Raw genomic sequence first — 52,531 nt, forward strand, 5'->3', positions numbered from 1 at the left:
TGCTTGTTAGCGGGATCTAGAGATACCGCGGCGGTATGACGTAGGAAAACCTGACTTGCACTAGCTACAGCACTCAGCAGTGGCTCAGTTTGAATTACATTGAGATGAAATAAAAAGTGAAAGAGTGTAAGCACAAGTTACTTTAGCTATACTATATAAATTATCTTATAATATATCTAATTAATTCATGAGTTGTGAACTTTCTCTTACTAAAAAAAGCTACAAATCTTATATTTCCGAACGTATGCGTAAGTTGCGAATATATCATTGATGAAAATCTTAATCTGTGTAGTGAATGCAACAAAAAAATCAATTTTCTAACTAAGCATTACTGCAATGTTTGTGGCGTAGTAATCTCAGACAATATTCATACGTGTGGTAAGTGCATCATCAACCCTCCACCGTTTAAAGTATTAAGATCAGTTTTTGCTTATGATCAACATAGTAAAAACATGATTATAAATTTCAAATTTTTTGATAATTTGAATTACGTAAAAATCTATGCAAAGTGGATACACCAAGCTAATCAGGATACGTTTCAGAACGCAGGAGTCATAATTCCTATACCGTTACATAAAATGCGCTTGTTTAAACGTAAATATAATCAAGCAGCATTGCTTGCAAAAGAGTTGAGTAAGTTGTCCAATTTATCCTATACGCCATTTGCAATAAAACGTCTTCGCCATACTGCACCTCAAGCTGGTCTTTCACTTAAACAGCGTGAAAAAAACTTAAAGAAGGCTTTTAAAACAAGCAACAAAGAAATTATCAAAAATAAAATCGTGATATTAGTTGATGATGTTGTAACAACCGGAGCAACTGTAAGATCTTGCTCTTAAGAAATTTTAAACTCCGGTGCAAAAGAAGTGAGAGTGCTATCGCTTGCAAGAACGGTGAATGATTGTGAAAATCAGCATGTTAAAACGTGATTTTTAATAACCTCAACATCACTAAACTCAAAGGTTTGATTCCCTATGATTTGAAATCTTTCGTGCCCCTTTCCTGCAACTAGCAGAATCATACCCTCGTTATAGGCAATATCTACTCCTTTCTCTATAGCTTCTCTTCTATCTTCTATCTCTAGCGCATCAGGGCAATGTAGTAAAATACCACGACGAATTTCTGCAGGATTCTCATCACGCAGATTGTCATCCGTGATTATCACTCTGTCTGCATACATTTGTGCTACTCTACCCATTTCTGCGCGTTTTGTTTGATCACGATTGCCACCACAACCAAAAACTAGAATTATTTTTTTATTGAAGTGCCATTTTAAAGACAATAGGGCTTGTTTAAGCGCACTTGGAGTATGAGCGTAATCCACAAATGCAAAAGGTTTCACTTTTTCCATTCTTCCTGGTGGAGAAACGAGTTTTTCTACGCATATTTCCCTGTAATTCAGTCCAGACGAGGTAACTATACCCATTGCACACAATAGATTATATGCTTGGAATTGCCCCAGAACCGGAAAAAACATGTCATAAATTTCATCGCCAATTTTAATTGTAAGATGTTGACCGTTTGGTGCTGGTGTTTGCTTTAACAAAGTAATATCAGAGTCTTTTTTCCCATAGGTGATAACTTTGTTGCTACGTTTTTCAGCTATTTTAAGCAATGCGCCGTATTCACCTATAACCGCATTTAAAATCGCTGTTTTTCCTTCTGGTAATACCTCGTAAAACAACCTTTTTTTAGTTTCTAAATATTCACCAAGATTTTTATGGTAATCTAAATGATCTTGCGAGAAATTAGTAAAAGCTGCAGCACTCAACTTTAATCCATGGATTCTGTATTGATCAATCCCATGACTTGAAGCCTCCAATGCTAAGTGCTCTACGTTTTTATTACTTACATCACGTAATGTTGCGTAAAGGTCATCCGCATCTGGAGTTGTAAGACTGTTGCTATTACCTTTTCTACCATTATTGATGCATGTTCCAAGTGTTCCAATAGACGCAGCATTATAGCCAGCATTCTGCCAGATCTGACGGCAAAATTCTACTACTGAAGTCTTACCATTCGTACCCGTTACAGCAGCAACATACTTAGGCTGTTTGAATTGATAAAACCTGCTGACTATTTCGCTGTATATTTCTTGAGGGTTGGGGTGGTCAAGCACTGCAAAACTCGGAGTATTTGTCATTCCAGTGCTTGACACTGGAATCCAGTTTTTATTATGCAATTGCTTAGTGTGTTCATTTGCAATTAAATTTTCTGGATCCAAGTAGTCAAGCACTGGGATGACATCTTTTTTGGTTCCTTGTATGACAACGTCTACACAGTCGTGTGCGTGATACTGGGATCCAGTAAGAAGAATCTGGACACGTGCTGGTTTTCTAGATTCCAGCGTCATGCGCTGAGCAGATACACAAACGAAAAGATAACCTTCCTTGACTCTCTTGGGATTACATGTAACGCCCTTGATTTCAACGTCAAAGTTAACATCAATAATGTTATGCAGTAATTCTCTCAGTTTCATGTTTTACTCTGCCAGTTTTAGTGTTCAAACATGGCAACCTTGCTAGTGCAGCATTTAAATCAGAGATTAAATCTTCAGGATCTTCCAGTCCACAAAATATCCGTATAAAACTTCCACCATAATCTGAATTCATTACAGATCTTGACATAGATCTACGATCTATTGGTAATATTAAACTATCGCACCCTCCCCAAGAAGCACCAATACTAAAAACTTTCATATGATCAACTATGCAGCTTAGTTCTTCACATGAATATTCTCTATCTAGTGCTATACTGAATGTGCCGCTTGCTCCTTTGAAGTAACTTTTCCATAATTCGTGTTGAGGATGGGAGGGAAGTGCTGGATACAAAACTTTTTTGATTTTTGAATGTTTTTCTAGCCACTTTGCCACTTCCATTGCTGTATTCTGGTGCCTTTTCATACGTGTGTGCAGTGTTCTTAGTCCCCTGTGTGCAAGGTAGCAGTCGTGCGATTGAATGGTTACTCCATAATTTTTATAGCTCTCATAAAGCAATTTAAAAATTTCACCTTCAGCAATAATAGCCCCCATCAATAAGTCTGAGTGACCGGCTAGATACTTTGTCACCGCATATAGTGCAACATCAATTCCATAATCAAGCGGCTTAAATAACAAAGGAGTGGCCCATGAATTGTCGCAAACGGTTACGATTCCACGTTCTTTAGCAACTTTTACTATATGCTCTACATTTGAAATCTCAAACGCTACAGAACCAGGAGTCTCGATCATTATCAATGAAGTATTACTCTGAATTAAATCAGTTATATCCTGTGTTGGATCATAAAAAGTTACTTCTATTCCTCTTTTTGGTAGCTCATTTTCGGCAAATCTCTTAAGTCGGTAATAACTATTATCTTGTATTAAGACATGCGAACCCGCTTTAGTGAAAGTCAAAATAGCAAAAGTAAGTGCAAATAGTCCGGAAGGATAAATAAGCGCTTGTCCACTCCCTTCAATTTCAGCAAGTGCATTTGAAAGATAATGAACAGTAGGAGTACCAACATTACTGTAGCTATAATCCCTTGCAACACCATCGTTGATTACATCGTATATACTTTCTCCATTTGCTGCATTTAAGTAGTCCTTGTAAGTAGGAAATAATATGGTAGAAGAATGATAAACTGGCGGATTCATAGAACCTTTATAGTCATTAAATTTTCTTCCTGCTTTAACTAATATAGACTCTTCCTTCACATTTTTATTATTTATTTTTTAAATTGTACTCGTTTTGCGTATACAAGTGAAGAGAAATTGCATGTATTAGCTCTATCTCACCCTTCAATAACTCATAAATCAACTTATGTCTTTTTAGAATGCTCATTCCAATAAAGCCGTCAGATATTAATATTAATTCAATGTGCGAAGGTAATGTTGAAGATGAAGCAAAATAATGATCAGCATGCTTTACTGATTCATCGATAATGTTGATATCAATTACATCTATCGAATCGCGTATTTTTTCTTCTATTGTTTTAATAATATCCATAATGGTTTCTTTAAGCAACAATATGCTCCTCTTGTCATCCAAGTAGCTGATACTGTGATGACAGGAAAAGTGATATAACAATATACAATTACTTATTCTCTTCTTTATTATCTATGTCTTGATAATCAGAATCTACTACTTTTTCTCCCTCATTTGTTGTGGATGAATCAGCAGAACTATCACTTTGTTGCTGCTGAGGTGCTTGATACATAGCTTCTCCAAGTTTCATAGATAATTGAGAAAGATTAGTGACTTTCTGCTGTATTGAATCAGCGTCATCAATGTTATCAGATTTACTAACTTCTTTTAATTCATTAACTGCATTTTCAATAGCAGATTTATCTTCTTGTGAAACTTTATCACCATACTCTGTCAGAGACTTTTCTGTAGAATGGACTAAGCTATCTGCTTGGTTTTTCACCTCAATAAACTTTTTGCGCTTCTCATCTTCTTGTGCTTTTTCTTCAGCTTCTTTCACCATGCGATTTATTTCACCATCAGATAACCCACCTGAAGATTGAATGCGTATTTTTTGCTCTTTTCCAGTAGCTTTATCTTTTGCAGAAACGTGTGCTATTCCATTTGCATCTATGTCAAATGTTACTTCGATCTGAGGAACTCCACGAGGAGCAGGAGGTATCCCTTCCAAACTAAACTGACCAAGTAACTTGTTGTCAACCGCCAATTTTCTTTCACCTTGATGTACCTTAATTGTAACGGCTGTTTGGTTATCTTCTGCAGTTGAAAACACCTGAGATTTTTTAGTGGGAATAGTAGTATTACGTTCAATAAGTGGAGTAAATACTCCTCCTAGAGTTTCAATACCAAGAGAAAGTGGAGTCACATCAAGTAGTAACACATCTCTTACATCACCTTGAATGATCCCCGCCTGTACTGCAGCTCCAATTGCTACAACTTCATCAGGATTTACTCCTCTATGTGGATCTTTGCCAAAGAATTCTTTAACTTTCTCTATGACTTTTGGCATACGAGTCATGCCACCAACGAGAACTACTTCGCCAATTTGACTAGCAGACAAACCAGCATCTTCAAGAGCTTTTTTACAAGGAGCCATAGTTCTTTCGATTAAACCATTCACTAAGCTTTCAAGTTTTGCTCTCGTTAATTTCATATTTAAGTGTTTTGGACCACTTGCATCAGCTGTAATAAACGGTAGATTTATTTCCGTTTCCATTGCACTTGATAATTCAATTTTCGCTTTTTCAGCAGCTTCTTTGATTCTTTGCATAGCCATTGGATCATTTTTCAAATCAACACCATTATTTTTCTTGAATTCATCTAGTAAATAACTCACTATTGCGTTATCAAAGTCTTCACCTCCAAGATGAGTGTCACCATTTGTAGCCTTTACTTCAAAAACCCCTTCACCTATTTCAAGTATTGAGACATCAAATGTACCACCACCAAGGTCATACACCACTATTGTGTGCCCATGTTTCTTATCAAGACCATAAGCAAGCGCTGCGGCAGTCGGTTCATTTACTATTCTGAGTACATTTAATCCGGCGATTTTTCCTGCATCTTTTGTTGCTTGACGTTGAGAGTCGTTGAAGTATGCTGGCACTGTTATCACAGCATCTTTTACTTCCTCTCCAAGATAAGCTTCTGCTGCCTCTTTCATGTTTTGTAGTATAAATGCACCAATTTGACTAGGGGAGTATTCTTTATTATCAGTGGTTTTAACCCATGCATCACCATTTTTTGCTGCAAACACTTTATACGGCACGTTTAGATTTTTCATTTCAGAATCACCGTATTGGCGGCCTATTAATCTCTTAGTAGCAAAAAAGGTATTACTTGCATTGGTGGTTGCTTGCCTTTTTGCTGGAGCACCAATCAATTTTTCTCCTGACGAAGTGAATGCGACTATAGACGGAGTAGTTCTTGCCCCTTCTTTATTTTCTATTACCTTTGTATCTTTGCCCTGCATTATTGCAACACAAGAATTTGTTGTCCCGAGATCTATACCTATTGCTCTTCCCATAATGAGTACCCCATTGTAAATGTTATCTGATATAAGAATATATAAGTATAGGACTCATTAATTACAAGCCCAATTTAGGTTTCTAATTAGTTATTAGAACTTAAAAGGCGCGAAAGCCACTTAGTCAGCCAAAAATTGCTTCGTAGTTTATTCGAATTATCAGCTTCTTCATTGCTGCTATCACCAATTTGGTATCCAGAGTTCTGTAATGGCTTATAATCGTTTAAATTAACATCATCTCCTTGTTTTAAAACAAATGTGTTTACATTTAAACTGTTATCAACATTAACGTTCAATGTAATATTAAACTCTTTTTCGATTGTAGAAACTGTATTGCGTTTGTTATTAAAAATGTGCGCTATAACTGCACTGTGCGCTACTAAATCAAAAGACTTATTTCGATTCTTATTAGCAATATGTTGTAAGTCCCTTAGTATCGATGCAACAATTACTTCGTTTGATTTTACTCTTCCAGTACCTTTGCAGTGTAAACACTCTGTAGTATTAATTTCTTGTATGTTTGATTTAATTCTTTGTCTTGAAAATACCATTAAACCAAAGTCATTTATGTAGCTAAATTGAACCTTAGCTTTATCATCTTTAAACGCTTGCCTTATAGCAGACTCAACAGCTCTGCAATACTGATATTTCAACATATCAATAAAATCGACTACTATTAATCCTGATAGGCCTCTAAGATTCACCTGTCTTGATATTTCAGGTACTGCTTCCATGTTGGTTCTATAAGCTGTTTCTTCTATACTATCTTCTCCTGTCATCTTTCCTGAATTTACGTCTATTGAAACAAACGCCTCAGTTAAAGTGATTACCAAAGACCCACCAGATGGCAATTCTACTCTATTGCTATATAACTCAGAAATTTGGTCTTCTATTCCGTAGTAGGTAAAGATAGGAACACAACCTCTATACAATCTATAGCGCAACTTACCACCTTTTAGTGCATTGTTAGCATATTGCCTAACTGCTTCAAAAGCTTCCTTTCCAGACACTATAACTTCTATACCATCACTACAAAAATCACGAACAGATCTCATAATTACATCTGCTTCATTGTAAATTAATGATGGAGCATTTACAGAGAAGGCATTTTTTTGAATGCTCTGCCATAATGAGGATAAGTAATTGTAATCCTGCTCAATTTCTTTCTTATTTTTTCCTGAACCAACAGTTCTTATTATTAAACCTGATCTTTTTGGTAAGCTTATTGAACTCAGTATATCCTTTAACTGCTTTCTGACATTAGCATCTTCAATTCTGCGAGACACTCCACCTTTACTCATGGAATTTGGCATGAAAACACAGTATCTACCCACTAAAGTTATGTATGTTGTAAATGAAGCTCCTTTATTGCCTCGTTCCTCTTTAGTTAGCTGAACCAATACTTTTTGATTTACTGAAATAACATCTTGTAATTTGTATTTTTTATATAAAGGTACCTCTCTTACAAAACCACTACCTGACTCGTTAACATTCTTACTAGCTGCAGAATCTGAAGAAACATTTGCTGGGGCTTCTTCTGTACAATCGTCATTTGAGTAGCCCTCAAAGATAGTTTCCTTTTCTTTTTCTGGAATATTGAAGTAATCTAGAGATATCTCGGAAAAAGATAAAAAACCTTGCTTGTTTTTTCCATATTCAATAAATACAGCTTGCAAAGAAGGCTCTATACGCTTTACATAAGCAACGTATATATTACCTCTTAATTGTTTTTTTTCCTTGAATTCTTGTTCAAATTCTACAACCTTATTATTAACTGATAAGGCAACTCTTACCTCATTAGAACAGGCAGAATTTTCTATCAATAATAACCTTTTGCCACTATTTGCCACTTATTTACCGTTTGCTTTTCATTCTGAAGTTAACTTCATACTACTTAATGCACTGTTGATTGTCAAGAATTTTACGATCTGCATTATTCGGTTGACTTTTAGTGTTTTGCGTAATAAACTCGCATAGAATTTATTATATCATTATAAGTATGGCGAAAAAAAATGCTTCTTTGCTCGTTAAGTTAGTCAGCACTGCAATCAAGATAACAAAAGCTGGTGAAGAAAAATCAACTGGCTATTTTTATGTAAAAAAGCGTAATCCAAAAAAGCTCACCAGAAAACTGGAGTTTAGGAAGTATGACCCAGTAGTCAGAAGGCACGTATTATTTAAAGAAGAAAAATTAAAGTAGTTTTTTTATAAGGAATTTTATTATTATGCAAAATTTACAATTAAGTTATCCTATAATAGTAGAGTTGGGGGATGTAAAAGATACAAAACTGAAATTAATAAAGGTCATTGCACAATTAATAGGTAAGAAGTACAAAACACAGAAAAAAGCAGCAAACGCTCTAAAGATTGATCAACCTAAAGTATCTCAAATCAATAGATCAAAAGTCGAAGGGTTCTCCTTAGAATACTTGCTTAATTTATTGGTTGCATTGAATCAAGACATAAATGTAAGAATAAAGCATAATTCTAAACCTGCATAATATGGTATCCGTTCAGCGGAGTGGCAAAATAAGGTAGACAAGATAAATCAATCCCGGTGTCAAGCACTGGGATGACAAGGTATAAACCTTATCGTCATGCCGCGATTCATTCGCGGTATCTCTAGATCCCGCTAACAAGTAGCGGGATGACGGTTATCAGGCCAGCACCCCTACGATGTCATCCCAGTCTGGAATCCAGGAATTTTATTAAGTTAGTAAGCATAAAAGTAGCCGTTTTATGTTAAAATACAACGTTTTGATGATTATGAAAAAGCTGGATTCCAGACTGGAATGACACCATTTGTTGTAAACTCACTTCTTCTTGATTTGCAGAACAATAAAACAGTAAGCTAAAAGGAAACTTATTACTCAACAAAACAAGATTTGAAATTTTGTACAATGCTATTGATTATAGCTAGATATGCATCTTTTCCAGGCTCTATGTCTGATCCAATAGGATCAAGGACTACCATTTTTGCGTCATTAGAAAGAGCATTAGGCTTTATGCTATCTTCTTGTGAATGAGCAAATATACATTTAACGTTTTCTTCCTTCATTATCTTTTTTAGCTTCATTAAACTCTTCATACCTATGTACGAATCCTCTTCTATAGAAAGAATGGCGCTTGGGTGATTCAAACCAAAATATTTTTCAAAATATTGATAAGCATCGTGAGTGACGATGTATTTTTGATTTTTAAAATCATTCAGTTCTTTCACGATTTCTTTTACTTCTTGGTCTATTTTCTTTATAGCTTTTGTTGCATTAGAGTTGTATCGATGGAAATTTTCTTTATCTATGTTAGACAATGTTGCACTTATAAAAAGTATCATGCTCTTTGCATTTTCGAGACTCAGCCAAATGTGTAAATCTTTTTCATCTTGAATGTGAGTGATTTTTCTAGAAAATGAATGTGGCCGAGTAGGAAGTAGGTTGATTGCCTTTGACAATTGCGCTAGTTCTTTATTATTTTTGGCGAAAGTTTGAACAAACGTCTCTAAGTTATCGTCAACATAAAATATAACGTCACTTGATTCTAAATTACTCGCATCAGATGGCTTTAATATATAATTATGCGCAGATGTTGCATAGCCAAGCAATTCCGGTTCTAAAATTCCTTCTGTCACAGAAGCTACAAGTGAGTGGATAGGTTTGATTGTAGCTACAACTTTTAGATTGGATGAAAAGGCAATATTATAGTATAGTGTAAATGAAAGTAATAGAAAAAAAGCCAGTAAATGTCTCATATAAACGTTGAGAAGAAGTTAAATTTTGTCAATAAATTGAATAATGTCAATAATCGTGTTCTAAAAATAGAAAATCTTGCTCTCACCTATGATGGTAAAAGAGTCCTTGACAATATCAATATGTTCATGGAAAGAGGAGACATAATTACAATACTTGGTCCAAATGGTGGAGGTAAAACCTCTTTAGTGAAAGCAATTGCTGGCATAAATAAAAGCTGTACCGGTAATATCATATTTGCTGACAACATAAAAATTGGCTATATGCCGCAAAATTTTAGTATTAGTAATTTGATGCCAATAACAGTTGAATATTTCCTTTTAAATAGCTCCTTGAAAAGACTAAAGAAAAATCAATCCATTATTACAGAAGCGATAGAGTTGGTCGGTATCGGTAACATTTTGAAGAATCAAGTGTTAGAAATTTCTGCAGGGCAAACACAACTACTACTGCTTGCACGTTGTTTAATTGCAGAGCCTGACTTGATCATTCTAGATGAACCAGTCAGTGCAATGGATATTAACGCGCGGGCTAAATTTTATGATATTATAAATAAAATAGCAAAAAAACGATTGGTATCGATTCTTATGACTTCTCATGATCTTAACTCTGCTCTACCATCCTCAGATTACGTAATTTGTATAAATAATACTATCTATTGCCAAGGCAAGCCTGATGAGATTATGAAAAATAGAACCCTAAATGAAATATTTAGCAGTTACGCAGCAAAATGATTCAAAATATTTTGCGTCTTCTGCACATAACTACAGTGCTGACACGTTACAATATATTACCTTATTTGCTTCCACCATCAAAAAAATCAATAAATAAAATACAAGGCCATAAGCTAAAGTGTGCTCTTGAAAAATTAGGTCCGGTGTTCATTAAGTTTGGGCAGTCTATCTCATCACGTACTGATGTTTTAAATGAGGATATAACAAATAACTTGTTATTGATATGTGATAGATTGTCATCATTTTCACATAAAATAGCAGTTAAAACTATAGAAAGTGAGTTTAATTGTAAATTGAGCGACGTTTTTTCAAGCTTTTCTGAAAAGCCAATTGCAGCAGCATCGATTTCTCAGGTGCATAGAGCAGTTACAACTGAGGGTAAGGAAGTTGCTGTGAAGGTTTTAAGGCCAAATATTGAGAAAACATTCTCAAGGGATATAAAGATGCTTTCTTGGCTTGCGGAAATTGCAGAAAAATTTAGCGAACAATCAAAAAGGCTGAAACCAATTGAGTTAGTCAAAACTTTTGCTGAAATTTGCCGAGTAGAGTTAGATCTACGCTTTGAAGCTGCTCACTCTTCGGAGTTAAAGGAAAACACAAAAGATGACAGAGGTTTTTATGTACCTGAAGTAGATTGGAATAGAACTTCAAGAAAGGTTTTAACATTAGAATGGATAGAAGCAACGCCAATATACGAAATTGAAAAACTGAATAATCATAAGCAAATAGCTATCAACCTTATAGAATCGTTTTGTAATCAGGTATACAGGGATTGTTTTTTTCATGCTGATATGCATCCTGGAAATCTAATGGTTGATAGTAATAACAATATTATTGCCCTGGATTGTGGAATCATGGGTAGAATAGATCGTGAGACATGCTATTACGTTATAGAGATACTCAAAGGCTTTTTAAATCGGGATTATGATCACGTTGCAAAAATGCACTTTAAAGCTGGTTACGTTTCATCACAGCATAGAAATTTTGTCACAGCTTGCAGAGCAATAGGTGAACCTGTTATTGGGCAGCCTATACAGAAGATTTCATTTGCTAGTTTACTTGCTCAGCTATTAAAAATAACTGGTGATTTTGATATGAAAGTTCAAACACAATTGTTATTGCTGCAGAAAACTATGATTTTACTGGAAGGGACATGTAGAAAGATCTACCCAGAAATCAATATGTGGAAAGTAGTTGAAGCGTGGATAAACAGTCAACATGAAAGTAAAATAGGGTATAGGGAAAAAATTAGAAATTCTTATCCTGTAAAAACAATCCAAGAGATATTTAGCCTTATAGAAAAATTAAACCTAATAGCTGATAAAAAATTAGAAAACATCCAAGTTAAAAATAAATCAAATGGAAAAGTCTATTTTTTACTGTGGTTTGTAATTATAATTCTAATCGTTAAATTTTTAATTTCTTAAACTATGGGAAAAAACTGCGTCAAACCCAATTTTTAATTCAACTTAATTTTTAATCTGCAGGAGTCGAGTTGAGAATGTCCAATTTTCCACTTTCTTTATAGCATAACATACTTCAGCGCCTCTTGCTCCTCTTGAAGCCCAATGGCTCACCACTTATGTGTAAATTAATCATTAATGTTGTACACGTTCTTTTCTTTTTCTACTCTCTCTTGCTCTTCAATACAATATATAGCAAGCGGATTAGCTTTAAGTCTTTCGACTCCTATTTCTTCTCCTGTTCCATCGCAGTAACCATAAGTGCCTAATTTTATTTTTTCTAACGCCTCCTTAATCTTTTCTTTTCTATCTTTTCGGCGCTTGATTAATTCCTCATTTCCACTATCTCCATCAGAATAGTATGTATCAATACTATTATCTTCTAGTTCTTGTTTCTCCAACTCAGCAAGTATTGATTGTAACTTTAAGCTGAAGTATTCCAGTTGTTTTACGCTCATATATTCTTCATCTTCTGAAGGAGTGTAACCCTCTGGTAACTTTATTTTCGGTAACTTTTCCATAATTGCATTATCAAAAAAATAATAAAACCTATATAACTTATGAACAAAAAATTATACTACCCTCAAAGTAAACACTATAATTTATAATAAACATTTAAAAGCCTAGTATGATCAATTTAGTAAAAAAATTAGTAATAGATAGTAAGAACCTTACCTATATAGTATGTATTTTTATTATAATATTAAATTTATCTTCATTTATACTTGAAAACAACAATAAACAAGAAGTTATGTTAACATTAACATGGATATGTGCTACATTTGTTTTGCAGATCTCTACAAATAATTTGTTTACATCTGATTATCATGATGGAATATTAGAGCAAATCTTTGTACAGCCACTCTCTTCTAGGCTTATAGTTGCTTATAAAATTTTCGCTCACTGGTTATTATTTGGGCTACCGATTTCAGTAATTTCTTCCATATTCAGCTTTGCAGTTCTAGGCAATAGTATTGAACACTCAATAGCAGTTGGAGTGTCTTTATTATTTAATACGCTGATAATCGTTAATATTTCAGCTACTGGAAATGCATTGATGATTGGTCGAAACAACTTAGCATCAGGAGTATCGCAAATTCTTGTTTTGCCAATGATAATGCCAACCTTTGTGTATTTTAAAATGCTAACTCAATTTGAAAATTTGTCCTTGAACATTTATACACTACTAATCACCATGTTAATTTTTATCATTTTGATTGTTAACAGCACTATAACTACTCACATGGCATTAAAATTTGCTGTGGAACAGGATTGAAAAATCTTACTGTTATTCAGTAGGTATCCGTTTAGCAGAGTGGCAAAGTAGGTAGACAAGATAAACCAAAAAATCAAGAAAAAGTGAGTTTACAACAAATGGCGTCAAGCAAGTTTTTTTATTTCTATTCCCAATAAAAGCTCGTCATATGGTTATGCAAGAAGTCTACTTTTTATTCTTAATCAACTCTAAAGCCTTCTTCAAATCTATACTCTCAATATCTGCACTCTTGCCCAAAGCAACGTTTGTTTTACCGCATTTTATATAGAATCCATACCTACCATTGCAGATGAAAACTTCTTTTCCTTTTTCATTAACTCCGAGAGATTTTAACTCTTTGCGTGGACTGTTTGCAATAATTTGTACAGCTTCGCTCAATTCTGTATTCAGCACCTCTTTGGAGCTTTTCTTAAGAGAAAAGTATCTACCATCATAGAAAATATAGTACCCGAATCGTCCAAGGCCTATTTTTACTTCCTTTCCGGTTTCAGGGTGTTCTCCGATTACTTTCGGCAAGGAAAGTAATTGAGTAGCGGTGCTCAGATCAATCTCATTAACATTTATATCTTTTGGTATAGAAACCGCTTTTTTCTTTTCTGACTCATTATTAAACTGCAGGTAAAGCCCAAAAGGACCTTTTTTAATTACTACCTCTTGTCCTGTTATATCATCTATACCTAAACTTTTTGGATATTCTGAATTGTCATTACTGCCCGTAATTTCTTTTGTATGGTTGCATTCAGGATAGTTAGAACATCCAAGGAACACTCCTGTTCGCCCAAAGTTCAATTTCAATATGCCATCAGAGCAAATAGGACATTTCGTATTCACCTCTTTTTTTCCTTCTTCTGAACAAAACCAATCGATTACCAAATCGTGAATGCCGCTGAAAACTTCATCATGCGTCATTTGCTTGACAGAGTTTACATGACCAAAAAATGGCACCCAAAAATGGCTCAATTCTTTTTTCCAATCTGCATGTCCATTTGAGATTAAATCAAGCTTTTCTTCCATTTGTGCTGTGAAATCATACTCTACACAACGCTGAAAAAAAGTTTCTAAAAATATAGTAACGATTTTACCGCGGCTGCTTGGAATAAATCTTTTGTTATCCAATGAAACATACTCACGATCTTGTAATACCGAAATAATTGTTGCATAAGTTGACGGGCGACCTATACCGATTTCTTCCATTTTTTTAACGATACTTGCTTCACTATAACGAGGTGGCGGTTGAGTGAAATGCTGTTTTGGCTCAACTGAAATCAGCTTACACGCTTCCCCTTCCTTCATGGCAGGTAGCAGGCCTTCACTTTCGGCTTCCATGTTATCTTGATAGACTTTATAAAAACCATCAAAGAATATACTTGATCCACTTGCTCGCAGAATCACTTTCTGATCAGTAGAACTAATTTCAACTACCACTTGATCAAGAATCGCCGATTCCATTTGACTTGCAATGGTTCTTTTCCAGATTAAATCGTACAGTTTAAACTGCTCTGGCGTTAGATAATCCTTAATACTATTTGGTGTTCTATTTATATCAGTTGGCCGGATCGCTTCATGCGCTTCTTGAGCATTTTTGACCTTTTTTACATATTTACGAGGAGACTGTGGTAAATATTTATCACCATATAACGACTTAATTGACCCTCTAATTGAGTTTATAGCCTCATCTGCAATATAAAACCCATCTGTACGCATGTAAGTTATCAACCCTACAATTTCACCACCAATATCGATACCTTCATATAAATTTTGCGCTATGCGCATAACATTTTTCACGTTAAAATACAGCTTGTTCACTGCATCTTGCTGAAGACTTGAAGTAATAAATGGAGGAAGCGGGTTTCTCTTAACTTGCTTGCGTTCTACTGTGCTTACAGCATACTGTCTTGACTCAATCTCCCTGACTAAGTTCTTTGCCTCTTCTTCATTCTTAATATCAAATTTTTCTAGCTTTTTATTATCATAGTGGCTTAGCATAGAAAAAAAAGTCTCATCTTTGCTATTTTGCATTTCTGCCTTTATGCTCCAATACTCCTGTGTTATAAACTTACTGATTTCATCTTCCCGTTCGCATATAAGCTTTAATGCAACAGACTGCACTCGCCCTGCAGACTTGCTCCCCGACAATTTCGTCCATAACAGTGGTGACAAACTAAATCCAACCAGGTAATCCAAAGCTCTGCGTGTTTGCTGTGCGCGCACTAAGTCCATATTAATTTCACGTGGATTCTTTATTGCTTCTTGTACTGCTCTCTTTGTTATCTCATTAAAGACTACTCTATAAATGTTGTTTTCATTACTGATTGCTTTCTTTTCTTTTAATATCTCTATCACATGCCAAGCCATTGCTTCTCCTTCTCTGTCTGGGTCTGTTGCAAGATATATATCTGATGCTTTACTTGCTGCTTTTACTAACTCTTTTATATACTTTTCTGCTTTTTCAATGGTTTCATACTTTATAGCAAAATCATTATCCGGATTGACGGAGCCATTTTTTGCTGGAAGATCTCTCACATGGCCAAAAGATGCAGCTACTTTGAACTCTTTACTCAAATATTTACCTATTGTCTTTGCTTTCGCAGGTGATTCAACTATTAATAATGCCATATTGTTAATTATTTTAGTATTTAAAGATAATATGTTGAGAAATATACGATGAAAAGTAAAAAAATATTTTAATAGGTCTTGTGAATTTTACAGAGTAGGTTGTTCATGGTTTCTAGAAAACCCTTGGACCTTGCTATTTTCAAGTGAATTTGAAGGTCTATTACAATAGTATATGATTGCAGCAGCAACCAAACAACAAGCTCCAACTGCTGTTCCCACTGCTATAGCTAACCCAAGAAAGGTTTACCTGAAGGATAGAATAGGTTATAATGGCATATTAAAGAGATGAAAAATGCCAAGCCCATATAGTGAAAACCTCAGAGAACAAGTTCTCAAAGCAGTTGATGAAAAAACAATGACGATAAAAAGAATTAGTGAAATATTTAAACTGAATATAAAAACAATATATTTATGGAAGAAAAGGAAAAAAGAAACAGGAAACATAAAGCCATCTTCAGGCTATCAAAAAGGTGACTGAGCCTCACCTGTAGCAGAATCTGGGTCACGAGGTCTTCTTCCTACACTCCATGTAAGAGCAGAAAGTGCCTCAAAAGAACTGTCACCTATCCACTCTGAGAAGTTATTATCTTCTCTTGCTTTCAACCAAGCAATACTTATTCATATCATCTGGGTAAGGTCAGTTTGTAAAACTTAATTTGTACGCTTCCTAGTAATTCTGATATAGTTACTTTAGTTAAAGTCTATAAAAGTTTATAAATGGCAACCTTAAGTGTAAGAGAAGCTTTATGCACAGCGATCAGAGAAGAAATGCAAAACGACCCTGACGTGTTGATCATCGGTGAAGAAGTTGCAGAGTATGATGGTGCCTATAAAGTAACAAAAGGATTACTGAAAGAATTTGGAGAAAATAGGGTAGTTGATACACCTATTACCGAACATGGATTTGCTGGCCTTGCTGTTGGAGCAGCATTCGCTGGATTAAAGCCAATTGTCGAATTTATGACTTTTAATTTTTCTATGCAGGCTATCGACCAAATCGTGAATTCTGCAGCAAAAACAAATTATATGTCAGGTGGACAACTTGGATGCCCCATAGTATTTCGTGGGCCAAATGGTGCTGCAGCAAGAGTTGCTGCACAACACTCTCAATGCTTTGCATCTTGGTATTCGCATATACCGGGATTAAAAGTGATAGCACCTTACTTTGCCTCCGATTGCAGAGGTCTGCTTAAAGCTGCAATTCGTGACCTGAGTCCGGTAATATTTCTAGAAAACGAAATAGCTTACGGACATGAACATGAAGTTTCTGACTCTGAGCTGTCAAATAAAGATTATCTACTTGAGATAGGCAAGGCTGCTGTTATACGGGAAGGAAAGGATGTAACTATCACTGCTTTCTCACTGAAATTAATGGATGCTTTAAACGCAGCAGATTTACTTTCAGGTGAAGGTATAGAAGCTGAGGTTATTGACCTCAGAACCTTAAGACCACTTGACACTCAAACTGTTATCAACTCTATTCAGAAGACTAATAGGTTAGTTAGTGTAGAAGAAGGATGGCCATTTGCAGGAATAGGAGCAGAGCTGTCAGCCGTTGTTATGGAACAAGGATTTGACTACCTTGATGCTCCAGTTATGCGCGTAACTGGCAAGGACATCCCCTTACCTTACGCTGCAAACCTAGAAAAAAAAGCATTACCGCAAGTGGAAGAGATAGTTGAAGCCGTGCATCAGGTCTGCTTTAGAAAAAAATAACCCTATTGGTTCTTTTTTGTGTCTCCTGTTCCACATTGGTCCATCAAGTAAGTATTTCCAGTGCTGCCTATACCCCCCCATTACTTTTGTCACAATAGTTTTAGCACCGAAAAATACAGCACAAAATATACCGAGTGCAAAAAGAGCTGGCCATGGCATTCTACCAAATATCGCAAGCAAAGCTGCACCTATTATCACTACGGTCATAAGCGGTCCGCCTATTCCCCAAACGTAGCCAATAATATTACATATTACTTGAGCAGTTGTATCAGTATTAGTGTCAGCGGCAGCACTCCCAACATGAGAAAAAGAAATAAATAATACTATAAAAAGAATATTAAAAACTTTCCTAGGGTTCATCCCTATACCTTAAATTTAGATATTGCAATTATACCTAAAATACTATAATTTTTAGTAAAACTAGCATAAAGATTGAATAACAAACGGTGCCACAAAAGTAGTTGACACACAACTGCACGAACATTGTAATATGGCACATAGTAAACGATGTCATACCAGTGCCCAGACACTGGGATCCAGGTTTTTTAGAGCTATCATAGGATGACAGAAGCACACTTTGTCATCCGAGTAGCTGACACTGGGATCTCATTTCGTAACTTCATAGTATAAATTATTTCAAATTGTATCTATTTGCAAATATAGTAATTTTGCATAAAAAATTAGATCCCAGTGTCACGCACTGGGATGACAAGAAGAGGGCTACTCGGATGACAAAAAAAGGAGCACTGGCATGACACCTGTAGCCCTACGTCATACCGCGATTCATTCGCGGTATCTCTTAACATAGATCCCGCTGCGGAATGACGAATTGCTTAACCGTCATACCGCGATTCATTCGTGGTATCTCATCCGCTAACACGCAGCGGGATGACGGTTGTCGTTTAGCTATAAATGTTTAAGAAATTTACCAAATAAAAAAAAGGCAAAAGAAGCCCTGGTCATTGTCTATTTTCAGTATTTGGCGTTTTTTAAATCTTAAACACTGCAATTTAGCTGCTTTTAAACGCAACTCACCTTAGTTTAAATGTTTAAGAAATTTACTAAGCAGAAAAAAAGGCAAAAGAAACCCCGCGTTAGCTAGTTGTCACTCTCTAATCCTGCAAATTGGCGTACTATACTGTCTTAAACGACTTATAAGCGCGTTTCAGCTTATATAGGTAAAAACCCAGAAATGTTGTGAAGACATAAGGTGCACATAGTGCAAAAAATTAAAAATAAGACGCCAACTACGTTGTTTTCTTGCTGTTTAATCTGCACAGATGAAGATAACTGAATACCTTCACTATCATGATAAGGGGGCTGGCGAAGCTTGTCAAGTAAGTTTTTCGTTTCTAACGGTTGTTGCCAAAAACTATGCAAGAAGTCTTTTAAGATCAATCACTTATCTTCAAAGCTTGAATAAAAGCATTCTGTGGAATATTTACGTTTCCTATAGAATGCAACCTTTTTTTACCCTTCTTTTGCTTTTCAAGTAGTTTCATTCTTCGCGTTACATCTCCACCATAGAGTTTAGCTGTCACATCTTTTCTATATGGATTAATCGTTTCTCTGGCAATAATTTTCCCGCTCACTGCTGCTTGAATCGCGATTTTATATTGCTGACGTGGTATTAGATCCTTCAAGCGTGCGCATATTTCACGCCCCCTTTTTTCTGCTCTGCTTTTGTGAGCGATACAAGCCAGTGCATCTACGGGCTCTCCATTAATTAAAAAGCTTAATTTATCTATTTGGCTTACCAGATAGCTGGAAATTTCCCAATCCAAACTTGCATACCCCTTGGAAATTGATTTTAGCCTATCGTAAAAATCAAAAACAACTTCAGACAGTGGTAACTTATATCTTAACAATGCTGTTATTGTGTTACCAATGTAAGATAAATCTTCCTGTTCTCCCCTCCTTTCTTCACATAGAGATAGAATCTCTCCCAAGTATTGATCAGGAACCATTATGGTTGCAGTAATCCATGGCTCTTCCACAATTTCAATTTTCGTTAGATCTGGCATATCACTTGGGTTATGAATATTCAAAACTTCACCACTTCGTGTTGTAACCCTATATATAACACTCGGTGCAGTTGCTGTTAGGTCTAAATCAAATTCTCTCTCGAGCCTTTCTTGAATCACTTCAAGATGCAACATTCCCAAAAAACCACAACGAAATCCATAGCCTAGTGCATTTGAAGTTTCGGCTTCGAAGGTAAAACTTGCATCATTTAAATGTAACTTCTCTAGAGCTTCCCTTAAATATTTAAAATCATCCGTCTTATGAGGAAAAATGCTACAAAATACCACAGGATGCACTTCTTTAAATCCAGGAAGTGCTTTACTACAAGGTCTCTTTTCCTCAGTGATAGTGTCCCCTACCTTGCAGTCTGCCACTTCCTTCATTGAAGCAGTTATAAAACCAACTTCACCTGCTGAAAGCTCTCTCGTCATAACTTTTTTAGGGGTGAAAATACCAATATTGTCCACTTGATATGTAGCATTATTAGACATCATAACAATCTTCATGCCTTTTTTTAGCACTCCATTTTTAACTCGCACTAAAATTACTACTCCTAAGTAAGTGTCATACCAACTATCAACCAAAATTGCTTGCAATGGAGCATTTACATCACCTTGAGGAGCTGGAAGTTTTGCTACTATTGCTTCCAGTACATCTTTTATTCCAAGTCCAGTTTTTGCTGATATTAAAACTGACTCACTTGCGTCAATGCCAATTACTTCCTCAACCTGGAGTTTTACCTTTTCTGGATCTGCAGCAGGGAGATCAACTTTATTGAGTACAACTATTATTTCATGATTATTGTCAATCGCCTTGTATACATTTGCAAGGGTTTGTGCTTCAACACCCTGGCTACTATCTACTATTAAAAGTGAGCCTTCATACGCTGCTAAACTTCGACTTACTTCATACGAAAAGTCAACATGACCTGGAGTGTCCATGAGATTTAGGCAATATTGATTACCGTCGTTTGCCGTATAATTAAGTTTTACCGTCTGTGCTTTAATTGTAATCCCACGTTCGCGTTCTATATCCATTGAATCGAGTATTTGATTGGTCATTTCTCTTGCTTCAAGGCCGTTACATTCCTCTATTAAACGATCAGCAAGCGTTGACTTACCGTGGTCTATATGCGCTATTATTGCAAAATTCCTTATGTTGTTCATTTATGGCCTACTATACTTAAACTATTTTACATTTTAAGTGTTGTGAGGGCAATTATTTATTAAGAGACTATTTACTCCTTCAATATAGACGACACTTTTTTCGAACAGGAAATAACCTTATTAACCATATAGTTTTCATGATTATTATCTATTTTAGGCAACTCATACAGATAATTTACCATCATTCCAGCCGACTGACTAATACCCTTTTCAGAGGTATCCGCCATCCGGTTTAATTGTTTTATCGATGCACCATTGCTTAAATGGAAATGTGCCACCGGGTCATAAGCATTTCCATTACTATTATTCACTTTTAGTAAATAATATGCACATAGTTTAAGCATGCATTGTTTAGTTTCATTTGTACATTCAACATTAGTTTTTAATTGCTCTGCACTTTCCAAAATTTCTGCACTAGATTGTTTTATATTTAGTTTGCCCAATAAAGTGACATCTTGGTTTAGATTGTTTTTTAGCCATTTAGTAAAGCCAGGTATTGGAGAAAGAGTCGCGTATGTTTTTATACTTTTAAACTCCTGTGATAGCTTTTCTACAACCCTTTTGATCAAAAAATTACCAAGGCTGATTCCAGATAACCCTGCTTGAGTATTTGATATTGAGTAGAATATAGCAGTGCTTGCACTACTTGGATCACTTGAAGGTACTGATTCATCTAAAAGGTGTTGAATGCTATCTACAATCTTATTCACCAATGCAACCTCTACAAAAATTAGAGGTTCGTTTGGTATTTTGTAATGAAAGAAAGCAAAACAGAGACGATCAGAATCTAGTCTGTTTTTTAAGTCATCCCAAGAGGAAATTTTATGCACAGCTTCATATTTTATAAGTTTTTCTAGCAATGATGCAGGTGAATCCCAGGTGATTTGACGAAGATCGAGTAGATCAACATCAACCCAAGTATAGAGTATATTTTTCAATTCGTTCTCTAGTGGATTCAAGCTTCTATATTGGTTCTTTAGCTTAAGCACATCAGAACGCATATCAACAATAAACTTGAGGCCTTCTGGTAAAGAAATAAATTGCTTTAATATTTTAGAACGTGGTGATTCAAGAATTTTTATTAAATCCTGCTCAAATTTATAGTTTAACTCGGGATCTTGGTTTTTCTTATACTCTCTAATTTTCTCATCTATTTCCGCTTTATTCGGATTAAATTTTCCTGCCAGGGTTTGTAGAAATTTTATTTTACCTTTCTCTGATAAGCTCAAGTACAGGTTACCAAGAGATACAGCGTTCTTACGCGCTGAGACCTCTCCTCCCTTTGGATTTAAGCACTCGTTCATCTTCAAGACTAAACTATCGATATCGCGACTGTTGCTTAAATCAGGACCGATGTTACCAATCCACGATCTTACAGCATCTGCCACTTCACCTAGTATTTTAAAAAAGCTTCTTACCGCTTTTTTGTCCTCAACTTTCACTATATCAGTTTTTACCAATGATTCTTTTGTCATAGATTTCCTTTATTATACATGGCTAATGCAAGTCAGGTTTCCCTACGTCATACCGCCGCGGTATCCCGCTAACAAGCAGCGTGATAACGAATTTGTCGTTTGTCAAATCGTCGGTAAACCCAAGTTATTTTAGCTACATATAGCTTAAGTTAAAGGAAAATTTTAGCTACATAGCAGGCACTATTACTGAATTATTAATAATTCAGTAATACAATAGACTTCTTGCACTACCTCCCAAGCCACAACTGTCATTCAGTAGAAACAAAAAAACTTACTTGACAAACTCCGCCAGCCCCCTTATTATAACAATAAGGGTATTTATGACTCAAAACTTGTTTTTGACCTGCAGGCTCAATGACAAAATTCAGTAAAAAACTCAGGGCATTTATTGGCGGATTACATAAAATTATAGCGGCTGCATGTCTTTTTTATTTTTTCTACATTCAGCCAAATCGCGCTTATTTTAAGCGTTAGCACATTATTACAGCGCCACTTACAGTAATATAGAGTCAAAACTCGCACCACGGGGCTTCTTTTGCCTTTTTTTTCGTTTGGTAAATTTCTTAAACATTTATAGCTAAACGACAACCGTCATCCCGCTGCTTGTTAGCGGGATCTATGCTAGGAGATACCGCGAATGAATCGCGGTATGACGTAGATTGCTGATAAATCGTCATCCCGCTACGTGTTAGCGGGATCTCTTGTTAGCGCCGCGGCGGTATGACGGTTCGCGGTGGCATGACGATAACTTCGTCATTCCGCTATGTGTTAGCGGCTAAGAGATACCGCGGCGGTATGACGGTCTGCGGCGGTATGACGGTTAAGCAATTCGTCATCCCGCTACGTGTTAGCGGGATCTAGAGATACCGCGAATGAATCGCGGTATGACGGTTCGCGGTGGTATGACGATAACCTCGTCATCCCGCTACGTGTTAGCGGCTAAGAGATACCGCGGCGATATGACGAGGGAAACCTGACTTGCATTAGCTATATCAAGCTTAAAATGTTGATAATCTTAAATTTCTTTGCTAAATTATAATAGTAGCATAGTTTGGCCTATCAACCAAAAAGAATTAAAAGTATACTTAAGGTCTCTATACTAATTATTATCCAAACTAATCGTCGGTTGTGCATCTTGCTCAGAGATTAGGGCAACCAACAAATTATTTATCAATTGAACCTTTTGCTTGCCATCTAATTGTAAGCTTTTGTTTTTTTCAAAATGAGCTATTACTTCCTCGACAATTCCTATTGCATTTTGCACTATATGCCTTCTTGCCGAAGTGATAGCATGTGCTTGTTGACGCCTTAACATTGCTTGTGCAATCTCGGACGAATACGCCAAATGCGATATTCTTGCTTCTGTAATCTCAATTCCTGCAATATCTAATCTTTGTTGTAACATTGACCGCAATTCATCTGAAATTCTATCAGAATTTTTACGTAAAGATTCCTCATCGCTTTCGCTATCATACGGATAATTGCTTGCTAATTCTCTTATTACTGAGTCACTTTGTACAAAAACAAATTCGTGATAGTTGTTAACATTATAATACGCCTTTGCAGGGCTGTTTACTCTCCAAACAATTACTGCAGAAATCTCTATTGGACTTCCATTTGCATCATTCACTTTTATTTTTTCTGTGTTAATATTCTGAAATTTTAGGGAAACTATATATTTGCTTGAAAAGGGAAGCGTTATACATATTCCAGACTTAAAATAAGTTCCAATATAATGACCAAAAAACTCTATCACTCTTGCTTCGTTAGGGTCATTAATAAAAAATCCTTGAAGAAAAGTCAAAATTGAAACAGCAGCAACTCCAAGCGCAATTGTGCTGTCATATGCCAAAAAAAGCAGCAATAAAATTAATCCTAGCGCTATTAGTACAGGAAAAAACCGGAGTTGACTTAAATTTCTATCGTTTATCGTATTCTTATCCATATTGTCTTTAAACTTCTTTTTCACTTGAACCCTCTCTGTTGATCGTTTTATTTATCTTATTTACAAATAGTTTAAACTCTCTTAATTCATGATCAGGCAATTTTACTTCAGTTTTATGCGCTATCGTAAGCGGATCGATGTGTTTGCCGTTATATATAACTTCGTAATGTAAATGGGGTCCTGTTGCAACACCAGTGCTACCAACATAGGCGATGACCTGCCCCTGCTTTACTTTAGAGCCTAACTTTATATCACCACTAAATCTACTTATATGCGCATAACAGGTTGAATATTCATTTTTGTGTTTTATTTTGATGTAATTTCCATAGCCACCATTCTTTCCTATATATTCTACCACACCCTCTGCAGCAGCGTATATGGGAGTGCCAAGCTTAGCTGCATAATCCACTCCTTTGTGAAAAGCAATTTTACCGCGAACAGGATGCTTTCTATTGCCAAATTTTGAGGATATGCGATAATCTCCATTTAAAGGATTTGCAAAAATTTCGCCATTTTTTAAGCTTATTCCTTCATTATTAAAATACCTTTCTTTGCCATCTTGCGATTTATAATGATATAAACTAATAGCTTTCTTGTTTATTGTCAGTGAAGCATATAAAATTTTTTCTTCAGTCTTCTGATTACCGAGCGATCTCTCAAAAAGAACCTCCAATTTACTCTTCGGCACAATGTCTTTTTTAAAATCAACACCAAAATCTTTATATATGTTGATCAATTTTACCACTGTATTTGGCGTCAACCCTTGCTCAATTCCCGTGGCAAAAAAGGAAGATTTTATGGTACTGGATATGAATAATAATCTTCTATCATGGTTACTTTCTGTCACCTCAAAATCCTCTCCTGTCATTCCAGCGCTTGACCAGTTTTTATTATACAATCGCTTGGTGTGTCCATTTGTAATTGAATTTTCTGGATCCAAGTAGTCAAGCACTGGGATGACATCTTTCTTGGTGGAAATTACCTTTATATCACAATGTTCGTACAGTTGTTTGTTTGACACTGGCTCTTTTTTCCTGATCCCATGCTGGAACAGCACTGCAAGATCTGTTGATGTTTCAGCGGTATATAACGGTAAGATAAAGAGCAGTATAAATATAATCAGCTTCATCATTTAAACAGCATCAACAAAAGTAAAATTACCTTCAACATACTGTACATCATCATTATCTTCTAATTCTTCAACCAATGTGAATAATTTATCGATCAACTCTTTATCGCTAATTTCAACTAGATCCTTTGGTTGCCACGAAAGACGAGCAAGTTCTGGTTCTCCGAATTTTGCATAAAAGGCATCGCGTACTTTACCAAAATCTTTTATTTCACAAGTTATAACGTGTAATCCTTCTTTGTCATTTTCCTCAACATTCAATACTTCTAACTCGATCCCATAATTAAATAAATCATCAAAATTCACACCCTCTGCTTTATAGACGATTAAGCCTACATGATCGAAAAGGTAACTAACACTTCCTGTTTCTCCCAAGTTTCCACCCTTGCGAGAAAATATATAACGCACCTCAGAAGCAGTACGGTTGCGGTTATTAGTCAAGGCATGGACAATGAGTGCAGTGCCAGAAGGGCCATGACCTTCATACTGGATTTCCTCATAATTTTCTCCAGCAACGTTACCGGTTGCATTTTTTATTGCTGTTTCCATTTTATCTTTTGGTAGATTTTCCTTGCGTGCAGCAAATATAGCAGAGCGAAGGCGCGGGTTGAGTTCGGGATCGGGCAGCCCTTGCTTTGCAGCAACTGTTATTTCTCTAATCAGCTTCGTAAATTTTTGAGAGCGCTTTGCATCCTGAGCGCCTTTCCGATGTTTTATATTTGAAAATTGTGAATGACCAGCCATATTCAAATAGTCAAAAACCTAATTATATATCAAAGCATAGAAAAAGCTAAAGCAAATTTTCAAGCCTCTGGCTTGGCATCTTGCAGATTTTCTGCTAATAACATACTTTCATACTGCTCAGCTTCTAAGTCAAGGCCAAGAGCTGAATGGGCTGCTACTAAATAGTTAATAGACTTAGAAAAATATTTAGAATCTTTATAGCCTGCCATATTCTGGAAACGCTTAATTGCTGCTAAATATTCACCACGCCTCAGGTAAAATTTACCGATAGAGTACTCTTTTGTTGATATATGCTCTGCGATCAGATTTGCTTTTTCCTTCATCTCGTCTACATATTCGCTGCCTGGAAAGAGATTAATGTACTCAGTGGCTAGCTCTAAAGTTTTATATGCAGTTTGCTGTCCAAGTTGCACTTTATTAACTTGCATGTAATAAGATAATACTCTTAAGTAGTATACATATGGTAAATCTTCACCATTTGAATAAACATATATATAATCATCCATATCACTTGCAGCACTTCTATAGTTACCCATATTATAGTGAGAAACCCCAGATAATAATTTTGCTTTCCTTGCCCAATAAGAGAAAGGGTACAAATCCTCTATCTTTTGAAATGCCCTAATAGCTTGTTTATATTTTTTCTGGTCAAAAAGTTCAACTGCTTCTTCATATAGTTCAGTTTCAGTTTTTTCAAGATCATTCGCATACGATTGTGTAAAGGAGCAAATTAGAAAAATAAAGCACGTGATTAAAGTCTTATACATAAGATTTTTTTCGATCAAAATAAAGTATAGACCTAAATATTACTTAAATAAATAAATTTCTACTAGGCAATAGCCGGCCCTTCTGTGTTTGAACCGCCATCTCCTATATTACCCACATCAGCACCTATTGAAACACCTTTTCCGCTCACTTCTATATTTGCTAGCTTCTTACTATAAGAACGTGCAATCAGTACACTTCCTGCTATTAAAAAGATCATACCTACCAAGCCTAAAGTAGGCCCAACAGCAGGATGTAAAGATGATGATAGTGCTATTAACATTATCCTTCTTATTAATAATATAGAAGAACCAGCAAGCATTAACTTAGCTGCAGACATATTGCTTGTCTTTTTTTCAGATTTCTCATCAAAGCCTTGCTCTTTTTCTACTTCAGAATTTTTACTTTTTTTGTACTCACGATAGCAAAAAGTAGCGCTTGCTACAAAGAAAAATAGCCTAGAAATTGAAAAAGCTACATCTCCTATTATTCCTTGCTCTAACGCTTGACTTACTATGCTAGCCACAATAACTAATGTAACTAAAGCAGCATCAGCATAGTTAAAGTAATCATCAACTGTATAAGGAATGTCTCCCCTTTCTTTTTCTATTATTTCCCCATTTTCAATATTCTCCAATTCTCGTTCTTTTTGTGCTATTTTTCTATTATTATAAATTAAATATAGCGTGCAAATAAGATATAAAGTTGTAAAGGGTAATATAGTATGACCTAATGCGCTGCTTATAAGGCTGAGTAATACCTGATCGCTACATGTTTTTTCCAGTTCAATTGCCATTAACAATGTAAATGGCATCATTGTCGCCAATGATACATATTTTCTATGTAGCTCTCTTTTTTTTAGTGTTAATAGCTCTTGTTCTAGCTTCTTCTTTTTTTCTGCTTCTCCTACTTTTAGCATTAATAACTCCTGTTCGAGTTTCTTCTTTTTTTCCGCTTCTTCTTTTAGTGTTAATGACTCTTGTTCTAGCCTTTCCTTAAACTCTTTCTTAGGGTTCTCTTCATAAACACTTGGTTTTACAGGATCATTTGTCATAGGATTCTTTACGTAGAATTTGCTATTACCCACTTCATATGTCATATAAACCCTATTGATTTATGAACTAATACATTATACAGGATTTTAACTATTCAGTCAATATTATGAAAGTATTAACCACTTTTATATATTAACTGTTTCTCAAGAAATTCAGTCAATCTGTTTGATGCCGGCTAGAACATAATTATAGCCTGACCACATAGTTATAATAGCTGCAACCCATAAACAAATCACACCTATATATTGAATCATATCATAATCGTTCATTATTAGCGCTACTACAGCAATCATCTGTAGAAATGTTTTAATTTTTCCAGCTTTGCTTACAGGTAGACTAACATTTATAGCTATAAGGAACTCCCGTAAACCCGGAACTAATATTTCCCTACAGATAATGATAATCGATGGTACTATTGTAAAATCATTTATCTTCTGCTTATAAACTAGCATAATTATCGTTGAAACCACTATTAATTTATCAGCAATTGGATCAAATAGCTTGCCAAACTTTGATTGGACTTTCCACGTACGCGCCAAGTAACCATCAAAAAAATCCGTAATGCACGCAAACACAAAGATTGATATTGTTATCAGGCCTGCATATTTATTTTCTATATAAAAACTTAATATTATTGCTGGTATTGCAAGTGCACGAGAAATTGTAAGCAAATTAGGCACGTTTTTCTTAAGCATGTAATGTCATCTTACGTAATAGGTAAACTTATACAGAAGTACAACAGAGTTCACAAGCTAATAGTTTACAATTGAACATTTATAAAAACTCCATATACTTAAAAATTACAAGCTTAAAATATAAGAATGAACGATGATTTAGGTAATACCACAAAACAAGAGGCACTTAAGTATCACAGTAGAGGTGGTAACCCTGGTAAAATTTCAATCATGCCAACAAAACCTTTATCTACCCAGTATGATTTGTCACTTGCTTATTCTCCTGGCGTTGCAGCTCCGTGCCTTGAAATAGCTAAAAATCCTGAGGTTGTTTATGATTATACGACAAAAAGCAACTGTGTTGCTGTCATTTCAAATGGCACTGCAGTGCTTGGGCTTGGTAATATCGGCCCTCTTGCTGCAAAACCTGTCATGGAAGGCAAAGCTGTTTTATTTAAGCGTTTTGCTGATATTGATGCAATTGATATAGAAGTTGGTACAGAAAATATAGAAGATTTTATCAATGCAGTAAGGTACCTTGGGCCAAGTTGGGGGGGGATAAATTTAGAGGATATAAGATCTCCCGATTGTTTTATAATAGAGAAACGTCTGAATGAACTGATGGATATTCCAGTGTTCCATGATGACCAGCATGGAACTGCAGTGGTTGTTGCAGCTGGTATAGAAAATGCTCTTGATATTGTCGGAAAGAAATTAGAGGACGTTAAGATCATTATGAATGGTGCTGGAGCAGCCGGTATTGCATGTTTAGAAATACTAAAGTCCATGGGCGCTAAAAATATAGTGCTGTGTGATAAGCAAGGAGTAATATACAAAGGTAGAAACGAGGACATAAATGAGTGGAAGGAAAAATATGCAATTGATACTTCCGAACGTTCTCTACTTGATACAATAAAAGGCGCTGATGTATTCATCGGATTATCTGCAAAAGATGTATTAAATGAAGAGATGTTAAAGAGTATGGGCAAAGACCCGATTATTTTCGCTCTCGCCAACCCCGATCCAGAAGTAAGGCCTGAGTTTGCAAAATCTGTGAGGCCAGATGCAATAATCGCAACTGGCAGGTCAGATTACAACAATCAAGTCAACAACGTAATGGGATTTCCTTATATATTCAGAGGAGCGCTTGATGTACATGCAACAACAATAAATGATGAGATGAAAATTGCAGCTGCAGATGCAATAGCAAGGCTTGCCCATGAGCCAGTGTCTGACGAGATATCTGCAGCCTATGGCGGTCGTAAAATGAGCTATGGACGTGAATATATAATACCTACTCCATTTGACCCAAGATTAATTTCTATAGTATCTCCTGCTGTTGCAAAAGCCGCAGTTGATTCAGGTATTGCAAGAAAGGCAATACAAGATTGGAGTAAATATGAAAATCAATTGAAATCTCGCCTTGCTAGTGCACTTAACACGCTGAATCTACTGTCTCCACAATATTAGTAACCATATAATCAATAATTCAATTGCACCCAGTCGTTTTAGATTTATAATGAAAGTATTGTAATTTAAAGCAAATCAATGACTATTGCAATTCACGAATTAGAAAGGATCATCAAACAATCGTTCCCCGACGCTGATATAAAAGTTCATGACCTTGCTGGAGATGATGATCATTATCATTTAAAAATAACCTCCAAGCGCTTTCTTGGAAAGACAAAAATAGAACAGCATAAAATGGTATATAAAGCTCTGGAAGGTCAGTCTATACACGCCTTGCAACTGGAAACTAATACTTAAAATAAGGTAAATTTATGAGCAGTTTTGAACAAATAAAAAAAGATATAGCGGAAAATGATGTGGTGTTGTACATGAAAGGCACTTCTGATTTTCCTCAATGCGGATTCTCTGGACTCGTCGTGTCAATCCTAAAAAAATTGAACGTGAAGTTTAAGTATATTAACGTGTTGGAGAATGATGAAATACGTGAATCTATAAAAAAGTTTTCTGATTGGCCAACAATTCCACAATTATATATAAAGGAAGAGTTTATCGGTGGTTGCGACATCACTCGCAAGATGTACGAAAAAGGCGAACTGCAAAATTTATTGAAGGAAAAGAAAATTATTGCGGAATAAGTACCAAGAAACCAGTGCCCAGACGCTGGATAACGTAGTATACTATGAAAAAGGATCTTATGTCTTAAACCTTATCACCAGGCTTAACAAATAGGTGGCCCAATACTATTAACTTTATGGGTTTACCTTCGTTATTTGCTACTATCCAAACCCCATCGCTCTCATGATCAACAATTTCTATTGGTACAAATATTACATAATTATTGTCGTCAACAATCTTTATTCCAAGAGCACCCTCGTCACTTAAGCTCAGGGCTGAAGAAGGAACTTTATATGTAAATCTTTCGCCTGAAGGTAGCCTTACGTTGGCAGTTAGTCCCTGCAAGGATATCACTTTATTATTAGTTACCTTCACTTCTACCCTATAAGACCCAGTTTTAGGCTTAGCAATTTTACTAATAAAACTTACTTCACCTGCCAATTCTTTTCCGTCCAGCAAATTAATTTGAGCTGTGCTGCCTAGCTCTATTTTATTTACTTCATTTTCCGAAATGTATAACACTACAAGAATTTGATCGAAATTAACCACGTCAGCTATTTTTTACCCAGCATTAACAAAATCCCCTTCGTTTGCATTGATTTTATCAATATAACCATCTATAGGAGATGTGACTGCAGTATTTTCTAAATCCAATTCTAGCCTTTTTAGGTCAGCTTTTGCACTTTGTAACGCAATAAAAGCTGCTTCTACTTGTATTTGTGCTCCATAGCCTTTTTTATTCAGTTTGTGAGAGGAATCATACTCAATTTCACGCTGCTTTAATAAAGCTTTGGCTTTCTGAGCTTGCTCAATCCTGTCATAATCTTCTATCTTTAACACTACATCATCTCTTTTTACCTTTTCACCATCAGGTAAATAAATAGCAATAATCTTACCACTTATTTTTGAGACAAGGCTAGCTCTATGTAAGGGATTTACCGTACCAGAAAAATTTAAATATATAGTGCGGTTTTGCGGTACACATTCTTGAGTTTTTACTGAAAAGCTACTAGTTGCATTATCACCATGAACCGCCTGATCTTTTTTTAAAAATGCACTGCTGCTAAAAAACAGTAGAATAAAAGCAATACTGGAAATGATGATTACTTTATTTCTCATCTTTAAACAATAGAATTTGTTAACTAATTTTGTTAGAAACAACTGCATAAATCTTCGAATCAGAAATGCAAGTATAATACATGCACCATTGTCACTCCATAAATAATTTTATATGAGAACAAACACAAGATTTTCCTACAATAAGTAAGTTTTTTATTGCAAAAATGCAATTTTTAATCGAACAAAAATGTAAAATTGCAAATAAAGTTGTGCATGAGACTGAAAATTTCCATCAAATGATATTATGGAAATAAGAATATTGTAACAAAACTCAGTATATTAGTATATATTTAAATAGAGTTTTAACGCTCCATTAAACGGGTACTCAATTGTTCAACACTATCAATTTCAATTTGTAAAGTGTCCTTTATAAACTTATCAGCCTGGTCTATGTTCATTGAAACTCTATATTTATTGGGATTTGGCATGAATTTTTTTATAACAGCTCTACTTTTCAATAAATTCCATTTGCATTTCTTGTATATTACTTTCTATTTGCTCTATTTGTTCTATCAACCTTTCTTCTAAGTCAAGATTACCGCTCAGCCTCGCTTCGGTTCTTTCTTTTCGTAATGCATTTAATTCTTTTAGTAACACTATATTATTCCACACAATTTCTGCAGATTTTCTCTCGTTCAGTTGGCTATTTAGTACACTAGTTTTTTCAAATACATACTTTATAACGTCAAACTGTTTCAATTCTTGTAACAAAGCCTCTTTACCAAGTTTGCTTTTGTTACTTATTACATCAATTACACGCTGTTGTAATCTTTTCATCTCATTAGTAAATTCAAAATGAGAAAATTGCTCAAAAAATATAGGACGGTTCAAGATTTCAGGAAATTCTACGGCTATACGCAAAATTATGGCCTGATTTTGCTCCGCTTCAATTAGCTCTGGAGATTTGTTATGAAGATACTCACCTTTTGTTGCTCTAATTTTACTATTAAAAATCTGTTTTTTGAAGCTACTTCTTAGTTCACTAGCCTTATTGTAAAAATAATCTCTATAATACCGTCTAATACTGCTGTTGCTAATAGTATTTACATATTCCATGAACCTGTGCTCAAGAATTGAATATTTTTCTGGAGCAAGTTTTTCGTAGCTTTGCAGACTATTACTGACTATGTGATGCCATAAATATTCAGAATGCAGTTTTGTTGAATGGTCAAGAGCAGTCAACACGTCTTCTTTCTTGTATGCCAGTTCGTTACATATATCGTATGGATCTTTATTACTCGGCAAAGTCACAAACTTTAACGTATATCCAGGCTCTAATATTGGCAGAGCAAGTTCTGCAACTCGGGTAGCAGCATGACGTCCAGCACTATCTCCATCCATACAGATGGAGATTTCTTTAGCAAATCTCCATAGATTTTTTATCTGTTCTGCAGAAATTGCGGTACCAAGTGGAGCAACTGCATTACTAATTCCCGCTTGATGTAGCGCTATAGTGTCCATATATCCTTCAACAACAAATATGTGCTGTTTTTTACGTATTTCGCTTAAAGCAAAGTTTAATCCGTATAAATTCTCCCTCTTCTTGAAGAGCTGACTCTCTGGGCTATTTAAATATTTTGGCTGTTGCTCAGAACTCAGCGCACGTCCGCCAAAACCAATAACCTTTCCTGTAATGCTCTGTATAGGAAACATTAGCCGGTCATAAAAATAATCATGAAAATTTTTGTTTACTAATCCAATATCAATTAAAATTTTGTCTTCAATACCTGAAGAGTTTAAATACTCTTTCAAACCAGAGTTTGATGCATAACCTATCTTAAATTTATCTATGATTTCAGGTAAAATCTTACGCTGCTTTAAATAATCTATAACGCCCTGATTTTTTTGTGCAAACCAATTTGCAGCTAAATCAAGCGCTAAAAATAGTTTATTGTCCTCTTTTGTAATACTAAGACTTTTGGGCAGTTCAACACCTGTAACCGATGCTAATCTTTCCAATGCTTCTTTAAAGCTTAATCCTTCAGTTTGTGAAATAAATTCAAATGCATCACCACTAGCTGAACAACCAAAACAGTAATATAACCCCTTAGTATTGCTCACCGAAAAAGATGGGGTTTTTTCGTTATGAAATGGACAGAGCCCAACAAAACTATCTCCTCTTTTTATTAGCCTGACTTTTTTACCTACTATGTCAGATAATAATAATTTTGATTTTATAATATCTATATGATCCATCTTGTTAAATTAGTAGTAGGATAAAAATTATACAGAATTTATACACAGCTGACTCGAAATTTATTTCAAGGCTCGCAAAAAATCAGGACAGCTTGACAAAGAACCCAAAATAAATTACTCAAGAATCATGAATATAATTAAAGAAGGTTGATTTAAAGTAGGTACAGTAAATGGTTTCCTTGGATAGCTACTTAGATGACAAAAGAAGGGCATTTGAGAATGAAGAGGAACTATAGCTCCATAAGGTGTCATGCAAGTAGCTGACACTGGCATCCAGGAATTTTGATTGGACACTGAGCTGGTGAGCATAAAAGTAGCTCTTTTATGCTAAAATGAACGTCTTTGACGAGATTGCCAGTGTCTGGGCACTGGGATGACACCCTTCCTTGGTGGACTCAAATCGCAACGTTCGTACAGTTGTGTACTTGACACTGTAATCTATTCAATTTATTAAATCTTATCTGCTTTAATTATATCATTTAATTAGTATAAAATTAATTATTTATATGTCAGATATAATATCAATTGCCTCAGATCATGCTGGTTATGAATTAAAATCAGAAATAAAATCCTACCTGGAAACCCTGGGTTACACAGCGGTAGATCAAGGCTGCACTGCTAAGCAAAAGTGTGTAGATTACCCAGATTACGCTGTTAAAGTTGTAGAAGATATAACAAGCAAAAAAGCAAATTATGGGATATTAATTTGTGGTACAGGTTTAGGCATGAGTACTGTGGCAAATCGTTTTGAAGGAATCTACGCTGCTTTATGTAATAGTGTTGAGATCGCAAAATTAGCTCGCGAGCATGGCAACGCAAATGTACTGTGTCTTGGTGCAGGATTTACTGCGAGTGGATTAGCAAAAGACATAGTCAAACAATTCCTCGAAACAGAATTTTCAAAAGAAAGCAGACACAAAAAACGCCTTAATAAACTCAGCAATATAACCTCTAAGAAAAAAAAAACAAAAACTTATAACGAAGATGAAATATCAAAATTCGCTAAAATGGCAGGCCAGTGGTGGGATGAGAACGGCAAATTCAAACCATTGCACATGATGAATCCTATTAGAGTATCTTACATTATTGAGAAAATAAAAGAGTTAAAAAAATGCGATTTAAAAGAATTATCATTGCTTGATGTTGGATGCGGTGGTGGCATTTTGTCAGAGTCAATGGCACGCGTTGGCATTAACGTTATGGGAATAGATGTATGTGAAGAAAACATCAACGTAGCGCATTCACATGCGAAAAAAGTAGGGTTAAATATAGAATACATGCACACCAGCATTGAAGAGCTAAGCAATGACAAGAAGTACGACGTGGTTCTGTTGATGGAAGTAGTTGAACATGTGGATAATTTAGAGCTTTTCATGAAGAAAGCAATAGAGCTGCTAAAACCGGAGGGGTTAATCTTTATATCCACAATAAATAGAACTATCAAATCCTTCTGCCTTGCAATAATTGGTGCAGAGTACATATTAAATTGGCTGCCAAAAGGTACGCATAACTGGAATAAATTTCTCAAGCCGTCAGAAATTGCAAATCACTTAAGAGAAAATAATGTAACGCTGCAAAACATGGCTGGCATGGAGTACAACGTAATAAAGCGTGAGTGGAATCTAACTAAAGGTGTGGATGTTAATTATATACTTTGTGGAAACATTGTAGTTTGAGACGGTTCTAATATCATCCCAGTGCCCTCTTCTTGTCATCCCAGTGCCCAGACCCCTTAGACAATGTGCCATCTTTTGATTTTGTCCATTCTGGGCGGGGTTTTCAAGTTCTTTGATCTTAAATACTACATCTACTTTATCAAGATCAATGTTAACTTCTTTTACTAATGTCCTAATAAGACTACGTTTAGCTTGCCAATCTAGGTGTTCCAATTCCTATTTAACACTAGAATAAAAGCCCTTTATGCTATTTGTAATAAGATTCATTTTCTGCCGTAGTTCCTTTTGATCAATCACCTTTTTTTTCTCTCCTTCAATCTCTTTTAAACGTTCCTTCATTTTTTTTATTGCCTGCTTAAATTCTTCCTTGCTTATATATTTTTCCTCACTTATATTCTCTTGAATATAATAATCATTTATAAGTTCTTTAATACTTTGTTTTAATTGACTCTCACGTCTTGCAAACCTTTCATCTAATAATTCATTCTTATGTTCTGAAATTCTACATTGGTACTCCTTCACCATCCTATCTGGATTTTTTAATACACTTTTTACTTCTTCCCACACAACTGTTTCCAACACTTCTCCACGAATAGATCTGTTAGTGCATACCTTATTACCGTAAAAATTTCTTGTACCCAGGCAAGTGTAATAAGTACTCACAATCTTTTTTTCTTTGCCGTAATTTCGTCTTCCGCAGTAAGCACGTCCACAACACTTACACACAACTAGCTTTTGCAATAGATATGTCTCTTTTCTTTGCTGCACTCTTGCTCTCTGTTTATTCTCAATCAATTGTTCTTGTACTACATTAAATAAATCCTCGTCAACTATTCTCGGCACCGGTATATGAATCCAATTCTCTTCATCTGTACTGTAAATAGAGTGAGTTCGCCGGCTGTTACTTTTTTTTGCTTTGACTTCTAGCATTACTGGACCCGCCTTTGTTTTACCATATGCTGCTTGCCCCTTGTATGCTGGATTTTTTAACATCTTATGGATGGTGCTTGAATGCCACACCTCTTTCCCTGTTTGTGTTCTAACAGAAGCTTCTCTTAGTCTCTTTACCGCTTCTCTAATACTTACCCTTTCCTCTCCAATCCACATGAACACCTCTCTCACTACTTTTGCTTCCTCTTCATTTATTTCAAATTTGTTTTCTCCTCCTTTTACATGCTTTCTTATATATCGATAACCATAAGGTGCATTGCTTATCACACTCACACAACCTTCTCTTGCTGCATGCAGTTTTCCCCTCATACTTCGTATCAAGATTTGTCTCAGTTCAAACCTTCCTACTGCTCCTTGCACATCTGTCATTAAATCGGACTCTGGTGTATCATCAACCTTATGATTTGAAAAGATTATTTCTACTCTTGCTCTCTTAAATTCATCTATTACATCTCTTTGATCTACAGGATCACGTGACAACCGATCTAGTGAATAGATATAAATCTTATTAATTTTTCCTTCTCCTACTTTATCACGTAAATTCTTTAAACCTTCACGCTCTAAATTTGACCCTCTACGACCATCGTCAGTGAATACATATTCTTCCAATAACTCATATCCATCTACAGCAATTCTACGCTTAAGCTCTGCAATTTGGCTCTCTATTGTATGATCCCGCACTTGTCGGTCTGATGAAACTCTTGCATACAAGGCCACCGTTATCATCTTTTTCTACCTCCTTTTCGTTGTTTCTTTTTACTGAATACTTTAGTAACTGCTCGTAAGCTTCTGATAAATGTTTATCTGCTAACTCATCAGGCTCATAATGGCAGTTAACAATTAACGTTCTTTTCCGCATAGTTTCTCTCCTGTAAATGTCTTCGTACTTCAGGCACTCCCTTTTTCCATAAATCCATTTATCAGCTACTCTTACGAAAAAGACGCAACCGTTAACCTTCGTTTTGTTTTACTTTTATGCAAAATTTTAGAAACACATACGCTATCTTTCATCAATTAAGCACTCTCCCAAATCATCAAGCTCCTTTTTTCCCATAATCACCTCTTTCTTAGCCACAGCCCTTCTAGATTTTCACAAGCTCTTCTTTTACACCTGCTGCCGCCTTATTTTTTCTATAAATTCCCTCTGTTTATTTGCGATTTTTACGTTCTCTAACATTTCTTTTATCTCTTCTCGCATAATACACTGCTGTTTTTATCCTTTTGCTCTACATTTGCTCCGGCTTTTACTAGTTCTTCTACTATTTTTACCTCACTCACCATGCATGCCAGGTGTAATGCGGCAAATTTGCTACTACGTTCCACTGCGTTCTCCTGCCTTTATCAGCTCTTTTGTGTTTTCTACACGTTACTGCTAAGTGCAGTGGTCCCGGCATCTGCTGCATCTACATCTGCTCCTTTTTTACCTCACTTTTTTTGGATCTAAAATTCCTACTGCATAATGCAATATTGTTCTTTCCTTCTTGTCTCTTTTATTAATATTTTCAAATGAGCTCTCTACTAATTCTTTCCACCACTTATTAAATTCTTCCTTGCTTCTTTTACTAAATCTCATAATTACCCCAATATTAAACCATTATAAAATCGCCATTTTGGCTTACTTTAGCGCCTGGTAAGTTTTTTATATTTACCAACCACTTTTTCATTTATGGCTGTTTTGGCATAAAAAGCAAGTTTTTTTTTACAAAATATACACATTTTTTTCGCATACTATATTAAGATATAAATCTATATATTTAGTATATTAAATAAAAGCCACTTGCTTCTTCCTATTTCTCTTCGAGTAGTAAGGATTCTTTTTCTATTAATTCCACTACTTCCTTAAAACTCATCACTTCTCCCTCCGGGCCTTTATTACACCTTTCCATTATTTCTTCTATTGCCTTGTTTGCTTCTCCATTCATCACTTCTACATCTCTCATATTCACTCCCTTCTTTTCTAGATAACTTGTCACCCTCGGATAAATTTTTGCATAGTTTAGTGGGCTGCATTCAAACCTATCTATTGCATTCATATCTCCTCCTGCTTTTATCAGTTCTTCTATTGTCCTTATTCTTCCTGCTAAACTTGCCAAATGTAGTGGCACTGCTTTGTTATTAGACCTTGCATTTACTTCAGCTCCGTTCTTTATCAGGGCTCTCACATTTTTTCTACGCCCTAAAAATGCTGCTAGATGCAACGGCGTTTCATTTCTATTATTTCTCTCGTTAACGTTTGCTCCTTTTTTTATTAATAGCTCTACTATTTCTGGCTCTGACACTTGTGCTGCTCGGTGCAATATTGTACAACCATCTGTGTCTTTCTCATTTATTTGTTGAAACTCGTTTACTGATATTGCTTTCAATAAATTATAAAAAGCGTTTTTTGTTTCTTCTTTTAACTTTATCATGACTACCTCACTATAAATGCTCTATAAAATTGCCTGTTTTGGCTCATTTCAGCGCTTGGTAAATTTTTCTTGTTTACCTACACCTACTTAATTTATAGTTGTTTTGGCATGGAAAAGCAACTTCTTTTTTTCAAAAAACACACATTTTTACCGAATGTTAATGTAATATATGAAGATATAAATATAAGTGTTTAGCGTATTAAACATATAGCTTGTGTCTCCTTCCAACTTCTGTTTAAATGACGATGTTCGTGCCACGTTAGTACACCTCTGTACAACATTAAAATGTAATTTTCCGGTTCATGTATTGAATCTTTTTGCCTTGAATTTAAATCGTTTTTATAGTAGAAAATGTGTTCTGCTAAACCAAATCTTATAACTTTCTGGTTGGTAAAATCTTCTACCTTGTAGTGGTGAGTAACGCTAAACCTTTCTAAAATTGGCTTGTATTTTAAATTCCACAGTTGTTCAGATAGCTTATCACTTCCTAGTAAAAACCTTTTTCCCCTCTCTTCTATACTACTTACTGGAAAACATGCGTTTATTTCTCCTAAACTCCAACTGTCCGATAATACTATCTGCGCTTTCGCAAACTTTATTGCCGGTAATAAGCTCCGTGGTAGCGGATATAACGTTTTTAAATTATTCCACTGATGACTTCTTTCATAAATACCGTTATAATTCTTTGTGTGAGGCTCGGTTTCTCCAAGTATTGCTACATCTAGGCGATATATATCATTGCTTAAAGCTCGTTCATAATGATCGCGTAGATTGTTTTCTATAATCCTAATAACTGGACCTCTAGACCTGAAAAAATTTACCCTTCCAAATGATAACACTGGGCCATCTTTTTCGATCTTTGTACCAGAGTAGTCTGATAACAAACTGCCAAAAAAACTTTCATCTAAAATGAACCTGCTAATATTGTAGTGATCGTTAAAAATTCTCATTAGTCTCGATCTTGCAGGTAATGATAGTTTTGCTAATTCTACTACTGCATCAACAAAGAAGTCGTTCGGAACATCTTTTATCCCTATCTGTAATTCAAAGAAATGTTCACCTGGTGGCTCTTCAATAATTGTAATATCTTCTATATTTGCCCATTTTAATGCTATTTTCAGTGACGCAGGTGTTCCTCTTAAACGCTGAAATTTTATTCCTTCTTTTATCGCCTTTCTTTTGTCTTTTACCCAATGTAGGATTTCTCCTAGCCCATATTCCTCTATTATCCATGGTAATACTTTTTCCCCTAAGCTAAATTTAAATCCTTTTACACAGCTTGGATCTACCTTGTAATCGATTGCATCAACCAGCGCTTTTTCCTGTTTTGTTGCATTTAGCATTAATTCAACTCAACATTTAAACTTCTTAAGGCAGCACACTCGTTCCCCAGTACCACAACATCTTCTCTTGGCTCGATTAATTCCACGTTTTCCACGCCTTCTATAAATAGATTTGCTATAATCCACGCCCTTGTTACACTCCATCCCAATCTTTTCGTTGTTTCAAATTTTTCTATAAATCTCTTCTTCACTGTTTCAACAATATCTGGTCTTTTAATACTAATTCTGCTGTGGATATCTATTTCAATAAATATTGCAACCAACTACTGTTATCGTATCTGTTAATACCCTTATATCATCCCTGGTGACTCGCTTTCTTACAATATTAAGTAGTTCTTCAGACGCTATGCCATTTGTGGATAACTCCGTGGATAAAATCGAGATCTCTACACTTCCTGGCACTTTTGATTCAACCAGCGCATCCTTTACTCTACTATCTGCTGAGAGTGCTTGAAACCGATAATGCTCTTTACTCCCTCCTGTGCTCCAACCTACTATTCTTGCCTTGATCCTTTTTCTAAAATGTTCATTCTTTTCTCCGTTCTCCCTTTCCACTCCGTAAAATTCAGCTAAATTATCAAGATCATTTCCCATTGCAAACTTAAGTAAATTACTTTTTACTGCTTCATTTATTCTTTGTCTTAGTAACAACTCCCTCCATGCTGCCACTTCTAAAATCTTCATCGCTGGGTCACTTTCTACTAATGCTGTAAAACTTGCATCACGCTTCACTAACTCTTCCTTCATCCGAGAAAAAATCTCTTCAAAGTTCAGTGGTTCGATAATATTTGGCTGCTGCATTTTTAAACAACTACCCCATTAATATTTATGAACTTACCTTCTGAAAGATAGACACCTTCTAAATTCAATGTTACTCTCCCTTCTTTTACTTCTGTTATTTTTACTTTTTCTAATTTAAATCTTGTTTCCCATTTTTGTAGAGCTTCTGCTACTGCTGCATAAATTTCTAGTGTAAAATCACGATTTATTGGTCGATCTACTAATTCAAATAATCTCGATCCATATTCCCTGCGCATAACTCTACTAGGCTCTGTGGACAAAAAATAATGGAGGGAAGAAAAAAAGTGGTAGTTTAACCAAATGAACATAAAAGTGGAGAAACTACCGAATGGAATATTATATAAAAGAAGGAAATTGGAAACAAGTTTTAAAGTTTATAGGAAGCGAAAAAGGAATGCATAGCAAAGACGAAGAACGTCTAAGAATATTCATAGAAGCAGTGTGGTATATGGCAAGAAGTGGCTGTCAGTGGCGACTTTTACCAAAAATTTACGGTAATTACAGGAGTATACATAAGCGGTTTAAAAGATGGTGTGAAAAAGGTATTTGGGAAAAATTGCTTGAATATACAAAACAAGAACCAGATTTAGAAGCTGTCATAATTGACGGTACGATCGTTAGAGCCCATCCATGCTCAGCTGGATATACAAAAGACTCCAAGGATCAAGAGGCTTTAGGACGCAGTAAAGGTGGTTTCACAACTAAAATACACGCGCTTGTTGATGCACTGGGAAATCCACTTAAATTTACTCTGACTCCTGTTCAAAGAAATGAAATTACTCAGGCACCAGTGTTAACCGAAAATATCTATAACTCTACTGCAGTGGCTGATAAAGGCTACGATAGTAATGCTTTTGTTACAAGTCTTGAAAGCAAGGGATGTATAGTAGTTATTCCACCAAAACGGAATCGAAAAGTACAAAGGTATTACGATGAGCATATCTACAAAGAACGTCATTTGATTGAATGCTTCTTTGGAAAAATCAAGAACTTTAGGCGCATTTTTTCTCGATTTGACAAGACTGCTGAGGTTTTTATGGGTTTTCTCAATTTTGTTGGAGCTCTTGTATGGCTTCTCTAAAATTTTGTCCACAGAGCCTAGCAACCGGAGTGGTCAAAATATCAATAATTGATTGCTTTAAGTGTTCTATTCCTTCTAATTCCTTTCCCGTGCTAGCATTCATGCCTCTCATTCTGCAAATACATTTTTGCTAACACCTATCACTTTAAAACCACACGATACCAAGTCTCCTGTTCTCGTTACTCCCATACCGTTCACAAATACGTTGTTTGATCCTTGCGTTAGTGTTTCCCCCATTGTCAAGATATCACCCTTACGACAAGCAGTTCTACCATTAACAAATACATCTTCACTCCCGCTCACACAGACATGAACCGGCATGCCTGTACAATGATCCCCTATGCAAATAACTGCTTTATTCATATATATCAATTTAAGTCTATTCTTCTTGCTTTTAATTTAATACTATCTTTTGTCATTTCTATTTCTGATCTTCCAACTTTTAAAGTAATTTTATCAGCTACGAAAACTTCTAAGTGATGTTTATTTTTATCGTACGATAACTTTGTCCCATCTTGAAACGTTAAACTACTTACCTCTTTTTTACTTTCTGGTGCAGTATATTTCTGTTGATATATTCCAGCAAGTACTACTCCCAAAGATAACTCTCCGAATGGCGATAATACCATCACTTATTCATCAATATTCGGCGAAAACCAACTTCTATCTTCTCCTGCTCTTGTTGTTATCCATGGAAGCCAATTGGTTAAAATTCTCCTACTTTTACCCGCACTCTTGCCTTTTCATGGTCTATTTCTTTAACTAGACCTATACGAATAATGTTCGCTAGCCTTCTATTTAGCTCTGCAATGGCAAAATTATGGTCTAACATTTTCCCCCACACTGATAATATGCGGTATAATACCAGTTTCTGACCACATTGATTGACCTGTATGTAGCTCATGAGTCCACTCCACTAACCACACTAAATATGCATCCAACTCTGGCTTAAAATCGTCTATCTCCGCTGATAAAAACTCTCCAGATGCAATATTCTCCACTCCCCAAGTGTTTTTATTTACTACTCTTGCTACTTCTGCTGCTAATGATCTTACTATTATCGCTGCATTTTCTACCGTGCTATCAATTACTATTCGTGCTTCAAATCTTGCTTTCAGCGCTAATTCTTCTGTTCCAGGATCATGTCCTTTTTCAAAGCTGCTAAGCTCTACAAATACCGCTGGTGCTACCAATTCTTTTCTTATCGTTGGATACACTTCACATGTCTGTATCGCTGGTATTTCTTCCTTTAGCATTGTACAAATCTTCTGATGTAGATCTCTCCAAAACATACATTATGATCCTCTTAAAATAAAATTAAGTTCATGGTCGAAATACTTCTCAAATACTCTTTCTACTTCATTATCAACTAACTCTTTCATTATTTCCCGAGCTTGCGTGTTTACTTTAATTTCATCTATTGGCAAAGACGTGGTATACCTTCGCCTGAATATTCCTATATGACCATTTTTCATTGTTGCTATAAATGCTCCTTCATATGTACGGCTTCCTACTTTGGCTCCTATCTTTGTCTGTTTTATACTCCCAAGTTTTGCTACTCCTATCCACTGCGAACTGAGCTTTACTACTGACCATAAGCGCTTTCTATTTGCTTTATCCACACTTAACTTTTTTCTCATTGCTTTTTTTGGTATTTGTTTTTCTTTGCTAACTTGTTTGACTGTTTGCGATCTTACCCATAGTGCTGTTTTGTTTAGTGCCCTCACCGCTGCTTTTTCCACTTTTTTCCTTTCAGCATCTATACTTTGTATTACCTTTTCAATACTACCGGTCACCTCGATGTTAATACGCATCTACACCCCCGATGCTTGAATTTTCCAGATCATTCCAGAGTTATCTCTGAGTGGTGGTGTGTGTACTCTGTATCTACACCTACCTATGGAAAAAGTATCTCCCACTACTGGCTGCAATACATCAAAGACACTCACCTCCAAAATCAACATCTCCCCTACAAATTGTCCTTCACCAATCTCGTATAATTTATCTGGCTGTTGTTTTAATATTTGCACCATATATGACTTATCCTTTGATTCATACAACGCTTGCTCTCCAAGATGTGCAAAACAATCTGCAAATAATCTTTCTATTTTTCCTTGCATATTTTACCTTTATGCACTATGCACGCTAAGAAGGGGCATATTGGTAAAATGCCTCACCACTTTTGTAGTTGCTCTACCAGTATTGTTATGCTGCAACGACTTTTACTAATGCTCCCGGTCTATGGCACATTGGCAGAGGATTTGACTGAGTATGTAAATCAGTCCCTCTATCAAATCTTCTTGGCTCTTGTTTTGCATAGAGTGGCTGACCAAGCGTATTCACCGTCTCATTAAAGTCTGCTGGCGCAAAGTAAGTAGTAAATGTGCTTGCTGTACCAAGTGGAAAACAGTGTCCTGTATCCCTCTCTATAAACCTTCTCACGTTTCCTTCAGGGTCGGTTGCTTGCCCTCTATATTCCTCAAATGTTATTCCACAGAACGTAAATCCTGACCTCATGTCGTTCCTTAATGCTGCTCCTTCTTGCCATCTCTCGTATGCTTCTTTTACTTTAGCATGAGAAGTGAGTGCATCAAAAAACTCAGGACTTACCAGCGCATGAATCCCAGTCATATATTCACCACTTAAGTTGTCCTCAACATGGCGCAATACTTCCAGACACTTACGCTTTACATCGGTGGTTGCTGTTCCCAGTGCAAAATTTACTACTTTAGGTGTAATTTCAAATTCGTTATAAAGATTTAATAACTCTGACCCATCTGCATCAAGAATGATTCCCTTCAACGCCCCCATTCGCAAATGTTCTAACGTTATCGCGTGTTTGTTTCTCATCAACTCTAGATGATCTGTTACCACGTTAGCCAACGCTTTCAGTTCATTCTCTGATCCAAATGCCCTTATTCCTTGCACTTCCTCAGGTAACACTACGTCATCATGGGGAATATGTGGTATCGTAAATGTTCTTATTTTCCGTTTTCCTCGTTTTCCCACTGTTGCTGGTGCTCCTGGAGATTGTGTTGGTAATAAACTGAGAACTCCGTGGTGTTCTTCTATCGTAATATGACGAAATCTTACTGACCTACTTGGAAATAAATTTAAATTTTCTGTTCGACCATAATTTATCGGCAATATGTTTATTGCTTTAGTTAATTCCGTCATACTAAATGCCGGATTTGTAAATGGATTTTGCATGTTTTTCCCCTTTAGTGTTTTAAGTTGGTTTTGCTCTTCAGTTGAGCAGTTTAAATTCCCCTACGAATGATAATGCCCCGCGCTTCAAGTTGCTTTATTGCTGCAGCTTTCTGCTCTTCTGTGATATTTGCTGGCCATACAACTGCATGATCAGCTAACATTGCAATACGTGTAATGATTACTGCTTTGGTTGCATTTACATCACTTGTTATTACACCTATCGCTATTTGTGTGCCATCTGTTGCTGTTGGGTTGATAACCTTAATTACGTCATCTTTATCACGACCAACAACCATGCCAAGCTTAAGGTTCTGCCCTTTTGCTACTGTTATTTGGTCTCTTGAATATAGATTTGATGCCTCATACTTTAATAGGTCACCAAGGTTATTTTGTTCGGTTATACAACTCATAAATTTTTCTCCTTTTTTTCCCTTTAGTTTTACCGCCATGTTTGATACGCGGCGGTAAAAGATAGATAGCTTATAATTTTTGGCTACTTGTTTACCGCTGTGTTTGTAGCTGTTATACGCCGCGGTAAAAGATATGCCATCCTGTAATTGCCTATTCTGGCGGACTTTGGTCACTTATTTACCGCGGCGTTTGTAATTGCTGATACCTAAATTTCTCAAATGCCAGATTGCGCTCGAGTTCTTGCTACCTGCATCATCAAGTCTTCTGGTGTATTTTGCGGTATTGTACTCAGTATCTCTGTCTTCTTCGTTCTCTCCGCCAGTATCGACATTAATATTTCTTGCGCTTGTTTTGCATTTACATTCTGTTCGATAAATTCTCCTATCTTCTCTGGCATCTTTGATAAATTACATAATCTTATCACCTCTAATACTTCTTTACGGCAGCTTTCGTACCCTAAACATCTTCCTTGCTCAATTAGATCATCAATATCTATTGCTTGTTCTTTTATCTCAACTTTGTTCATACTATTACTCCTATAATTATCAATAAATTCTGAAAACGTTGTAATTCCATCAGCAAGTCCAATCTCTATTGCTCTCTCACCAAAATATAGCCCTGCTTCCGTTGATTTGATTCTTTCCGTGGACAAATTTCTGTTTCTTGCTATGAGACGGGAAAGCATTTCATATAGGCGGTCTACTTCCTCTTGTAAGCTTTCCAAACTTTCTGATGTTATTGGCTCATGCGGATTTAAATCGTTCTTTCGACTTCCTGCAAATACTGTGGTATATTTTATCCCTTGCTTTTCATCGAATCCACTTTGATCTATATGACTTGCTATTACCCCAATGCTTCCAACTCCTGAAGTTCTGCTCACAAATACTTTTTCAGCACTTGATGCAATTGCATACGCTGCGGAATACGCATCATCATTTGCTATTGCTACGATCTTTTTCTTTTCCGACTTTCTTGCCTCATAAATAAAATCAGCAAGGTCAAATAAACCGTTTACTTCTCCTCCTGGGCTGTCTATGTCCAAAATTATTGTTTCTACTTCTTCATCTATTAAAGCTTCTTCTATCTCTTCACGTATCTTCTCATACGATGTCATCCCCAACACATCATCAAAAGCTTCTGACTTCTTCGTCAAGATTCCATGTATTGGTATTATTCCCTTTTTATTATTTCTTACTGCGTGTTTTATGTTTTTAAACGTGGGATGCTTTCCGGCATGTAATGACAATAGATCAAAACTTCTTTGCTCCATCATTACCGGTCTGTTCAGCCACATTGCTTGTTGTTTCATGTCATTTCCGCAAAACTACTTTGTACATCAGAATCAAAACTTAAGCCCAGTTCACTTGCACGTCTTTGATCTTCGGCAATTTCCTGGTCGATTTCTTCAATATCATAACCAAGTTCCGAAACCACTTCTGACCTGCTCTTAAACCCATTCCTTACCGCCATTTGCTGTGCTTGCTGATCTTTTAGTGGATCCACCCAATCAAACCCTTGTGCTATCCATTTTCCCCCCTTTTTTTTCACCTATGTCCAGTTCTCCAGATAGTATTGCTAATTCTAACCACCTATCCCACACAGGACGGCAAAACTGATATACTACCACGTTATGCTGTAACATTCCGCACCTCCGCCGAAACTCTATTAACCCTGCTCGGATTGATGAATAATTGACACCCGTTAAATCCCCTGTTAGCTGCTCATACGTTATCCCCATACCTACTGCTATTGCCCTGAGCTGCTGTTTCATAAATGCTTCATAACTTCCTCCAACATCAGATGGCTCTGAAAATTTTATATCCTCTCCAGGGTCTAAAAGTTGCATAGTTCCAGGTTCTAAACCCGATAATGCTACCCCTTGCTCATTGCTTTCTCCTTCTCCTAAAATATTTGCTTCTGGATCGAGTCTGGTAATAAACCCTGCAAACATCGCTGCTGTTTTCTTTCTTACCAGCTCCGCATCATCGTATTGATCAAGTTCATAGAGCTTTAACAGTACACTGGACAACCATGGTACTCCTCGAATCTGCCCGGGTCTCAGTAGCCTATAGATATGTAAAACATCATTTGCTGGTACTCTTACTGATTCGCCAAACAAGCCTTCACCAGGGTGCTCTCGAAAAAGGTAATACGCTTCTCTCTGCCCAAGTCTATTGAACTCAATCCCGTTTCTAATTACGTTACCATTGGCAAGGGTTTGATTGCTCTTATTGTCTAAATGCTCTGATTCAAGTACTTGCAATTGCAATGGCACACAAAGACCATCTTCTCGTTTTCTCGTTCTCAGCCGTACAAAACATTCTCCTCCTTCAATCATGCTTCTACAGACCAATGCCTGCAGTCCATAAAAATCACTTACTCCGCTGCTGTCTGCTTCATCGGTCCACCTTAGCCACAATTCTTGGATTTTTTTCCGAAACTCTCCATCCTTTGCTTTTGATTGCGGCTTTATTCCTGTTCCAACAGAGTTACTTACTATCGTATCGATGATGTTTGCTGCATACGAGTTCTTTCTTACCATATCACGTGATCGACTTCGTAAAGTTTCAAGACTATGCGAGAGTAAGCTATTTATACTTCCTGTCTCTGGTTGAAAGTGCAATAATCTCCTTCCTGAGCCTGACGCATCCCATGCTGAACTTTTTGGTTTTGTTGGTTTCCGAAATAATTGTTTGAATGATTTCAATAACATCATGATATCCAAAAATCTTTTAATTCTTCTAATGTTCCGTTGAATTTATTTCTCTTGTCTGCTTGCCCATTGGTGTATTGCCATAAAGTCCACTCTTTCCACCCTTTTGGTAACACAGGCTCCTCTCCCCATCTTGCAATCCACAATGGGCATTTTGTTAAAATTGGGGTGGCAAAATCTTCTAAAAAATAGGCACTTCCGTAAATTAATGGCAAACGCCCTGTTACTTCATAAATTCTAGTAACAAAATCTTCTGCTTGTTTTGGCGTTATATTTTCTCCACTTTGGTTTTCTTCAATATCAAGGGCAAGCAATACTTGAGAATAATCTCCTACTGTTTTCAAAAAATGTTCAGCTTGGTCTCTACCGTCTTTTCCCACACCAAAATGATATGCTCCCCACAGCAGTCTTTCCTCTTCAGTAGCTTTTCTTCTTTTAGCATATTTTGGGTCTATATATTCTAATCCTTGGGTTGCCTTATGAATGACACCTATTACGTTATCTTCTTTCGCAAATTTAAAATCATCCCAATGCGATGAATCTATTACTATCGTTTCTTTATCTATTGAAAGTTTTTGGTAAAACTCTAAGCTTATTAAAATTTTTGGTTTTCGAATTTCTGCCACCATTCCAAATTCTTGAAACATTACTTGTCAACTCCTTTATTCGTCGAAATCACAATCCTTCGCTTTGGTTTCACACCTGCTACTTTCAACTCAGCTTTTATTCGTTGTCTTAAGTCCAATAGATCTTTTATCTGAACTTCTCCATACCTAACCACATGATCACCATATGCAATCGATACCACTCTCTCTCCGCTCTGTAGCTTCCTTATCGCTTCTTCTACTTGTGTTAAATATTCTTGGTTATACATTTTTCATCCATTTACTTTTCACTATCTTCTTTGATTTTTTACTTTCTGGTTTTTCATTTAGACTACTCCATTTACTCTCTGGCCAACGATCAATTCCAAGGGCAATAGACGCTGCTCTTGCGTAAATTCGGCAATCTAGTACTTCATTTCGATCTCTTATCTTTTGCCACTCTTGTTTGGTATATCCTTTTACTACTTTGGTAATTAGTTGCTCTGCAGTTAGCTGCTTAAAATATTCAGGTGGATACTCCGGAAAATGACAATATCCTGGCGCCCCTTCTGTTAAAACATTAAGTAATTGGAAAAGCTCGGACTTCAATATTGATACCCCAACTGGCCACAGCTTCATTCCTCTCTTTAGCTTTTGTCCGCTAACTGTTACATCAACTCTACTTGGGCTGCTCAGTGGCACTAGCGCTTTGTTTGCTCCTTTTACTGCCATTACTCTCCCAGATCCTTGATGACTCCTTACCCAGTTGTATACCTCTTGTGTTGCATACCCAGCATCTACCGCCATCATGCTTATCATGTATTCAAGCCCATTTTCACCAATAAAATGATGATTTAATAATTCCGAAAGTTTTCCCCATACTTCTTCCCCTCCCGGATCTCCTTCAAATACCTGGTAGTCTATTGACCAACTTTCTCGGTTTCTTCCCCAGGCTACAATCTCTGCCTCTAACCGATCTTTTTGCACATCAACTCCTGCCGTCAACACTATTTTTCCACCTTTTGGCACCATGCCTATCGGAAAATTTTCTCGACGCTCAAATAGTTGCTTCCAGTCTGGTACTTCTCCTTTATCTACCCAGGTTTCTCCGAGTGTTGTATTTATCCAAACTTTCAGTAATTGTTCATTTTCCTTTGCATGCAGATAATCTTCCACTGCTTGTTTCCAACTATACCAGCCAACAGGGCTATACAAGCTTGAAAGGTGGAATCCTTTTTTTTCACCTTTTATTGGATTGGTAGGCCTCCACTCTCCACGAGCTAGCATTTTTGCCTTTTGATGATTTTCTATTTTGCCGTTACATTCGATACAAACATAATGCGCTGTATTTGGATTTTTATTTTCCCATTTAATTTGTGACCATTTCAGCACCTGATAGTGATCACAATGTGGACAGGGAACAAAAAAGTATCGTTTGTCTGAATTCTCAAATTCCCTTTCTATTCTGCTTATTCCATGAATTGTCGGTGTCGACACTAAAAAAATTTTTCTACGCGTAAATGTATTAGTTCGGGCAATACTGAGCAGTACTGGATCACCTTCACCTCCTGAATCTCCTGGATACGCATCTACTTCATCTAAAAATAGATTCTTTACTGGCATTGAACGCAGGCCAACTGAACTGTTTGCTCCAGTTATTACTACGATCCCTCCGGGAAATTCCTTACTTTGTACAGTATTGCCTGAATCTCTCGATCTTGGGTCTTTTATTTTACTCCTTAAACATGGCGTATCTTCAATGAGCGGCGCAAATCTTCCCTTTGACCAACGCTTGCCCATTTCTACTGTTGGTTGTACTACCAGCATTGGCCCTGGTGTTTGGTCGATGATGTAGCCTATCCAGTTATTCCCAGCTTCTGTTCCGCCAATTTGTGCTCCTTTCATGAATACCACTTTTTCAGCCGGTGAAGACGAAGATAGTGAATCCATTATTTCCTTAAGGTACGGCGTTCTCTCTGTTTTCCATTTTCCTGGTTCTGATGATGCTATCGTTGAAAGTTTACGATTCTTATCTGCCCACTCTGATACTTTAAGTGGTGGATCTGGCTTTAATCCGGCATAAAAACTACTGCTATATATCATAATGCCATCTGCCGTAATTGCTGTACTTTCACATCACTAAGGGCAAAGCCTCTATAATAAGCATCAGCCGAAGATTTACTCAAAATGAGTATTACAATTAGTATGTGAATTAAACTCAATCAGTTGCCTTCTTAATAGTTTTGTTATCATTAAAACGCACTCTGTGTTAGTTCTTCCAATGCAACTCTGATTTCCCCAGTTAATGTCTCATGGATCTTTTCTGTGTCGTTCATCGATGCCAGTAATGCTGATACTCTGTCTGGGATATTCAAAAGATTGTTACGAACCACTCTTGCCACGTTGAATGCTTCAGTCTTTACTTCTTCTACTGAGATAAGTTCACCAATTTCAGCTTTTGCCTTTGCCTCCAGCAGTCTTCCTCTCTCCATTTCATTTTTTATCCTGGTTTTTAGCAGCATCGTAGAGAGCTCACTGGTGTTTCCTCTTTTTTCCTCAATTTCTCTGCCTTTTCTCCTCAGTGGTTGACTTGGATCTCTTATTGCTGCTACCGCTTCATTCGCTTGTTCTCGGTCAATCAAACCATCCTCCAGCTCAACTATTCCTTTCTTTACTAAATAACAGACATATTGCTTCGAAACTCCTAGTTCTCTTGCCCATTCCGTTTGCGTTATTTTTTCCACTTTTTTCGCCCCTTTTTACTGTTTTTCTTCTTGAATCTGCGAAAAGGTTTTGCCAGAACCGAAAAGGGTGGAATCTCTTCCGGTATATACTTGCCAACGCTTTATCGTTACATCTACAAACGTAGGATCTAGTTCTATAGTTCTACAGATTCTTCCTGTTCTCTCGCATGCAATTAGTGTACTTCCAGAGCCGCTAAATGGATCAAGTACTATATCTCCTGGTCTACTGCTATTAACTATTGCTCTCTCCATTAGCTCTACTGGCTTCATCGTTGGGTGTAGTGTATTGTGTGTTGGCTTATCATAAAACCACAGATCACTTTGATTTCTACCACCATGCCACTCACGTTTATTGCCATTTTTCCAACCGTAGAGCATTGCTTCGTATTGTCTCTGATAATCAGATCTCCCCAGTGTAAAATGATTCTTTGCCCAAATGATGAATGTCGACCAACGGCCACCTGCTTCTTCAAATACTTTTTGCAAGGTTGAAAGCTCAGATGATGATGCACAGATGTAAATTGCCCCTTTGGTGTTTGCTAAAATATTGGAGCAGATGTCATACAGAAAAAGTTCGTATTTTTCACCTTGATTGTCGTTTAATATCTTTTTGTCTTCTCTTTCTTGACTAGCGCCATAATCAACGTTATACGGAGGGTCACACACGGTAATATCTGCCATTTTATCG

At 36.2% G+C, this 52,531-nt stretch overlaps 10 protein-coding genes across 10 annotated transcripts; 3 read left to right on the forward strand and 7 right to left on the reverse strand.

The window, feature by feature from the left end:
• Positions 1-910: 910 nt before the first annotated feature.
• On the reverse strand, positions 911-2,353 carry LOC105557551. The gene has a single exon (XM_012004808.1). It carries the CDS (start codon positions 2,351-2,353, stop codon positions 911-913), a length of 1,443 nt encoding a protein of 480 aa, XP_011860198.1.
• A 100-nt stretch (positions 2,354-2,453) lies between these two features.
• On the reverse strand, positions 2,454-3,635 carry LOC105557552 (putative cystathionine beta-lyase). The gene has a single exon (XM_012004809.1). The coding sequence runs from the start codon at positions 3,633-3,635 to the stop codon at positions 2,454-2,456; it is 1,182 nt and encodes a 393-aa protein (XP_011860199.1).
• A 440-nt stretch (positions 3,636-4,075) lies between these two features.
• LOC105557554 (heat shock 70 kDa protein F, mitochondrial-like) lies at positions 4,076-9,973 on the reverse strand. The gene is made up of 5 exons (XM_012004810.1): positions 9,895-9,973; positions 8,892-9,625; positions 7,470-7,608; positions 6,942-7,406; positions 4,076-5,982 (listed from the first exon to the last, which is right to left on the reverse strand). The coding sequence occupies exons 1-5, from the start codon at positions 9,971-9,973 to the stop codon at positions 4,076-4,078; spliced, it is 3,324 nt and encodes a 1,107-aa protein (XP_011860200.1).
• Positions 9,974-10,468: 495 nt separating this feature from the next.
• LOC105557555 lies at positions 10,469-17,543 on the forward strand. The gene is made up of 4 exons (XM_012004811.1): positions 10,469-11,815; positions 12,001-12,186; positions 13,602-13,732; positions 16,559-17,543. Exons 1-4 carry the CDS (start codon positions 10,469-10,471, stop codon positions 17,541-17,543), a joined length of 2,649 nt encoding a protein of 882 aa, XP_011860201.1.
• Positions 17,544-18,937: 1,394 nt separating this feature from the next.
• LOC105557556 (translation factor GUF1 homolog, chloroplastic-like) lies at positions 18,938-20,734 on the reverse strand. Its single transcript, XM_012004812.1, has one exon. It carries the CDS (start codon positions 20,732-20,734, stop codon positions 18,938-18,940), a length of 1,797 nt encoding a protein of 598 aa, XP_011860202.1.
• A 71-nt stretch (positions 20,735-20,805) lies between these two features.
• On the reverse strand, positions 20,806-22,209 carry LOC105557557 (malonyl-CoA decarboxylase, mitochondrial-like). The gene has a single exon (XM_012004814.1). It carries the CDS (start codon positions 22,207-22,209, stop codon positions 20,806-20,808), a length of 1,404 nt encoding a protein of 467 aa, XP_011860204.1.
• A 6,459-nt stretch (positions 22,210-28,668) lies between these two features.
• LOC105557558 (NADP-dependent malic enzyme 2-like) lies at positions 28,669-29,991 on the forward strand. The gene has a single exon (XM_012004815.1). The coding sequence runs from the start codon at positions 28,669-28,671 to the stop codon at positions 29,989-29,991; it is 1,323 nt and encodes a 440-aa protein (XP_011860205.1).
• A 78-nt stretch (positions 29,992-30,069) lies between these two features.
• LOC105557559 (uncharacterized monothiol glutaredoxin ycf64) lies at positions 30,070-30,626 on the forward strand. Its single transcript, XM_012004816.1, has 2 exons — positions 30,070-30,247; positions 30,331-30,626. Exons 1-2 carry the CDS (start codon positions 30,070-30,072, stop codon positions 30,624-30,626), a joined length of 474 nt encoding a protein of 157 aa, XP_011860206.1.
• Positions 30,627-38,335: 7,709 nt separating this feature from the next.
• Positions 38,336-38,956, reverse strand: LOC105557560 (ankyrin repeat, PH and SEC7 domain containing protein secG-like). The gene has a single exon (XM_012004817.1). The coding sequence runs from the start codon at positions 38,954-38,956 to the stop codon at positions 38,336-38,338; it is 621 nt and encodes a 206-aa protein (XP_011860207.1).
• Positions 38,957-48,514: 9,558 nt separating this feature from the next.
• Positions 48,515-52,524, reverse strand: LOC105557561. The gene is made up of 4 exons (XM_012004818.1): positions 51,863-52,524; positions 51,363-51,811; positions 49,405-51,222; positions 48,515-49,077 (listed from the first exon to the last, which is right to left on the reverse strand). The coding sequence occupies exons 1-4, from the start codon at positions 52,522-52,524 to the stop codon at positions 48,515-48,517; spliced, it is 3,492 nt and encodes a 1,163-aa protein (XP_011860208.1).
• Between the last annotated feature and the right edge of the window lie 7 nt (positions 52,525-52,531).

This window comes from Vollenhovia emeryi, unplaced genomic scaffold, assembly GCF_000949405.1.
Source record: "Vollenhovia emeryi isolate VEMERY1.0 unplaced genomic scaffold, V.emery_V1.0 DF939457.1, whole genome shotgun sequence".
Classification (NCBI taxonomy): domain Eukaryota; kingdom Metazoa; phylum Arthropoda; class Insecta; order Hymenoptera; family Formicidae; genus Vollenhovia; species Vollenhovia emeryi.

Coding starts and splice junctions, on each gene's coding strand:
- LOC105557551 (XM_012004808.1), bottom strand. CDS start 2,353: ATGACGCTGGAATCTAGAAAACCAGCACGTGTCCAGATTCTTCTTACT.
- LOC105557552 (XM_012004809.1), bottom strand. CDS start 3,635: ATGAATCCGCCAGTTTATCATTCTTCTACCATATTATTTCCTACTTAC.
- LOC105557554 (XM_012004810.1), bottom strand. CDS start 9,973: ATGATATTACCGGTACAGCTTTTATTTATGCCAGCAATTGCTTTCACT. Junction 7,609..8,891: donor TAGCTATAATCAATAGCATT/GTACAAAATTTC, acceptor TCTTTTTCCGAG/ATATCTCTAGATTACTTCAA. Junction 5,983..6,941: donor TAACAATGCACTAAAAGGTG/GTAAGTTGCGCT, acceptor TTATGGGAAGAG/CAATAGGTATAGATCTCGGG.
- LOC105557555 (XM_012004811.1), top strand. CDS start 10,469: ATGATTCAAAATATTTTGCGTCTTCTGCACATAACTACAGTGCTGACA. Junction 12,187..13,601: donor TCTTCTCCTGTTCCATCGCA/GTAACCATAAGT, acceptor TTCTGTATTCAG/CACCTCTTTGGAGCTTTTCT. Junction 13,733..16,558: donor GATTACTTTCGGCAAGGAAA/GTAATTGAGTAG, acceptor GGCAACCTTAAG/TGTAAGAGAAGCTTTATGCA.
- LOC105557556 (XM_012004812.1), bottom strand. CDS start 20,734: ATGAACAACATAAGGAATTTTGCAATAATAGCGCATATAGACCACGGT.
- LOC105557557 (XM_012004814.1), bottom strand. CDS start 22,209: ATGACAAAAGAATCATTGGTAAAAACTGATATAGTGAAAGTTGAGGAC.
- LOC105557558 (XM_012004815.1), top strand. CDS start 28,669: ATGAACGATGATTTAGGTAATACCACAAAACAAGAGGCACTTAAGTAT.
- LOC105557559 (XM_012004816.1), top strand. CDS start 30,070: ATGACTATTGCAATTCACGAATTAGAAAGGATCATCAAACAATCGTTC. Junction 30,248..30,330: donor GGTATATAAAGCTCTGGAAG/GTCAGTCTATAC, acceptor AAATAAAAAAAG/ATATAGCGGAAAATGATGTG.
- LOC105557560 (XM_012004817.1), bottom strand. CDS start 38,956: ATGATAAAGTTAAAAGAAGAAACAAAAAACGCTTTTTATAATTTATTG.
- LOC105557561 (XM_012004818.1), bottom strand. CDS start 52,524: ATGGCAGATATTACCGTGTGTGACCCTCCGTATAACGTTGATTATGGC. Junction 51,812..51,862: donor CAGATTCAAGAAGAAAAACA/GTAAAAAGGGGC, acceptor GGAATGGGCAAG/AGAACTAGGAGTTTCGAAGC. Junction 51,223..51,362: donor ATTGGAAGAACTAACACAGA/GTGCGTTTTAAT, acceptor GTGAAAGTACAG/CAATTACGGCAGATGGCATT.